Below are 72,089 nucleotides of genomic sequence, written 5' to 3'. Positions count from 1 at the left end.
AACATAACCCCATTTACTTTGTGACTGACACATTGGTTTCATTAGAACTCTTCATATTGAAGCGACTGAAACCATGGTTGTATACAAGTGGTCACCAAGCAAGGGAGTATTGCTCTGTGATCTGTCTGAGGAGAGGGAGTCTGCTGCCTCACTACTGGGCACTGGTTGTTGCTACAATGCTGAGTCAAAAACAAGTCAGGAAAACATTAAATATGAACAACAAACAGAAAAACATCTATACATTTAGAACTACATGTGTACTTTTTGATAGAATAAATGAATACTCCACATCCAGCACCTCACCACCAACAAACACTTTCAGTGATCATTTTTTGTAAGATAGGGAAGAACCCACGATCTCTTCTCCTCCTGCCAATGTACCAGAGCAAAACCACAACCTCCTTATGTGACAACATTGCTCAAATAAAAAAAAAAAATTGCTGTAGTGCCTCGGAGCACCTCAGTGCAGCCAACCATCTGCCAGCAGGAGTGTGCTGGCGGTCACATGCAATGGTTGCACAGGTGTGCAAGTCGCCTTAACCTCCAATTATGGATATTCTATTTGTCTGTTCCTTTAGGGACTGGCTCCTTATTAAACCCTTTCCAGCGGCAGGCCAGATGGATGAACTACCAAATAAAAAACGTCTATATATATACTCTTTCAACTCTCATCCATACATCTACGTATAGTTTCCCCACAAATGGGCATTTCAGATTGACATCTCTATATCGACTCTGCCGCAAAACTGAACAAACAATTGAATCTAATACGTATAGATATTATTTATGTTTGGTTGGTGATAATGTATGTATATATATAATGTATGAATATTTGGAGGTACTCACATCCAGGACTCGTGACCTGGATGTAATATACTTCCACTTTTCTTCACATTTTTCAAGTACTTGTTTTGTTCCTATTCATTTTTAGACAACACTTCTGCTGAGTGGTTTGGTTCTTTCTCTTTGACACGATAGACTAATAATAAAAGAAAGTAGAAGAAATGCAAAAATTCCCAATATTAGCTTATGTGAATAGCACATCCACTACCGACAAAGCACAGGTGGTGACCGGCCTAGAGAGGCAGTCTTGACAAAGTCTGGGTATTTGACCTGCCAAAGAATGATTCATTTTATGAATTTTTGTTATTTGTAAGGAATAGTATGTATAAACCATACTACTACTTAGTGCAGTAAAATCAGAACAAACGTCTATGTATAGATGATCCGACAAAAAGTCACAGTTTTGAAACATGGATATATAGATCTCCTGCCATGAAAGGGATAAGCTTCTTTTTTCCCTTCTATTTAGCCCAGCATTTCTTACAAAAAATAGAAAAGGCAGCAGAGAGAAGCACAGTGGCAAAGCTTTCTCTCCTTCCTCCTCTCTTACTCAGGGAGACAAATCCAAACTGTGTGTGAGTGTGTGTGTGTGTGTGTGTGTATTTATCTAGTTGTATTTACCTAATTGTATTGTATAGGGTTCAAACAGGGTTCATAGTGTCCTGTTTCCATGTCTCCATTTATCCAATTTATCTGTAAAGCTATGCATATTATGTGCTGTAACGACTTCATCACTCAATACATTCCACTTTTCCACTGTTCTATGTGGAAAACTGTATTTTCAATATCCTTCACACAGTGCCTCTTCCTAATCTTCTTTGCATGTCTTCTTGCCTTTCAGCTTTTCTGTCACCAGCACCAGGTCTTTTCAATGCCATTATCTATTTTATATAATGTTATTAGGTCTCCTCTTTCTCTTTTATCTTGTAAGATTGACAGTCCCATTTCCTTCAGCCTTTCTTCATATGTTACGTCCTTTAGTTCCAGCACCATCTTTGTAGCTATCCTCTGGATCCGTTCTAATATTCTTGTATCCTTTTTCAAGCTTGTCAACCACACCACTGTTGCATATTCCAACTTTGGACATATCATACTCACAATAATTTTTTTCATCATATTTTTGTCCAAATACTAAAATACCATCCTACAATTAGTCAACATTTTATATGTTGTTCCAAATATCTTACTTATGTGTTTCTAATATAAGCACTCCCAGGTCTTTTTCCTCTTTAGTCTTCATTATTTGCTCCTCTCCCATCAAATAGTTCCATACTGGTCTTCTCTTACTCTTTCCTAATTCCATTACATGGCATTCCTTGGCATTGAATTCTAACTTCCACTTGTTACCCCACTCATAAATTTTGTCTATATCTTCCTGCACCAGTAAACAGTCTTCTCAGGTCTTGATTACTCTGAGCAATTTTGCATCATCAGCAAACAAAGTAATATAAGTAGTCACTCCATACTGTGTGTTTTTATATATACCTGGAACATAATGGGGGCTAACACACCATCCGGTCCCATCACTTTTCTGACATCTAAATTTTCTAGTAATCTTCCAATTTTTTCTTTGTGCACTGTGATTTCCTGCAAGCCTTGACGATGCAATGTCCTGTTTGGTTCTTTAAACTCCTCTTTCTCAGTGAACATAGTTTTGAAACGCTCACTCTTTATTTCACTCATTTCCTTTGCTGTTTGTGTGTGTGTGTGTGATTCACTGTTTGATCTACTGCAGTCTCTGACGAGACAGCCAGACATTACCCTACGGAACGAGCTCAGAGCTCATTATTTCCAATCTTCGGATAGGCCTGAGACCAGGCACACACCACACACCGGGACAACAAGGTCACAACTGTGTGTGTGTGTGTGTGTGTGTGTGTGTGTGTGTGTGTGTATTTACCTAGTTGTAGTTTTACCTAGTTGTAGTTTTACAGGGCCTGGGCTTTATGCTCGTGTGGCCCCGTCTCCATATCTACACTTATCCAATCTTACTTTAAAAGTGTGCACACTCGTTGCAGACACTACTTCTTCATCTAAACTGTTCCACGTCTCAATACATCTCTGCGGGAAACTTTATTTTTTAATATCTCTCAGACATCTTCCTTTTCTCAGCTTTTTACTATGCGATCTTGTGCTTCGGATGTCATTTTCTTCTCTCGGGATCAGTTTCTCATTATCCACTTGGTCCATTGCGTTGATCAATTTATAAACTTGTATCAGGTCTCCTCTCTCCTTTCTTTGTTCCAGGGTTGGTAGATCCATAGCCTTTAGTCTCTCCTCATATGTCATCCCTTCAAATTCTGGAACCATTCTTGTAACTATTTTTTGTAGCCTCTCCAAATTTCCTTATGTGTTTCTTTTTATAAGGTGTCCACACTACTCCTGCATATTCCAATATGGGTCTTATTATAGTACTTATCAATTTCTTCATCATTTCTTTGTCCATGTAGTGAAATGCTACTCCAATATTCCTTAGCAAATTATAAGTTTCTCTAAAAATTCTATCAATATGGCTTACTGGTTGATTGTTTTCTTCCATCGTCACTCCTAAGTCCTTTTCCTTTTTAACTTTCTCCAGTTCTACTCCATCTCCCATCTTATAGATTCCCACAGGTCGTCTTTCACTCTTTCCCATTTCCATGACATGGCTTTTGTTCACATTGAATTCCATTTCCCACTTCTTACTCCATTCCCAGATCTTATTTAGGTCTTCTTGCAGTATTTCACAATCCTCCTTTTGCTTTATAACTCTGCACAGTTGTGTGTGTGTGTGTGTGTGTGTGTATTTACCTAGTTGTATTTACCTAGTTGTAGTTTTACAGGGCCTGGGCTTTAGGCTCGTATGGCCCCGTCTCCATATCTACACTTATCCAATTTTTCTTTAAAACTATGTACACTCTTTGCTGACACCACTTCCTCCGATGAATTTCTCACCAGTCATTGATTACCTGTTATTGCAAGTAAGGTTATCATTGTTGATTTATTGGTTATAGTGGTAATTTGTTTTGTTATTGTTGTGTGTGTATTTACCTAGTTGTATTTACCTAGTTGTAGTTTTACAGGGCCTGGGCTTTATGCTCGTGTGGCCCCGTCTCCATATCTACACTTATCCAATCTTACTTTAAAAGTATGCACACTCGTTGCAGACACTACTTCCTCATTTAAACTGTTCCACGTCTCAATACATCTCTGTGGGAAACTATATTTCTTAATATCTCTCAGACATCTTCCTTTTCTCAGCTTTTTACTATGCAATCTTGTGCTTCGGATGTCATATTCTTCTCTCAGGATCAATTTTTCATTATCCACTTGGTCCATTCCGTTGATCAATTTATAAACTTGTATCAGGTCTCCTCTCTCCCTTCTTTGTTCCAGGGTTGGTAGATTCATAGCCTTTAGTCTCTCCTCATATGTCATCTCTTCAAATTCTGGAACCATTCTTGTAGCTATTTTTTGTAGCCTCTCCAGTTTCCTTATGTGTTTCTTTTTATGAGTGGTCCACACTACTCCTGCATATTCCAATCTGGGTCTTATTATAGTACTTATCAATTTCTTCATCATTTCTTTGTCCATGTAGTGAAATGCTACTCCAATATTCCTTAGCAAATTATATGTTTCTCTAAAAAATTCTATCAATATGGCTTACTGGTTGATTGTTTTCTTCCATCGCCACTCCTAAGTCCTTTTCCTTTTTAACTTTCTCCAGTTCTACTCCATCTCCCATCTTATAGATTCCCACAGGTCGTCTTTCACTCTTTCCCATTTCCATGACATGGCTTTTGTTCACATTGAATTCCATTTCCCACTTCTTACTCCATTCCCAGATCTTATTTACGTCTTCTTGCAGTATTTCACAATCATCCTTTTGCTTTATAACTCTACACAGTTTCATATCATCTGCAAACAGATTTATGTAGCTGTTCACTCCTTCTGGCATGTCGTTAATATAAATGAGGAAAAGTATTGGTGCCAATACTGACCCCTGTGGCACTCCACTTTCTACTGCTCGCCACTTGGATTTCATATCTTTAACTACCGTCCTTATTTCTCTCCCCCTCAAATAATTTTCTATCCATCTCAATGTGCTTCCGCTCTTATATATGGGAACCACCTCAGCTCTTTTCCACTGCACTGGTACTGTTCCATTTTCTATTGAGCATTTTATGATGATGTATATAGGATTTGCTAGTTCTTCCCTACATTCTTAAAGTATTCTGCCTGAGACTTCATCTGGTCCCATTGCCTTCTCTTCGTCCAGTTCCTTCATTAACTCTTTTATTTCAAGCTTGGTTACTTTAATCTCTTTCATATAGATTGTCTCTCTATTACCCTGTGGCCTTTCAAATTTAGATTCCTTAGTAAAGACCTCCTGGAATTTTTTATTTAATAGTTCTGCCATACTTTTTGGGTCTTCCACCATCTCGTTCTCTCCTTTTAACCTTTCTATTGTTTCTTTTTGCTTAATTTTTCCATTTATGAATCTGTAGAACAATTTTGGTTGCTCCTTACATTTTTCGACAATGTCTTTTTCGAAGTTCTTTTCCTCTTCTTTCCTCACCTGAACATATTCATTTCTCGCTGCTTTGAAGTTTTCCTCATTTGCTGGATTTCTATTTCTCCTCCACCTTTTCCATGCTCCATCTCTTTTCTCCTTTGCCCTAGCACACCTTGCATTAAACCAATCTTTCTTTCCTTTTTCTTTAGGTCTAAATTTCGGGACATATTCCCTGACTCCTGTTTTGTATATTTCCAAAAATAAGTTATATTTGTCTTGCATTGTCTCTGAGTTTTCCATCTCCTCCCAGTCTACGTTTTTAAAATAGTTCGTGAGATTCTCAATATCAGCCTTTCTGTAATTTAATCGGCCTCCTTTCTATGAATCGTCTCTATCTTCCTTTCCCTTTTCTATATCTATTTCTAATATTGCATGGTCACTCTTTCCCAATGGGCACTTATATCTTATATCATCATTCATTTGTATACCCCTTGTAAAAACTAGGTCCAATCTCGCCGCTCGTCGTTTCCTCTGAATCTTGTGCATTCCTTTACTCTCTGGTCCATCATATTGTCTATCATTAGGTTCAAGAATCTTTCTCCCCAGGCTTCTTCCCCCATACCACTTTCAGAATTTTCCCAGTCCACTTCTTTTCAGTTGAAATCTACTAATATCACTTTTCTCCTTTCTTTAACGATTCTCGTTAGACTCCTTATTGTGTCATCTATCATGTCTTTATATTCTTGATTGGTCCATGAATTTGTTTTTGGTGGCACATATGTTACAATGATTGTTAACTCTTTTTTATTAATATGCATCTTAATATACAATACTTTTGCTTTTCCTTCCCCACATTCCACTTGGTTTATCACTATCCCCTTCCTTAACATAATCATGACTCCTCCTTCTCCTTTACCCACTCTGTCTCTTCTCCATACATTATACCTATTATCCAAGTCTATTTTGATTGCCTTATTTAGTTTTGTTTCAACCAGGCATACAGTATCTGGATTTTCTTTCTTTATGTAATCTCTTAATTCTAGTTTACTTGATAAAACCTTGTCTATGTTCGTATACATCAGTTTTAGTCTTTTGCCTTTATCATTTTTAGTTAAACTTCCACTTTTTTCTCTTCCTTTTCATTTATATACCATTTCCTTATCCTGTCTCCTAGAATTCTCCAAAAAAATGCCTCCTTCTCCTCTTCTGACCTTTCATTATTCTTTTCCCTTACTGCTGCTGCCAGTTCATTGTATGTCTTCCTTTCTTCCTCATTTCTATTTTTCTTTATATAGATATCCTTGCAGCCTTCTGTTTCTCTAAGTTTTGTTGTTCTATATAATATTTCTTCTGTTGCTGCTTGTGATTTTAGTAGTATTTAATTGGTCTCGTTTTTCCTTCCTGATATGGTCTCATTCTGTTTATTTCTTCTACTTCCTCTTCCAAGTTCTGCCTATCTTCGTCGTTTAGATTCTTCAGTAGGTCTTTGACTGATTTCATTTCTTCTTTTTCTCTTTTTGGTCTATATTTTATATTTTTTTTCTTTTATTCCGAATACTACTACACTCTTCTTTTTTTCTGCAATTTCTCTAACTAAATTTTCTTTTGTCTTGAGGACTCCTATCATTTTGCTTGTCATATTTTCTTCTTTTCTTTAAGTTGTTCTTGAATCACCTCCTGAAAATCAGCCTTATCTTTCTTATCTTGGACTCTCCATGCTTGTACTTCTTTTTTAATTACGTTTTGTACTCTTTCCTCTTCCTTGTTTACTAGATCTTTCAGCTTCTCTTTTTCTTTCTCGGCTTTACTGAGTCCTTCTTCCATCTGCTTTTTGTACTTAGCTACTTCCTTTTTAAGTTCTTCGTTTTCCGCTCTTAGCCTAGCTTCGTTTTCTTCCACTTTTTTTATCCTTTCTCTCAGTTTTATAAACTCTTTATCCTGTTCTTCATTCACTTTCATTTCCATATTCTCCTTTATCAATTTATCTAGTTTATATTCAATATTTAACACTCTCTTTAGTAGTGAAGTAGTCGTCATATCAAAGCCTTCAAATACACGCTCACCCTCACTAGCATAGTCATCATCAGCTTTCATTCCTTCTCTAATCTCATGTCTGCATTTTGATGGTATCTCTTTTTCACTCATCATTCCTTAATAATTGATTGCATGAAAAAAAATGAGTCCACACTACCTGCCCAGGCCACTGTAAAACTGTACAACAGGTATGTAGTGAAGATCAGCTGATTGTCGGAACGGCGCCAGTGCATCCTTCCTCGACCACGTCTCTCGTGTCACAGGAAGTACAAGCCAGCCTCCCTGCAGCCACTCAACCTGGACACAGCAAGCAAGGAGAAGACAAAAGCATCTGACAAAACTGGCATGCGGAGATAACAGTGGGCAGCCTGCATCCTGGTGTGCTTGTGTCCCCTTCCCAGCCCAACCAATGTGCCCCACCACCCGGCCTGCAGCAAGTGTGTGGAGGGTGCGGTGGGGCGGCGGGGTGGATGGCCGGAGCAGGCACGGAGGCTTGGCGAGAGAGGCAAGGTGGAATGCGTTGTCCTGATGTCTGGCACACAGCTTGCCTGAGTGGTGTCTTGACCCAGAGAAGCTGTGATGCCTTTCTGCACGACAGCCACAGTAATGAGAGGCAGGGACAAGCCTGGCCACCTCTCACCCCAGCCAACATTGTCTCCCTGTCTCTGTCTCTCTGCCTGTAATGGCATCATGTGTGTCAGATAAGGATTTACTTTGTCTCTGCCACAGCCAGTAACATCCCTTTTTTATTTTTTTATTTATTTATTTATTTATTTATTATTATTATTTTTTTTTTCTTTTCTTTTCTTTTCTTTTCTTTTCAAGTAATCAGGTATTTTCATTAGTTTCATTGTTTTGCTTCCTCTTGTAAGGTGTCTCTCCTCCTCCTCCTCCTCCTCTTGACATGCCAGCCGACCAACAGGTGACAGACTTAGTAAGGAGTGTCAGTGTTAGGGTCAGCATAGGAGGGAGTACAGGACAGGAGCATCAACAAGTGTGTGAAGCCTTGTGTTGGTTGATGCTTCATGGGAAATTCTGAAGTACAAAGGGTTTACTCAGATGTGTACAGTGAGCCTTTCAATCTGCACCATGAGGGAAGACTTAACCTGATGACTTGGTGTTGGTGCAGAGGTGAGGTTGTAGGACCATTCATTGTGCTAAGGTGGTGAAAGTCCATTGAGACTTGCTGCAGAGATGAGGTCAGTGTAGGAACTTTGGATGTGCTAGAAATGGTGCTGCTATGTTATCCCTGAACCGCTTGTCAGTGTGTCAAAGGGAGTGTCGCACGTAGGCTGCATACCATCGCCGTGCAGTCTCCCTTATGTACTGTGTGGTGGTCTTATCAAAGTGTGATGATGTATTCCTGCACAAGACACACTCCATGCTGCATTCTGTCAGGTTGAAAGGTGATGCAGCAGGGAGAACATCATACACAGCAGCAACCACCAGTAAAAGTTGTAGTGCAGGTGTTTGCAGATGTTAGTTGTGTGAGCAGCAGTACAGTACACAGGCAACACCACCACCACCACCAATTTGTGCATGTGTGTGTGTGTGGACAGAAGGAGAGCAAAGTGCAGCAAGCAGTTAAACACTATTCTCTGTGGCAGCATTGTGTCAGCTTGTGTTGGGCAGTGATAGTAAGTTATGTTACAGTGGCAAGATTTATTCAGTTAGTCACATGTGCTTATTTACTTTTGGTCTCAAGAATCCTCACACTCATGTACAGACAACACTTGAGGCAGTGTGTGGTGTGTGATATGTGGTGTGTGCTATATATATATATATATATATATATATATATATATTTTTTTTATGAAAGAAAGGGAAAGCTGGCCAAGGATAAGATAAAAAAAAAAAAAGGCCCACTTGGTTGCCACTCCCCTTACAAGTCTGAAGGAGTTAGCAAAAATGATAAAAAAGGATAAATGTCTTGAAATCTCTCTCTTAAATGCAGTCAAGTCATAGGAAGTTGGAAATACAGAAGCAGGCAGGGAGTTCCAGAGTTTACCAGAGAAAGGTATGAATGGTTGTGTGTGGTGGGTGGTGTCAGGTGTGTGGCATTTGGTGGGTGGTGGATGGTGTGTGGCATGTGGTAGGTGGTGTGTGTTGTGTGGTGGGTGGTGTGTGTTGTGTGGTGGATGGTGTGTGGTATGTGGTGGGTATTATGTGGTGGGTGGTGTGGGTGACAGTGGCAGGCAGGACACACAGGAGCTGGACTGTGATGTTACTGGTTTGCTGTGAGTCAGATGATGTGTTGTGGCAGTGAGGCATGCAGTGCTGCAGGCATGTGTGTTAACAGGACAGACAGGGATTGGGTGTATCTATGAGTCCTCCAATTGGTGGCTCAGGGAAACTCATCACTTCAAGAAAACTGAGTAACTAAGGACTGTATTCTGGAACATTTCTGTGCCACACCACAATTTTTAAAAGCTTCTTGTTGAATTTATGTAGGAGGTGTTTATGGTTGTAGTGGCAGATTAACCAACAGGAGAAACACTTTTGAAAACCTGGCCAGTCATCTCTGTAGCATTGTAAAACAGTCAACCACAGTGGAAGAGCAGAGTGTTTGTTTTTTAATATGTGTCCAAGTCACAGTGTTACTGCATAAGTGGCAAGTTGTTGCTTGCATGTCCACTGTTTGAGTGAGAACAGATTCTAAGCCATGTGTTAATATTATTTTCTTATTTTAAAGAGCAGTAAGTAAAGGTTGTCATGGCAGAAGGCTGCCGCTTCATGTCAAGCAGGAAAACAGGTTGTTGTTGTGACAAGGGTGAAGGTTACCATGAGATGAGACAATGTAAGACCTGACACCAGACATTTCACATACTTTGAGGTTTATCATGTGCTCATGAGAAATGAGAGAGCCTGGAGAAAACCAGCTGAGGGAAGAAACCCAAGGGAAAACAAAGAGTGAGATAGAGGGATGGGATTGTGGCAGAACTGCCATGGATGGGCAGCACAGGGGAAGCTGCAAGGGACACAGACAACTGGAGGAGACTTGTGCATGGCACCAACACTTCACCCACCCTGGGGAAGTGGCCAAGGAGAAGTGAACTAACAGTAGTCACTGATGCACTGGAGGGTGACGGTGCTACCTGTTACAGTCACCAAGGAGACAAGGAGAGTGGCCATTGGTGGTGGCAGGTGAGGCGCTCTGCATGAAAAAGCCTTCTCTTGCCACTCTCGTCACTATGATTGAAATGGCTAGAAGTCAGCCAAACGTCATCTGTCTTCTGTCAACTGTATCTTCATTCATTTTGTTCAGAGAGAGAGAGATCAAATTCATCTTGAAATAGTATGATTATTCCACTAAACTAACTAGTGGCTGGCTGGCTGGCAGGCTGGTGAGCAGGCTGGCTGGCTAGCTGGCTGGTTGGCAGGCAAGCAGGTAGGCTGGCTGGCTGGTTGGCAGGCAAGCAGGTAGGCTGGCTGGTTGGCAGGCAAGCAGGTAGGCTGGCTGGCTGGCTGGCTGGCTAGCTGGCTGGCAGGCAGACTTGCTGGCTGGCAGGCAGACTTGCTGGCTGACTGGCAGGCTAGCTGGCTGAGTGGCTGGCTGGCTGGCTGGCTGGCTGGCTGGCTGGTTGGTTGGTTGGTTGGTTGGTTGGCTGGCTGGCTGGCTGGCTGGCTGGCTGGCTGGCTGGCTGGCTGGCTGGCTGCCTGCCTAGCTGGCTGGTTAGTTGGTTGGCAGCCTGCTGGCTGGTTGGCTGGCTGGCTAGCAGGCAGTCTGTCTGTCTGCCTGCCTGCCTGCCTGCCTGCCTGCCTGCCTGCCTGCCTGCCTGCTGGCTGGCTGGCTGGCTGGCTGGCTGGCAGGCAGGCTGCCTGCCTACCTAGCTGGCTGCCTAGCTGGCTGGCTGGCTGGCTGGCTGGCTGGCTGGCTGGCAGTGAGTTAAGTGTTTGCCAGGGATCAGTATTGTGTTTCTTGTGATGTTGCAGAATTTTTAAATCATTTTTTGAAGTAGAATAGTTTTCTGTTTAAATATGAACAAAAATGTTACTTTTAATATTATTGCTTAACCCTTGAACAGATAATGACACTTGTTATGTACTGGAGTAGCCCCGGCAAGTATTAAGCAAAGATTGAACAAAATGCACCAACAAAAAAGCTTCACCAAATAGTACTCAATCTCCTCTTCAGCTGTCAATGTCATGGTTTATATTGTCATTTAGCAGGCGGACCCTTTCACTGCAATGCACAAAACTCTTGGCACTAGAACAAAAAAAAAAAATATATATATATATATATATATATATATATATATATATATATATATATATATATATATATATATAATTTGTGGCCAGTACAACGTTTGGAGATGTGTGTAGAGCAGTGGAAGATGTCCCAGGTTGGTTAATAATGAAGGGGAGATGTGTCACATATCAGCCAAAGGGTTTGTTTGAACAGGACCAGGCTAGCAAGGTGAGAGGCTTTGGCAGTGAAGGGTTAATGAATGCTGTATTGGGTAGTGAGAGCTGTGATGGAGCAGCAGTGAAAGGAACACTAAGCCAGTGCCAGCCATAGAGCTGCACTGCTGCCCTCACTGGGACCAACACCAACACCCCATCACTGCTTCCTTCACTGCCACTGCCACTGATGTGCTGCAGAACCACCAAGCTGCTGCCTGGCCATGGTGTGTTGAGGAACACACCTCACCAAGCACACAAGAGGCACCAGCAGCTCTCTAAGCATGATGCCTTGGCTTGTCAACAGAGGCAACAGATGGTGCTCTCAGTATATTGTACTTGTATATTTCTTTCAAACTCACCATTACTATAGTGTGACAAGGGAGGCTCACACACCATGGAATGAGACAACAGGAAGCAGTGATCATTTACCCAGCTGGAAACAGATTGACGCATGGTGTGTGAGTGGCCCCGGCACTGCAGAGGTCTTGTTTGTTTAGTGGTAGCGGAACTTTTAAGGAAAGAATGATAGCGATGCACTAGCCAAGAGTGTTGATGAGAAGCCAAGGTTGTGTGGTGCCCTCACTGTGCAGCATGTGGTGATGATATGTGGTGAGTGTGATCACATGGAACTGTATCAAGACAGGCAATGCACAATGTATCTTTCAGACCCACAATATTGAAATGAACCACAAATGTGGCAGCAAGCAGCAGTGAGTCAGTGGCCCCCCAAGGCTGGTGTAATGATGGCAACAGCAGAGGCATGCTGGTCAGATGTGCCGGGCTGTCCTGTTGGCATGTGTAGCACCACAGTGTTGGCACACCTGCTGTCCTGCCTCTGCCTCTGGGGATTGTGTTGTGTCTGTGTTGTGTTTACACTGTCATATCTACTGCAGTGTTATTTCAGTGCCACATGTACTGCAGTGTTGTCATATTTATTGCAGTGTTATGTTAAACTGTAGCACATCTACTACAGTGCAGTGCTAACACAGTGTTACATGTGCTGCAGTGTTGTGTTAAACTGTAGTACATTTAGTGCAGTGATATGCTAACATAGTGTTACATATGCTGCAGTGCTGTGTTACAGTCACCAAGGCTTCCATAGGAGATTATGTTAATCTCCCAGTGTGAGTGTCCAGTGCTGGGCCACAGCAAACCAACATTCACTTCCACACAAGCAGTCCACAGACTTCCTCAAATCCAAAGCTCCACAGATGCAGACACTTTGCAGATTTGTTGGATTTTACTGAGTTAGGATTTTCACATAATGAAGCTGTTCACTAATCCAGTTTTCATCCATTACAATGTTTATTTACTTTACTCTGGCTATCCATAGGTGAGTGTGTGTAGTTTGCAAGTGAACGGTAGTGATGAATGTGTATGTAGTGACTGGAAAGCAAGGGTCCCAAACACTGTCTATTTTAGGAGCTCACAATGATTGCATGGCTTAGGCACTACCCCAGCAAAGACCTCTGTGGCTTTTAAAGAATGGCATACATATCTTGTCTTCAGATCAATTCCTGTGTTTCTTTGAAGCCCAGGAATAGAAAAACTTAGGGAAGGTGTAAGAGACAGCCAGGCTAACATGTGGCTGTCCCTGTTGCAAGGACAGTGGTGGTAAGCAGTGCAAATCTCCATGAAGCACCATATTGTACATGTAGTGATGTTTTTTGGTGCAAGTGAGATGACTGAGGAGGAATCTTACTCTTGTTCCCTCAGAAACCACTCATCCTTCAAGAAAATTCACTGTACATAATGTCTTCACAGTGAAGAAGAAACTAAAACACTGGATAGACTCAGTAATAAGGATTTTAGTGGCAAGTCATTAGGAAGCTTTAGAATAAGATTCCTTATACATAGTTTTTATAGATGGACATGATAGGTGGAAATAAGTATTTAGATATGTTTGATCCAGGGACTGCCATGTGTAGGCTTGATGGCTTCTTGCAGCTTCCCTTGTGATTTAATGTTGTTCTTCAGTGGAGGAAGCAGCCATGCAGTGAGAGTGAGTGTAAAGGCCACACAATTATCATGGGAGCTGGTGAGTGTTGTGTTCCCAGTGAGCAAGTGAGGTGCCATCATATCACAGTGTTTCTGTGAGGCCCAAGTGACAGTGATCAGTTGTAATGGTAGCCTAGAAGTGTGAAGATGAACACACTTGGCTAACTGCAGAGAGCTTCCAGTCACAGATTCTGCATGGAGGGACACTAATTATTACATAGTTTGTGGAGAAGTCAGAGATCGGGATGGAGAGGTGGGACTGTACTGCAAGGGATGGCAGGCACAGAGGAACATGAAGGGACACAAACAACTAGAGGAGATTTTTACATTGACACCAATCACTCAATATGTAGTGTGTGTGTGTGTGTGTGTGTGTGTAATTCACCACGGTCGCCTGCTGGTAACCCAGCCAGTCTTCCCCATTACGGAGTGAGCTCAGAGCTCATAGACCAATCTTCGGGTAGGACTGAGACCACAACACACACCACACACCGGGAAAGCGAGGCTACAACCCCTCGAGTTACATCCCATACCTATTTACTGCTAGGTGAACAGGGCCCACACATTAAGAGGCTTGCCTATTTGCCTCGCCGCGCCGGGACTCGAACCCAGCCCTCTCGATTGTGAGTCGAGCGTGCTAACCACTACACTACGCGGTGTGTGTGTGTGTGTGTGTGTGTGCATGCATGCATGCATGCATGCTTGTCTCAGGAGACCAGAAATAACCTGCATAACATTCTGAGAGGAAAACAAAGTAAGATTTAAAGAAAATAGTAACATTTATATTAGTGAATAATATTGTAATAGTAAATGACTGTTTTTACTGCAGGAAGGTTTGCATTTGTTGGAGGTGCTTTCCCATAACGACACAAATTTGCCTTTACAAATTTTGAACAATAACAAACCGACAAACAAAATCACTGTTCATCAATCACATGATGTATAATGTGTGGAAGGGAATGCTGAAGTGGCCAGCAATACATGTACATATGTAGTGTTAGGTGACCAGATCAAGATTGTTCATTATTTTTGCTGTGTTGGAAATGTGGAAGTGTGTGTGTGTGTGTGTGTGTGTGTGTGTGTGTGTGTGTGTGTGTGTGTGTGTGTGTGTGTGTGTGTGTGCTGCTATGCATTATAATCTCAGAGAATGAAAGCTTTACAAAGAGTCTAGTGCTTTTCAATTATCCAACCACTTTTGTTTGTTTGTTTGCCAGCTGGCTGCTCCCCCAAATTCCAGGCCGGTTGTAGACATGTGGGGGCTTAGGGGGCAGGGGTCTGTGGTCTGATGTTGGGGGAGGGGGTGCATTAGCTGCCCCTTCTACCTCAGACCACAACCTTCAGTCCAACTAAGTTGCCCATCTTTCCCTTTCTCCTTTTTATTTTTTCCTTCCTTCCATCACCCACTGTACATCTTTCCCCTCCCCTCTTACCCTATTCCCTTCCTTTTCCTACAGTGTGAGAGCCACGCCTACAGGATGCAAGGCATTTAGAGTCAGTTGTGAGTGGCCTAAGTGTGCCACTGGTACGGTATACCCTTATGTAAACCTTTACCCTTACTCTCCACAGGGCTCTGGAGAGAGGACTGTTTTCTTTCCCTAGTTCTCTCATAGGGTCACCATGCCTAATGATGAAAATCCTTTTAATTAATGAAGCTTCAGAGACTGTCTCTAAACAATCCCCCCCATAATTTCCTGTACCATCTCTTGCTTCCATATGAATCTTCAAGCTAACATTACTTCTTTGACTTGTACAAATCCTCCAGCTAACATGCCTGCTATCACAACCTCTAATGCCATCTCTTACCTGAACCCAGACACTCCCTCTTTAACACCTCCAGCACTGCCCCAACAGCCCCATTCACAACGCTTTCACAAATACGCTAAATGCCCTCTCCGCACTTCCTTACCTTCCAACCCCACCACCGCTATCCCCAAGTCACCCACACCTTCAGCTTCCTCTTCTCCACCATCTAAGTGAGTCTCTACTCCCCAATGCTTTTCTTCAGTTCACAAGGCTGAAACCATAATGGATATTGGAAATTATGCTGCACAGGGCTTCTCCTCCCACTACCACTTTCTTCCACAAATACTACAACCATTTCTATTGTTGCTGAAATCTATCATCCTCTAAATACACTCCCTCCAACACCTCTATCTCCACCTACTTCTCCTACTCTTCCCTCCTGCCATCCCTCTGAGTGCATCACACCTAGTCCCTTGATCCCTTTCAACCTCCTACCTCAATGGAATCCCACCCCCTCTTCACCATCCATCTCACCAACCCCTCTGCTCACCTCTACTTCATTCCTTCTTGCCCACAATACAGGGGCAGTACACCTAGTCTCCTAAAATTTCCATTGCCCTCTGGTTGTACCACTGAATCTCTCACGTCCCTGGACTCTCATACTAACCTTACCTCCTTCAGCTCTGATTCCCCTCCCCCATCCCTTCTACTTATTTCTGACTCTCCTATTCCTACTACTTCAGTCACATCTATTCCTACCATTATTACATCCCATTAACTTTACTCTCCTATTTTTCTCTTTCCAATGTCTCTTATTCACTGGAATATTTGTGCCTTTCGCTCTCACAGACAAGACCTCTGCTATCTTCTTTTGAGCTATGAACCTAAAATAGTCTGCCTACAAGAAACTTTCCTCACTCACACACCTATCCCTATTCCTGACTATCACTTCCTATCTTCACCTCATTCCCTAACTGTTACTGTCTTAGTGCACCAGAAGACCCCCTAAGTCTCCTTGAATATTACAACTACTATTTCACACACCCTTGTACGTGTTTATCTTCAATGCTCGGTCATTATTGTCTCTGCCTACTTTTCCCCCTCTACCCTTGTTGACTTTCCTGCTTTTCATCACCTTTCCCTATTGCCTCTCCCTTTGTTGGTAGTTGAGGGCTTCAACTGCCGATATACTCTTTTGGGGCAACTCCATTACAGTGGAGACTTAGCACTCGAATGTCTAAATAGTCAAACTTTTCAATAGTCGAATGCAAAAGTTTGACTTGATACTCGAAAAAATACCTATTAGTCGAATGTCCGTCCACGTGGCTGTAAACAAAGGGTCTCTCCTTTCCCACCACCCCACGCGCCCCACCGGTCCACTGCAGCCAGTTGATCCTTCGTTGTTGTAAAAATAACATTGTCTTGCGCTTTCTCCGGAGTTTTTTTTTTTTTTTCTTGCATTTAGAAGCTTGCAATGGCACCGAAGAGGTTTGTTAGTGGTGAGAATAAGCCTACAAGAAAGAATGTAGTGACAACGATCAAAAGGAAAACGGAGATTATTGATAAATACGAGAAAAAAGGAAGAATAACCGATCTTACAGCGAGTACTGTATGGCTAAACCTACAATAGCCACAATACTGAAGAAGACAGCTCATTAAAAGAGCTCATGTGGTTATTGGTGTGGAAAGGCTATTTAAGCGACCTGCGGCAGTGGAAGAAATGGAAAAATTGTTGATTAGATAAACCAAAGGCAGATGGCTGGTGATTCTTTGTCAGAGGGCATAATTTGTGCAAAGGCTAGGCTGCCGCATCGTGATCTTATTTCTAATTCCAATAATTATTTTAAAGCAAGTAAAGGGTGGTTTGGGAATTTAAGAAAAGAACTGGAATTCATTCTGTTGTGAGGCACGGCGAGGCTGCAAGTGCTGACAGAGTTGCTACTGAGTAATTTGTGCCTGAATTTAAGAAATTTGTGGATAAGGAATGCTTAAACCCACAACAGATCTATAATTGTGATGAAACTGGCCTGTTTTGGTAAAAACTACCAAACATGACCTATATAACAAAGGAAGAGAAACATTTGGCAAGACACAAGCCCATGAAAGACAGGCTAACCCTGCTTCTGTGTGCCAATGCTAACGGCGACTGCAAAATTTTTCTAAACTTGGGTTTGGCAATGGCTGGAACGAATTACCTGATTTATAGGTATCAATAATCAAACTTTTTAATACTCGAACGGCCGTTTGGAACTAATTAAGTTCGAGTATTGAGTCTCCACTGTATTTCCTTCCAAGGTTGCTCCCTTCAGCAGTTTCTGTCTTCCACTGATTTCATCATTCTTAATTCTGACCACCCTACTCACTTTGATGCCTGAACATATTCTTTTTCTCATTTAGACCTCTCACTTTGCTCCCCTGCTCTTACTTTGCAGTTCCATTGGTCAGTCCTAGACCAGGTTCCTACACGTAATCAGCTTCCTGTTCTTCTGTCTCCTACATCTTGCGTCCTATCCCTCCAAGATTGTGTTTTGATAGAGCTGACTGCCATGCTTTCTCAACTCTGTCAAACCTTTCCTTACCTCCCTCATACTTTACTTCTGCTTTTGATATGCTCACCTATTTTACTCTAACAGTCTTGGGTGCAGCTTCTACTGCCATACCTAGAACTACCAGACCTTTCTACTATAAATGTGTTCCTCCTCCACCAGAGCTCTCCACATCAAACGTGCAGCCTGGTGTAGCTTTCGTCGTAAACACCACACAGCCGTTCACCTTACAGCATTTATATCCTTTAAACACGTATCTGCCATATTTTGACGAACTATACACTTATCTCAGACAGAAAGCTGGAAACAATATGTTTCTTCCGTTACCTCTACTACCCATATTGCAGTAGTCTGGAAACATATCCATAAATGATCTGGCAAGCAACCACCCCCTACAGCAATAACACTGAATCTTAATGGCAACTCTGTGACAGACCCCACTGCTAGTGGCCAATGAGTTGGGCTCCTTTCTCAGTGAAGTCAGTACAGGTGCTCATTTACCTGCTGATTTTCAGACTACCAAACTTATTACAGAATGCACACCTATTATCTTCTATCTGAGCTCTTCTGGCTCTTACAATTCTCCTTTGATAGTTTCTGAACTCATTTGGCTTTCTAATATAGTAGCTGTAATACCTGTGAGGGTCCGGATGGCATCCATTATTGGATGCTTCGCCACTGAACTCCTACTTCCATGTCCTTCCTCCTTGCATTATTTAATAGAATTTGGACAAAGGGTGAATCTCCCCCTTCCTGGTGTGAAGCCCTTATTATCCCCTTTCTTAAGCCCGGCAAGACTGGTACCTTACCATAGGATTACTGCCCCATTGCTCTAACCAGCTGCCTTTGCAGGATGATAAATTCTTGTCTGATGTGGTATCTGGAATCTAAACAACTTCTCTCCTCCTCTCAATTTGGTTTCTGATGGTGCAGGAGCACTTCTGATCCCATAGCATACATGGAAACTTTCATTTTAACAGCTTTTGCTTCCCATGAATCCATTCTTGCTGTCTTCCTTGACTTAGAGAAGGCTTACAAAATACCACCTGGAAATACCACATCTTCCATCAATTGTCCTCTCATGGTATCAATGGTAACACGGGTGTTTTTATACAGTCCTTCCTTAGTAAACATCTTTTTCGTGTCCATGTCAACTCTCATACTTCCTTACCTTTCTCTCAACATGAGGGAGTTCCCGAAGGCTGTGTCCTCAGTACCACTTTGTTCTTTTTGGCCATTAATGATATTGTGGTGAAGTTGCCAGTTGGAGTTCTTTTATACCTTTATGTTGATGATTTTGCTATTTATGCTTCTGGGCCATCTAATTCAGAACTGCATTCTCTCCTTCAGACTGCAGTTACCTGAGCCTCATCCTGGACTACTCAAAACGGCTTCCGATTTTCTACATCCAAAACCTACTCTATCCTCTTCTTCCGTTTGCACCAAGTACCTCCACCTCCCATCTTACTTTACAATTCACCCTTACAGTACCTCTCTTCTGGTAAATTTCTCAGGCTGATTTTTTTTCTTCCTGCCTTACCTGGAAGGACCACATTCTGTCACTTTAAACCACTGCCCTTCGTCGCCTTCATCTACTACAGACACTATTACATGTGAAATGGGGTGCTGATTGCAAAACACTCCTAGATCTTCATGTCACTCTCATTCTCTCTTGATGCCATATATATTCTTCAGCCTCCACTTCCCTCCTCAGCTTACTTGATCTAATTCATCACCAGGGGCTCCGCCTAACTCTTGGTCCTTTCCGTTCATCTCCTGTTGAAAGCCTATATGCTGAGTCAGGCTTACCATGCCTTGCTCGGCACTGTGCCCTCCTTTCCCCTCGCTGTTATGGACGACTCCATCAGTTTTTCATCTTGAAACTTCATGTCCATCAGCCTATATTTGCCAAACTCACTGCCAACCCTAACTTCCCTTGCCCTTACCCTGTCTACATTTTAATTCTCCTTTCTCCTATTCTAAACCTAGATATTCTTCCATTTCATTGCCACACCTTCCTGCCCTAGCTACTCCCTACCCTTTCAATATGCACTTCTGTGGCATACAACTCAAAGTCTAAGACTTCCTCTCCTGTTCTGAAGGCCAACCTTCTTGAACACATGTTGACACATAGTGCAGACACCACAGTTTATATAGATGGATCCAAGTCTGCTGATGGCTCCGGTTTTCCCATCCTCTTTCCTAATCAACACTTTCAGTTTTGCCTGACATCAGTCTTCAGTGTTCTTACTACTGAGCTCTATGCCAGCCTCTATGCCCTAAAACATATCTCCATTTATCCATCATCTTTTACTATCTTCACTCACTCTGCTAACTCTCTGTCACTTATCCAATCTATTTCATCTACTAATCCATTAGTCCACAATATCTGGGACTCGCTTTTTCCATCATTCAACACAGAAAAAGACCATCCACTTCTGCTGGGTTCCGAGCCACATGGGTATACCTGGCAATGAGCGATTTGACTTTTGACTTTTGGCTCGCACGACCGCATCATCGAGTACCCCGATTCTTCAATATATTCCACGCTTGGACTACTTTCCATTCTTCCGCTCGGTTATGTATTAGTCATACCAACCTCACCCACTCTTACCTCATGAACAACTCTTCACCTTCATTATGCCCAACTTATAACAAAGCCATCTCTGTCTCCCACATCTTCCTCTTCTGCCCTACACATAAGCTGCCTGAACAACTCCTTCCTCCATTTAGCATCCCTCTCCCACCCACCAAGGCTCTGTGATATTCTCACAGAGTCACTGACCTTCTCTGCAGAGCATCTCATCTCCTACCTCAAACAAATCAATGCTCTTAACTTGATATAATGATTTTACCATAAGGTACACTTCCCACCCCAACACCTACTAGACCCATAACCCTACCATTATCCTGAACACTCCCCATTGCTTGCCATAGCACCGTTATGTCCTTAGTTGTCTGGTGCTATCCACTGATTGATTGATTGATTACCAGCTGGCAGTGGTGTTATTCAATATGGTTACCTGCTGGTCACCCAGCCAGCCTTTCCCCTACAGTAAAAGCTCATGACTCATACTGACCAATCTTCAGGTAGGACTGAGACCACATCACACACCGCACACACCAGGAAAGCAAGGCCAAAACCCCTCGTGTTACATCCCATATCTACTTGCTGCTAGGTGAACAGAGGCTACACATAAGAGGCTTGTCCAATTATTTTGCCACTCCTGGGACTCAAACTGGGGCCCTTTTCTTCTTCTTCTTCTTCTTGGGGGTTTGTTTGGGGCCATGAAGGCTGTGTGTCACAGCCTCTAGTGCCCCAAAGGTCTGGGATGCAGAGGTGATGTGGTCAGGTTATATGCGGTGGAGATGATTTGTTTTGTGTAGGAAAGTCCTGGTGAGGTTGAGTGTCTTGAAAGCCTGATTGGTATTTGTGCAGCCACCCAGGAGGTCAGTCAGTGTTGGCCTGTGAGGGTGAATTGCAGACAGTGAGTGGAGGAGGGCCACATGGTGTGATTGGTGCCAAGGGCAGTGCAGGAGCAGGTGTTCTGGGGTGTCAGGCTGGGTAGGGCACCAGGGTCAATGGGGAGAGTCAGTCATGTCCAGCCTGTGTAGGTGGGCATTGAGGTGGGTGTGGCCAATCCTGAGCCTGATGATTGCCATGTCCAAGGCCCGGTTGGGGGAGTAGGTCCATCAGTTATGTCGTGTCTTGTCTAATGTGTCCCAGTGAGGTGTACTGTAAAGCGTCAGTCAATGTTGTGTCCCAGTGTCGCCAACAGGCTGTCTTGAGGTCAGTGAGGAAGTCTGTCTGGTCAGTAGCTAAGTCAATAGGGGAGGGGTGGGTGTGTGCCTCTGCTGCTGCCCTGTCGGCCACGGTGTTTCTCATGACACCGACATGGGAGGGCACCCACTGAAGGTGGATGGTGTGTCCCATGGAGGTCAGGTGGAGGATGAGGTGGTGAATTATAAGGGTGAGGTGGTGGTAAGTAAGTAAGTAATAATTTATTGCTGACAAAGGGAAATTGGAATACTAAAATACATAGTAAGTAGTCACAGCAACAGTCCATCGAGCAAAAGCTCCCTGACGGACGGTTAGAAATCCATACTAACAATGCTGTGGTAAACGGCAGTCAGCTACTAACTTAAGATTATTATAAGAAAATATAATGTGAAAAAAAATACTTCAACTAAAGTTTGCCTATAATCTACACACTTAGCAAAAGGAACATATTGTCACAAAAGAGCAAATTGCTTAATAAAAAGTGCACACACAATTTCACAAAAAAAATCCCAATTAAATAATAGCAAAGTAGTATAGCTACTACTTAGAGTGTACTTGTTAAACAAAACTTTACATCTTTTTTCACTCACACTAAATTATAATTACAAAACAATACATAGTTAAGACAATAATACATTAGTAAATAGTAACCGAATAAGAATTATATTAGAAGAATATAAGCTAAACATTTTGTTGTTGAAGCAAATAATTTTTCATTTCTTTTTTTAATTTAAATTTACTAGCAGATGTTAATAGATTCTTCTTGTCCACCGGCAAAGCATTGAATAATTTTGGGCCAGAACTTAACACACAATGGCTGAATAAAGTGGTTCTGAATACAGGGCAAATAAGATTTAAATTATTACTTCTTGTGTTGATGATATTATTGACTAACTTAAATACATTATTTTGGCTATGAGTTTTATAGATCAAAAGTAATGTAAAAAATTTATGTATAAATGAAAATTTCAAAATATTTTCTCCAGTTAACAATCTTGCAGTGGAGTCAAACTTCTTTAAGAAAAATATACAATGAAAAATTTTGTTTTGAACAACAGTTAACTTGTGATGGAAAGACAGCCAGGTAGATCCCCATGTTGAAACACGATACGTGAGATGTGGGTAGCATAATGTATGATAAATACTCAGCATAGCATCAGTAGTTAGGTTATGGCAGATTCTATACAGGATACCAGTAACTTTTGAATCTTTTAAACATGTCTGATCAATATGGTATTTCCAATTTAAATTTTCATCAATAATTTTAAATAACTGACTTTAGTTATAGTTTCACCATTTAATATTATTGGAGGAATAGATGTTTTTACAGATCTATTTTGAAATAATGTGCAATTTGTTTTGGTTACATTTAGTTTAAGTTTATTTGAATTAACCCAAAGATTAATTTTATCTAGTTCTGCCAAAACATGACTATGTAATGAATTAATGTCTTTATCTTTAATTAGTAGCGATGTATCATCAGCATATAGAACAAAGTCAAATTTATTACAGGCATTTACAATATCATTAATATATATAAGAAAAAGTAATGGGCCTAAAACTGAACCCTGTGGTACACCTTTAGTTAGAAATTGAAAAGAGGAATATTTTTCATTACAAAATACACATTGTTTCCGCCCAGAAAGATAACAGCGAAACAGTTTGTTTGGAATACCCCTAATACCTAAATGTTCCAGTTTATTAAGTAAAATTTCATGGTCCAATGTATCAAATGCTTTTGAAAAATCAAGAAAAACTCCCAAAACAAATTACTTTTCCTCCAGACATGCATATACTTTTCTACCAAATTCCAAAATTGCAGTTTCAGTTGAATGGTGTGCTCTGAAACCGTGCTGGTGTTCTGTTAATAAACAATTTTATTCCAGATAATTGATAAGCCTAAAAGAAATTATTTTTTCAAATATTTTGCTAAATGCAGAAAGTACAGAAATGGGTCGATAATTATTTATAATGCCTGATTTAAGAAGAGGAATTACTTTAGCTATTTTAAGTTGATCAGGAAATGTACCAGTTTACAGAGAAAGGTTAATTATATGGGCCAAAGGAGTAGAGATGACAGAAGAAGAATATTTCAATACTTTTGGAGATATATCATCGTATCCTGGAGTGTCGGTGTCAAAAGTGCAAAGAACCTTCTCAACTTCTTTGCTGTTAGTAGGGGACAAATACAGAGAAAAATTAGGGGAGTTGTTTAAGTATCTCTTATAATCATGCACACTATCACCAATTGTAAATTTGAGTTTCAAAAAATTTTCATTAAATTTTGAAGAAATATCCGAGCTTGATGAGCCAAGGTTAACAGTGCGATTATTAGATTTTATTTTACCTAAAAGAGAATTCATTATCTTCCATTGACTTTTTGGATTGCCTTGATTATCTGTAAAACGATCTTTATAAAATTTATTTCTTCCAGCTCTTAAGACAGAAGTTAATTTATTTCTAGATTTTCTGTAAGCAACCCCATAAGTTAAAGACCATTTTTTTTAAAGTCTCTCTAATCAGTGTTTTTCTTTTATACTATTTTTTAATCCAGGAGTAATATGTCGGCTTAATTGGTATTTATTATTAAGACGAATCTTATTAACTGGAAATTTTTTGTAGAGATTTTTTAATATTCTGAAAAAAATATCAAAAGCGTTATTACAAGAATGAGAACTTAAAACAGAATTCCAATTAATAAGAGAGAGAGGTCGTTTGCAAAAGATTCCATGGCAGCTGTAGAAACTGATCTTTTATAGATAAACTGCGGTTGTAAGTTAGTATATTTAAGTTTGAATTGTGATAATGTTGGAAAATGATCAGAAATGTCAGTTAAAATAATGTTGTTACAAATATTTTCTTCGAAAAGAGATGTCCAAACATGATCTATGAGAGTAGCTGAAGTGTTAGTGACTCTGGTTGGTTTGTTTATCAATGGAAATAGAGAGAAAGAAAGCATTAAATTAACATATTCAGTGACATCATTGTCATTACTCTTTCTTCAATAAGTTTAAATTGAAGTCACTAAACACAAAAACACCTTGATAATTTTTATCATATACTGATGAGAGGATGTCCGTTATAATATTCAAGGTGTTGAAATTACCTCGAGGAAGCCTATAAATACATAAAAATATATACCTTTTAGATGCAATTGCAGACTCAACACCTAAGGACTCAATGGAAGGATCAGATACTGTTAAACAATTTAGTAAAGTTGAGTGGTAGACCTTAGACACGTACATAGCGACACCACCACCATGTACATTTCTAGAGTTGGTATACATGTCATAACCAGGAAGTTCATATAGTGAAGACAAATGAGGAGCAAATCTTATTTCTATAAAACCAATAACATTAATTTTCACAGAAGAAACATGTAAAACAGTGTCAACAAAAACTTGAACGTTTTTAGGAATTGATCTAATATTTAAATTTAATAACATTAAAGTATTGTTTCTTTCTAAAGATACATTATCAAGAGATATGTAAACTGATTTCGGAATAAGAACAGACCTACGTTGAGTATAAAATTCATTAACATCTAAGTCTCTATTATATTTATCATCAACTGGAAAGAAAGTATCAAACTGCAAATCATCATAATTATCAACACTGCAAAAGGGTATATTAAGATTGATAGCTAAATTTAGTAATTCATCCGTAACTGATGAAAAAGGTAGTTCAGTACATAAAGAATCCAATACAAAAAAATTACTAGAAAGGCGAAAGTTAAGCACCACTTAACTACTTACAATTGCGTAGCTTCTTCCACGTACGGTTGTTGCTGTGAACCGCCACTTGTGACTTGCCGCTAGGCAGATAGTAGACGAACCAGCAACGGGAGAAGACGTAGCAGCCGTATTAGCACATGGGGGAGACAATGCAGTTGCACCAAGAGACTCAACCGCAAAGTCAGTCCTAGCAGGAACAGGTGGTGGGAGTGTGGGCGGTGGGATTGTACAATCTGGAGGGCAGAGAGGGAGTCAGAGAAGAGGGCTATTGAGCAGGGGGCAGCAAGGGTGGTGGCAAATTGAAGGCCCTCTTTTATGGTAAACAGTTCTGCCGTGGTGATGGAAGCAGTGGCCAGTAACCTCCAGGCAGTGGCAAGGGACCTGGAGGGGATGTAAATGGATGTACCGACGGATGGAGAGGTAGTGAGGCAGGAGCCGTCGGTGTAGATGTGGAAGTGGGTGAGGTACCGAGAGTGGAGGATGAGGTGGATAGAGTTCTGCCCTGCACTGGGCAGCCGGCTTTGGACCATTGTGTGGGTGTATGAAGGGACAGTGAGACTGAGGAGGAGAGAGGGTACCAAGGGCACAGAGGAGAAGATTTTTCGAGGATGACGAAAGGGGGAGGAGTCACCCGGAGAGTTGCAAAGAAGGAGAGGGCTCTATCTACAAAGGGTGTGTGGGCTTGATATGACAAGGGGCCATGAAGTGGCTCCTTGCCGTGCCGCAGGAGGAGGGAGTGGAGGGCATGACATCTAGGGGAGGAGGCAAGTTTGGTGTAGGTCCGGACAAGGAAGGTGGAGCATCTGTGTGACAGGGAGGGGAAGGAAGCCTCTGCCTGAAGGGCACAGACTGGGGAGGACTTAAATGCTCCCAGTGCAATACGAAGGGCTGAATTTTGTTTGACATCCAATTTACGGAGAAGTGATTGTGAGGCCGCTCCATAAACCTCATATCCGTAGTACAAACGACTCTGGATATAAGTACAATAAAGATGGAGGAGAGTATGCCTGTCAGCACCACACTTGACACCAGCCAGGGATTTCATTAAGTTTAGCCTTTTAAGGCATGAGGTCACCAGGTACTATAGTCTGACCGAGCTTAATTTACGGCTATGGGGGGCGAGGGGAACTTTACAGTACTGCCACGTTTCCAAAAAATGCGATGTGAAATGGAAGTTATTGGTGTACAAGGCATCGCAAATACCATCAATTCAGATGTATAAAATTTCGACTTGTGTATATAGATGGCTGAATCAACAGTAACCATCATATGCATAAAAAAAAACTATATAGTACTATACAAACATGGCATACATATTCAACAGTGTTGCTGATATCAACTGTAGTAACTTATAATGGTACTTAGCGTATGTTTAGGGTGTGTAATAATATCAGCGTTACAGATATAAGATAATGAGCATGGAAAAAAGAAATAATCTATTATCCAAAGTAAAAAAAAAAAAATAGTAGAAGTCTTGTGAGTGGCGGCAATACTGATGAACCCAGCCTGGCCAGGCCGAATAGCCTCACCTTGTAGTACCAGATGTTGCTATAATTATAAGATAAAATGCTCACATTTACTGGCTTTTACAGTAATTTCAAGGGTGAGGCATAATCGCATTCATAATTCGTAAGCCAAGCTAATGTGTAGTTTCTATTTTTACAAAATAGTAGGTATATGCCAATACCTAAGTGAAAAAAAAAAAAGCATTTTTCACTTGTGAGCGGCAACTCTTCCACACCCAGCTGGTGGCCTTGACACATTGTGGTGGCGACGTGACTGACCTCGTGCCACTCATATATATATATATATATATATATATATATATATATATATATATATATATATATATATATATATATATATATATATATATATATATATATATATATATATATATATATATATATATATATATATATATATATATATATATATATATATATATATATATATATATATATATATATATATATATATATATATATATATATATATATATATATATATATATATATATATATATATATATATATATATATATATATATATATATATATATATATATATATATATATATATATATATATATATATATATATATATATATATATATATATATACACACAGTTATAAATGACTCTCTCTGCTTACCTTTGATTCTTTAGTAAGAGAGAGAGAGAGAGAGAGAGAGAGAGAGAGAGAGAGAGAGAGAGAGAGAGAGAGAGAGAGATTACCAGAACAGTAGTGAAAACGTGGCAACACTGTACAGAGACGCTCGCCCCCCCATGGCCGTAAATTAAGGCTGGTCAGACTATATATGTGGCAATCCCAGGTTAGGCGGAGGCTATCCAAGTAATAATCCAACAGTAGGGATGGCAGTTTCGGTCTGAGTAGTACTCGGTTTACTCGGTTTTTGGATTTGAATGAGTACTTCTCGGTTTACTCGGTTTTCTATAATTCAATTACATGTTCAATTTATGCGTTGAAAATGTAATACAGGCCTTCAAACTAAAGAGTAAAGATTTTTTTTCGGTATTTTGTTGGGGAAGAAGGCGGTGCATGCCGCACAACCACCCAGACATTAGGCCCCCCACACACGAAGCGATTTTAGAAGTGCGACTTGAGAAGCGCGATTCTGGGTTGACCCCACACACACAGCGACTGGTGTAGCGACAGCATACTGTATCCACGTGGACTGCCCTCTCATTGGCCATAACACCCACTATTTCATCTATTAATAATTCGGTATCAAAGCGGTCAGCAGATCCCTGGTCACTCATCTTGCTATGCGTGGTTGTGATGCACTCCTCCAAGCAGGATGTTACCAGTTACCCCGCGCTTGGACTCCACGTGAAAACTCTGCCTGATCGCTCATTGGCTCTAATCTCATCCCGACCAGCCAATGAGATGCAAGTAGTAATGAAATCGCGGGAAGCTGTCGCCTCGTATGTGGGGCTTCATAGCAGAGGTGCCAGATGCAGGGAAATTTCTTTGTTTTAGAGAAATTTTGACTATGACAGGGAAGAAAAATCGCTAAAAAGGGAAAATTATGGAGAGAAATATTAGCTCTTACGTTTTTTGCCCCTGAATGTGAATAAATAATTTCGTGTTTTGACCCTGAATATGTATAAATAATTTAGTGTTTTGCAAGATCTTAATTCCTAAACATAAGAAATAAGGAAGTTCTTGGTTGAAAAGGGAAATTTTAGCTTGTATGCAGGGAAATATTGGCTAGTCGATCTGGCAGCTCTGCTTCATAGTAACATATGTAACTCGAGTCGCTCGGGAATCGCGCTTCACCAAGGGATATCTCGAGTCGCGCTTCCAACCCATCGAGTCGCGACCACGTCTGAAGGCTCCAATAGACTTGCATTGACTTTGGAGTCGCGCTTCTCAAGTCGCGCTTCTAAAATCGCTTCGTGTATGGGTGGCCTAAGTCTTCAAGGAATATATTTATGCTGTTTAAAAGTTAAATTTTGTGTTGATTTAAAATAGAGCCTAAAATATTAGCGGGCTGCGTTTGTGAAGTGATGTGGGTGGAGTGTGCTAATTTACGAGTGTAGCCAACTACTCAGCCAACTACTTACTGTTCTCTAAACTCAACCTATCTACGGTTTTGTATTAGCTGATTGTGGATAGTTGGTTGGATGGAACATTGATTTGTTCGAAGGATGGGAGAAAAGGAACTGCCACGTGTAGGTCTATCTGGCCTCTTGCAGTCTCCTCATATCTTATGTTCTTATGTTCATTTTCTTTATGCATTTAGATCAAAGTGTTCCAATTTTTTTGTTTTTCTTTATTATTTGAGTACCGGAAGATATGAAAAGTATAATTTGTATGCGGAATTCCCAGCAAGATCTTATTCTTTGATAATAAACCTTTCAAAAAAAAAAAAAAAAAATCGTGTTTGTTGCCAAAAAAAAAAAAGATAAACATTATTTAGATTGCTCATGTTTGCATTGCACTTGTATTTGATATTTTTTACCTTTGGCAGATAATATAAAAAGACATGTGACGTGCAATATATATATATATATATATATATATATATATATATATATATATATATATATATATATATATATATATATATATATATATATATATATATATATATATATATATATATATATATATATATATATATATATATATATATATATATATATATATATATATATATATATATATATATATATATATATATATATATATATATATATATATATATATATATATATATATATATATATATATACACACACACACACACACACATAAAATCTACCGAAAAAAGTTTCCAATCTACTGATTTTTTAAAGTAAAATCTACTGAGAATTCATCAATCCCATCTGGCAACACTGCGTCAGTCGCCGTCCATCTCTCGTCTTTCACAGGTATGTGAGAGTCATCTTCTAACATAACACTAACATAACAACCCCCCCCCTCCCCCATTCAAGGAGGAACGAGTGTCATTTGTCATGTCTTTTTCTTGAGTAGAGTGTCCTCTCGAGTCCTCTATATCATTTTTTTTTTTTTTTTTTTTTTTTTTTCTGTGTAGCATTTTTCTCGGAACTGTACTCCCGGATCGGTGTTTTGTTCTGACGGCCGGACGACCGATAGAAGTGTTATACTTACCCTAGTCTCCTCCGAAGAGAGCGTTACCTCAATATATATTTTTTTTCTGTGTTTTCAAAATTTGTTCATTTGTTTATTTATATACTTATTTAATCTTTTTTTTGGACCTGTGGTTCCTCTCATCCCCGTGAGAGAACTGTCAGGACCTGGTGGCAGCCTATCATTACTCTCCCCTACCATCAGTCATCAGTCAATAAAATCATTTTTTTTTTTTTTTTTGTCTCATTAACAACCATAGTCTCTTCCAATCCTAATAGAAATCAAGCTTCCTTTAAAAGTAAGTCAAATAATAATAATTCTTTTGTGCATGAGCTTAAATTTATTATAAACACTACAATGTCTTGTTGTTGTTGTTGTTTTCGGGCTGCGACGATCCCATAGATCCTATGAGCCCATACACTGTCTTGTGGTGGGAGCATTACATTACATTGGCGTGCAGCGGCGGAATTTTGAACCATTACACTAGAAGAGAAAGGAGATGACGCATCACCACCACTATCGTCAGATGAAGAAGAATGCATGAAAGGGAGAATGAAAAGAAAAAGCTTCAGAGAAGAAAGACCCAAAAAGAGGCATCATTACCAGCAGCATCAGGGGCAGCGGTAGCAGCATGGGAGGTGCATGTGAGGGACAGTTCTTGTAGAATGGACGCCATCTCATCAAACGTCGATTTGCATAAGCACTTTTTTTTTTTTTTTTTTTTTTTTTGCTTTATAATCCATTTTTAGAATTCCAGCTGTGGTCTTTTTCCCTTGCTAACTCCAATACCTTCTCTACATCTGGACATTTTCAAACCTTTTTCAGTGATGTCACAAATCGCAAGTCGCAAATTGACTGAACAAGACCAACATGTCGGTCTTTTTTGCGACTTTTTATTCCAGTCGCTAGGCAACGATATTCAGTTAGAAACTACCGACTTGCAATTTTAGTAGCAAATCTACACATGTGTAGCCGCAAATCGACGTTCGATGAGATAGCTGCCACTGTCCAAGAAGTGTTTCCCTCTGTGTAGGGTGCTGTTGGAGGTGAGGATGGAATACATGTACTTGTGGTGATTTAATTGAGGTTTCCGGTGCACCAAAAGAACTGTAGTTACCACTTCGGCATCGTCACTGGAGGAAGACATCTTGTCGGGTAGCTGTTTGTTGACATTCACTTCCCACCAACCAAACAGTCACTATGTATGAACGTGTTAATTCCGACTAGAAGGGCTCTGTCGATACTGTCAGCGACTTGCAATTTCAGTCGCATATTGATTCGTGTGAACCCGCCTTAATTACTCTCGGTCCACAAACCAAACAGTTGCTATGTATGAACGTGATAATTCCGACTAGAAGGGCTCTGTCGATACTGTCAGCGACTTCCAATTTCAGTCGCGTATTGATTCCTGTGAACCCGCCTTAATTACTCTCGTTCCCACGCTCTTCAATCTTGTAAATTTTCTACCATCTACCTACCAAAGTCATTCTCAAACTAAATATACGAAGGAATATACTTCTCACATAAAGGCGCGTTTACACGTGCCAATTTGCGACTGAAATTGCAAATAACTAGAAGTATCAACTGAGCCTTTCTAGTCAGAAAACGTCACACGTAGCAACTGGAAAGTATCTACTAGTTGGCGCTATGGTGGGAAGTAAACGTAAACCAACAGCTCCCCACCAAGATGTCTTCCTCCAGTGGCGATGCTGAAGCTGTGGTGGCTCTTCTTTTGACGTACCGGAAGAGTTAACAGAAAAGAAAATGCTTGTGGATACGTCCCTGACTAAATAGAAGGAAAGGAGTGTCTAACACACACTAATCTTAGAAGACTGCAATCAAATCAAATCCTTACAAGTCTTCGATCCTCACCAATAACACTCTGCATTGAGGGAAACAGTTCGTATAGAGTGGTAGCTGTTTCGTTGAACGACGATTTGCGCAAGATTTTTTTTACTGTATAATTAATTTCTGTGGTCCCAATTTTTTTTTTCCTCACCAACACCTCCTCTACACCTGGAGACCACATTTTCAAAGCTTACTCCGTGACGTCACAATATAAATAAAGTTGCAAATCGATTGATCTTGTTTTGCGACTGGTTTCTCCAGTCGCTAGGCAAATTGGCAGTGTGAACCCGCCTTAACTCCTCTTGACTATATAATTTTTCTCGGACTTCAAAGTGGAGTATGTTTCTGACTTATTTTCTGTTTGTAGAGATCTTCATCCTTTGATATTTCAATGTTTATCACTAACTTTGGATTTCCGCTCCTTTCACTGACCATTCTGGTGAACTAGCATATAACTTTGCAATCCTCCACAGCCTGAGAGCTCGGTAGGTTCTGGTGCAATGCATCCATCCTATACGAACTCTTATTCCTGACCATACTGGAGATACGTCCAATATTGTTGACCTTTAACTCCAACACTTCTAATACTTTCCCTTATACTTTCACTCTATCTCTCTGTTGGGCCGGATGTCCAGATTAAAATCTGCTACCTGCATCTTGTCCTATCTCTCCAATCCCTCCTCAGGATCCCCTGTAGTGGAGGTGCCTTGCCTCTGGCGTTTTGTCCCTGCTATATTTGTGAACATGGGGACCGATTTTTTTTTTTTTTTTTTTTTTTTTTTTTTTATCTCTTGCTGTATCTTAATGCTATTTTTACGCGTATTGTTTTTCTGATTTTGCATGCCTCTCTCCCGCGATCTCGCTGCACAAGACTTCCTTCTTTCAGCCGTAGGTAATTTGTTCACCTCTTTATCGCAAGAGTTAACTTAACTAGTACTTCCCCTCAACCATCCATTCTTTCTCTAGTAAACTCTGTAACTCCCTGCCTTTTTGCTTTCTGCATTTCCTTCTTCCTAAGTTTTAGGTTCGTACGTACCTGTAGATTCTTAAAAGAGATTTCATGACACTTATCCTGTGTGCGTTTATATACTTAATTATATACTACAGAATCTAGCAGAGCTCATAATGATCTGTCTCCAAATCTACATTTATCTAACTTTTCCTTAAATTTGTAAACGTATTTTGCTGCTACAACCTTTTCACTCAGTCCATGTCAGATGTCCACCGTCCTATATGAAAAACGGAACTCATCAAATGTTCTTAAGACACTGACTTTTCGTTATCTAATTGGAATGTCCTCTTGTTCGTCTATCTCTATATCCTCCATGAGTGATACCAGATCCATCTTTTCCATACGGTTTACTAACTTATACATCGTTATTAGGTCTGTGTATATACTGTACCTACATACTATTGTACAGAATGCAGGGCTCGAGTGGGGCTCATAGTCTGTAGTTTCCCGCCTCCATGTCTCCATTTATTCAATTTTTCCTTAAAGTTATGCACATTATGTACTGTAACAACTTCATCATTGCATGCATTCCAGTTTTCCACCATTCTGTGTGAAAAACTGTATTTTCTAATATCCTTCACACACTGCCTCATCCTGATATTTTTTACATGATCTCTTGTCCTTCCATCCTCTTCTGTCAACAGGTCTTCCTTGTCTATCTTTTCAATGCCATTGACCATCTTGTACATTGTTATTAGACCTCCTCGTTCTCTTTTATCTTGTAAGGTTGGCAGTCCCATTTCCTTTAGCCGCTCTTCATATGTTAGGTCCTTTAGTTCCGGCACCATCTTTGCAACAATTTTCTGTATCCGTTCTGATCTTCATATATCTTGATTGATTGATTGATACATTTATTGTTGAATTAATAGGAGACCACACCACAGTTGCATATTCCAGCTTTGGACGTATCATGCTTTTGTGATGATTTATTATTTTTTTCATCGTAACTTTGTCCATAAATTGAAATGCCACTCTCATATTAGTCAACATTTTATGTTATATCAGATATCTTGCTGGTGTGTGTGTGTGTGTGTGTGTGTGTGTGTGTGTGTGTGTGTGTGTGTGTGTGTGTGTATTTACCTATTTGTATTTTACCTAGTTGTAGTTTTACAGGGCCTGGGCTTTATGCTCGTGTGGCCCCGTCTCCATATCTACACTTATCCAATCTTACTTTAAAAGTATGCACACTCGTTGCAGACACTACTTCTTCATTTAAACTGTTCCATGTCTCTACATCTTTGCGGGAAACTATATTTTTTAACATCTCTCAGACATCTTCCTTTTCTCAGCTTTTTACTATGCGATCTTGTGCTTCGGATGTCATATTCTTCTCTCAGGATCAGTTTCTCATTATCCACTTGGTCCATTCCGTTGATCAATTTAAAAACTTGTATCAGGTCTCCTCTCTCCCTTCTTTGTTCCAGGGTTGGTAGATCCATAGGCTTTAGTCTCTCCTCATATGTGTTTTTTTTTTTTTTTTTTTTTTTGCTGCCCTTTGATTGAATGATTTTAAGGCAGCAGGCTCATATACTGGCTAAAATATATTTGACAGCTGTTGGATCATCAGTGCCATTGGAGGAGTGAGGGAGTGACAGCCCGAGTGGTCCGGGCCGTTGGAGACGCGGCATCAGTCACCAGCACCAGTGTTCAGGTTAGAGCGAATGAATGATGCTAGAATAGTGAGAAAAGTGTTTCTGTGGAATGTCAGGAGTAGCAAGTGGGGGAAAAAGTGTGTCAGGATGGTGGTGAAGAGCGGTCTAATAGCTAGTTGGGCTTTTCAGTAGGTAGAAGGAAGGCACTTAGAGAAGGACTGGAGTATGATAGTTAGAAATAGAGATGGTAGAGAATGGGGTGTAAGGAAGTGGAGGAGTGAGATAGACAGAGTAGTGAAAGGTGTGGGACTGAGTGACTGGAAGAATAGGATTGAGCAAAAGAGTACCTTGGAATGGTATAGAGAGAAAGAGGCCCCAATGTATGAAAAGTGGTATGATGGAAGCCTGGGTGGGGATCTTCTCTTCCGAGCTAGGGCACAGTGCATGGATGTGAATGCAAGGAATTATAGATGGTCTGAGTCCCGCAGCAAAGTGTGCCAGATGTGTGACATGGGAGAGGATGAGACGGTGGAGCATGTGGTGCTGGAGTGTGTGAAGTATGCCAGAGACAGGTATGAGATGATGCAAGTGGTGCTGAGGGAGCTGGGGCATGACAGAGTGGAGATGACAGGAAGGGAATGGATGGTGGTGCTGCTGGGACTCTGTGGGGAGACGAATGGAAGGATGATTGAGGCTGTGAAAGAGTTCCTGGAGAGAATGTGGCGTGCTAGATGCAGGAACTAGTGGTGTGAAAGATGATGATTGTCCTCTTTGTTGTTTGTGTTTTTTCGTATTTTCCTTACAGGCGCTGCCGATTCAAAGGCCTGACGCAGAAGAAATTCTTGCGTCACCTGCAACATCAAGATCAAGATCAGTATCAGTGTTGATACTTGATAGTGGACACAGCTGATTCAGCACGTCACCCTGACCTTGCCCACCCAATAGTGCCACCGCCCACTCCCGGTACAGTGTCTGGTGTCGTCACCCTTCGCTCGTAGAGGAGGTAGGTTGGCAATGCACGTGTGTATGCTGTATGCCTGTGTGCATTTTTATATAAAAGGAGAAAATTGGTCAAGAGCAACAGAAAGAATAAAAAAAAAAAAAAGGCCCACACTGGTAGCAAAACAGAAGGCAGTCCCTGCATAGTGTGCCCAGCGGTGCCACTCCTTGCTTTTTTGACTAGATCTTCTTTTTTTATGAGTGGCAACACTGGTGTGCACTGTGCAGGGCTGGCCACATCTGCTGGGCACTGGACAGGGCTGAGTGCTGGCGTGTCTTGCTGTGCCCTTTAAATACTTTGGTAAAAATGCATAAGAAGTCCCATCTCCCTTTCCCCACCCCCCTCCCCCCCAGCACCAACAAGCTTGGGGGCCTGTGGGGAATCGGGTTTTAGGTGGGGGGAGCCAAAAGAGGCGATATATGGGGGGTCGGAAAATCTAAGGATAAAAACCGCCGTTTTCAGAAAAAAAAATTGAAAAGTACAAAATTTAAGAATAATTTTCACTGAAATTATCCCTTCCCAGTCCTAGCAAGTTTGGGGGCCTGTGGGAAATCGGGGGTTTTAGGGGAGGAGGAGGTATATTTGAGTGATATATGGACTTTGAAAAATCTAGAGACATTTCCCCAAATGTTTGAAAATATCCCTAAATATAGGGAAGTTTTACATAACCCTCCCCCCTACAACACTAACCTAACCCTAACATAAACCTAACCTAACCTAACCGGACACCCCCCCCCATTGGACTAACCTAACCCTAACATAAACCTAACCTAACTAACCCCCCTATAACACTAACCTAACCCTAACATAAATCTAACCTAACCTAACTGGGGGGCTGTGCCCCCCCAGACCCCCCTACAACACTAACTTAACCCTAACAGAAACCTAACCTACCGTATCCTTGCTTTGGGGCAGCTTCCCTCCCCCCACACCGGTTCTCTTATAGCTCCACACAATATGCCCTACCTCTACCAATACCCTCCTCACAATACCTTAACGAAAGGATGAAGGTCCTGGCTGGTCCTCTTCTCGATTGTACACTGACTTGCATCGCAGGAGCGATGATTTCCCAGCAATCAAATTCGCAACCTTTTCGCTGTACTTGACAGCAAACTTCAGCAAGCCGAGATCACAGTCTTCATAGCGTGTCATGGCGGGTGCAGGGTAAGGACTGGGCACCTGTACACGTGTTACCCTCATCCTTCATTGCGGATTGATACCTGCGCTGATATCTGCGCTCACGAACCAATGAAAAGCTTTCATGTTTGAAAATTAATAGAAGTACATGAATGAAAGTGTGAATTGAGGAAAAAGACGAAGATAAGTTATCATCCAAGAGAAAGGTGGTGCATTATTTACTTTTTTGTCTCATAACACATACGTTGATGACATGTTGTCAATTCACATGTAATAGGAACTTGTTCCTGTCAAGGCAGAGGTACGTGACTGAGGTGTTGTGAGGCTCAGTTTCACCTGCGTACCACAGTGGACGGATCTGTTAGGGACTTAGATTCTGGCGGAGATGGGTGATTTTCAAAAAAGCAGCGTGACCTACTTAAGATCGACCGCCTTCCGAAATCTTTATACATCACAAGTATACTATTATAACTTCTTCATAATGACTACTTTGAAGAGTTTGGTAAGGGGGACCTCTTCTGCACATTAACCAATACTTTAAAAACTGTATTATATTCGTCTTATATGCAAGTATTTCTTAAATGATAATTAAGTGAGACAAATGGCTCTTTGCAAGCTATAAAAGCTTTATGGGCAATGCTAAGAAATGAAAAATAACAAACAGGAAAAACCTTTAATGTAAATCAAAAGAAAGGAGAATATAATATGCATTTACACATATACACATCATAGGTACTGTATATACATAGGTATGTGCATATATACAAATATACACTCATACAGTTAAATTTAAACAAACTTATATTCATACCCATGCAGTACATTTATTGATAATAGTAATTATTATAATGATAATAATAATAATACTATAATTATGATAATAATAATAATAGTAATGTTAATGGTAATAACAGATAATAATACTATAAGCATGATGTAATATAATTTTATTAATGTTAATGATATAACATCAGTGATAGTAATGATAATAATGCTAATGATAATAGTAATGATAAATAATGATAATAATAATAATAATAATAATAGTAGTAGTAGTAGGTAACAATAATATAATAACTGTAAATAAGAGGGTAAAACTACAGAACCACTGCTCCCCACCTTTCCTCTCCCCTTCCCCCTCCTCCCCCCCCCAAATAAGCTTGGGGGACTGTGGGGAATCAGGGGGATTGGGGGGGGCCAAAAGAGGTGAGATGTGGCTATCAAAAAAAAATCTAAGGACAAAAACCTAACCTAACTGGGGGCTTGTGCCCCCCGTGACCCCCCTACAACACTAACCTACCCTTACATAAACCTAGCCAGGAGGGGCGCAGCCCCCTGGACACTAACCTAACCCTAACATAAACCTAACCTAATGGGGGGGCTAGAACCCCCCTCCAACACTAACCTAACCCTAACATAAACCTAACCTACCATATCCTTGCTTTGGGGCAGTTTCCCTCCCCTCACACCGGTTCTCTTATAGCTTCACACAATATGCCCTACCTCTACCAATACCCTCCTCACAATACCTTAACGAAACGATGAAGGTCCTGGCTGGTCCTCTTCTCCATTGTACACTGACTTGCATCACAGGAGCGATGATTTCCCAGTAATCAAATTCGCAACCTTTAAAACTAGTGTCACTGGTGGCCATGGCTGAACTGCGCACACAGAGTCTCTGTGCACCTGTCTGCCCAGCTGTGCCCGGCTATGAATACATATAGCAAATTCCCATTGGCACAGCTCGTGGTGTTAAGAGGTGGTGGCACGTCATTGAACAAAAGAACTATAGACACAATAAGAATCCTATTTAGCAGTTACCCACAAACCCCAGCTAGAAACAATTGCAAGTCAGTGTACTGCTCATTTCCGAGTGTGATGGAGCTCCATGGCTCGCCGCAGCTTGCTGGACTTAGAGAAAACTCGCCGAACGCCACACATTTGAAGGCTTTTGTACAACACACTAAGGCCGAGCACTCACCAAAACTCTCACTGACGGTAAACACATTACATATACTGCACTGTGCTATACGTATTATACAGATCAGCGTGGAGCAGTGATTCTAGAGAAGAACCAATAAGAGTTTCATATACAGGTGTCCCTCGGTTAACGATCGACTACTTAACGATATTTCGCTCATACGATCCCTCCAAATTAATCCCTATTTTTTGGTTAACGATCGCCAAAATTCGGTTAACGATCGGATTGACCAATCGCAATCGCGATCGCAATCGCGATCGCAGCGCCTCCATCCACCCGCGGCCCGTGCAGTAAACACACCACAGTCTTTCCCGCTGTTTTGATTGTGCAACAACAACTCTATCACGCTCGCTCTAAACTTCTTTTTGTGCTTATTTGTGATCAAGTGAACTTAGTGATGGCTTCCAAGCGACCCAACGATTGTTCTCCACCGGGAGATAAGGCTAAAAATCGAGAAAGAGCATTGGCCTTGATATTAAGTTGAACATTGTGACTCGTCATGAGGGTGGTGAAGGGGTAAACTCTATTGCTCGTGCCCTTGGTTTATCTCAATCAACTGTATCAACAGTTCTCCAGAAAAAGTACAAGTGAAGCAGCAGGCCAACCAAGTCACAAACCTGCACAAACACACAACAACTCGTAACAGGGAACCGATTATGGAAAAATTGGAACGTTTGCTGAGGCTATGGATTGAAGACCACACACACCGCCGCATGCCTCTTTCTACCCAACTCGTTACTACTAAGGCACTGAGCCTGTGGGAGGACCTGAAACCAGAATTCAACATAGGCGAGACAGTGTCCTTCAAGGCCAGTAAGGGGTGGTTTGAACGTTTCAAACATCGTGGGAGTCTACACAACCTCAAGGTTAGTGGGGAGGCAGCGAGTTCGGATCAACCGCTGCAAACGCCTTCAAGCCTTTGCTTAAAGAGCGCATCGAGGAAGGAGGTTATTCAGCCAAGCAGGTTCTAAACTTTGACGAGACAGGCCTGTATTGGAAGAAGATGTCATCGAGAACGTTTATAGCAAAGGAGGAGAAGTCGGCACCAGGATTCAAGGCATCTAAAGACAGGTTAACATTATTGGTGGGGGAATGCGCTGGTGATCTTAAGCTTAAACCATGCCTTATTTACCATTCCCAAAACCCAAGAGCTCTGTCTGGCTATATTAAGGAATATTTGCCCGTAGTATGGAAGGCAAACAAAAGGGTGGATGACGACTGTTATCATGCAAAGTTACGTGACAGGATACCTCTCCAAATTCCTAAAAGAATATGCTGCCCAAAACAACATTGCTAACAGATTTCTCTTGCTGTGTGACAACGCCCCAGCCACCCAGAGAGCATGAATGACTGGGCAGATAATATTGAGGTCATGTTTATGCCCCAAACACAACTGCCCTCATCCAGCCGATGGACCAAGGAGTCATCGCTACTTTCAAGGCCTATTACCAGCGGCGCACCATGAAACAGCTGTTGGCCTGCATTGACACCCCTGACAAGCCGACCATGAAACAATTTTGGAAGGATTATAACATTAAAAAGGGGATCGACAACATCGACGAGTCATGGAAGGAGGTGTCCAAGTCGGCAATGAATGGATGTTGGCGTAATTTGTGGCCTGAGTGCGTGGAACGTAAACAGGAAGTCCCTGTCGATGTTACAGCAGTAAGGAAAGACATCGTTCATATCTCCCATAAGGCAGGCTTCAATGAGGTGGACGAGAATGACGTACAAGAACTGCTGGACAGTCATTCTGAGCCTCTCTCCAACGACGACCTCATGGAGTTGGAGAAACAAAATACTTTGGAGGAAATGGAGGAGGACAAGGAGCCTGAAAGAACCCTCTCCGTCAAGATTTTCGAGGAGATTTTTAATCATATTAACCAGGCCATACATCTTCTCCAGGAGAATGACCCCAACCCAAACCGAAGTAATGGCGTGACTAATGCTATAGAAAATGACATGAAAGTGTATAAAGAACTATTTGAGGCAAAGAAAAGGATGGCAAAACAGACAGTCATCTCATCTTTCTTCAAACCACTCACCGCCCAAGCAACCCCATCCACATCCCAAGCAACCCCATCTACCGATCAAGCAACTCCATCCACCTCCCAAGCTACCCCATCCACCTCAAAAGCAATCCCATCTACTTCCATAGGAGTCATCTCGTCGTACTTCAAAGTTCGTCCTGCTACCTCGAAAAAAACTCCACCCACTTCCAAAACAACTCCATCCACCTCCAAAACAACTCCACCCACATCCAATCTATCCTTCACATCCACCGTAACCTTGAGTGACGATGAGGAGAGCCTGGATGACCCACCCCCACTGGAAAACGTATTCTCTCAAGAATTTGAAGGGTTTGAAGCAGCTGACCGAGTTTGGGTCGGTGTGGGCATGATGATTTAATCCTCCAAGGCCCTGTGTCCCTCGGGGCACAAAACAACACACTACGCATATCACATCCACTCCTCAAGGTAAGTACTACCAATTCTAAAGGTGTAAATAACAACTAACAACATAGAAAGTGTCGTTTATTTACGCATCGCGAAATACATGTATGTAGTTGATAATTTCAAATCCCTCAGTTAGCGATCGTTTCGGTTAGCGATCTGTTTTTGGGAAACGTAACCCTATCGTTAACCAAGGGATACCTGTAATCATAAGTCTACAACATCAGCTTACTGAACTAAATGCTTCTGTAGGAGGATAACTAATGTCATTTTACTCTTTCCTTAAATGATGGTAGGCTGGTGGATTGTCGGATATTATGTGGCCCTTCATCCCATATTTTTGGTCCTGATTACAGCAGTGAATGTTTGAATAAGCTTAGTTTGTGTCTGGGAATATTCTGTGAAAGCTGGTTAAGGGTTCGGTAATAGTGTATTGGTTGTGTGTTGTCAGTATTAGATTGTATTGATATTATATGACCATTGATCCCATATTTTTGGTCCTAAATACAGCAGTGAATGTTTGACTAAGCTTAGTTTGTGGGGGATATTCCGTGAAATCTGGTTATAGGTTCAGTAATAGTGTATTGGTTGTGTGTTCCCAGTAGTCTATTAGAATGTACTATTGATTTGTACACATATGATGCAATGCTCAGTTCAGATAAGTCAGCGAGGCTCAAGATATTTAGTGTTTTAAATAATGAGGGTGTTTGTTCATTAACATTACTGTTGGTGGTTATCCTCACAACTTTTTATGTAGTATATTCAGGTACTACAGATGACAGGGATAAGTAAGGGGCCAGATAGGGTTACAGTAGTTAAGATGTAGACAAATGTGAGCATAATACAAATATTTAAGAACACTAATTGGGTCAAAATGTCTTACTTTGAGAAGGAGTGGGATGGTTCTGGATATCTTTAATCAAAGGTCTTACAAGTGGTGCCTCAAGTTAAAATTTTTGTCAAAAGTTATTCCAAGGAATTTTATTTGATTTGCCAGTAGGATCTCACCATTTAATATAGTTAGATTTGGTAGGGTCTGGTAGGTAGTAATATTATTAGAAAATACCATGAAGTAGGTTTTGTTAGTATTAATTGAGTTGGTGAGCTAGGCAGCTGTTGGAAGATTTTTGAAGTTCTGTATTTGCCATATAGATTAAATCTGATGGTTTTTCACTAGTCATATAGTTGTTGAATTGCCTGCAAATAGTATAGTGTGAAGTTTATCTGATGGATTGGAAATATCATTGATATATATATATATATATATATATATATATATATATATATATATATATATATATATATATATATATATATATATATATATATATATATATATATATATATATATATATATATATATATATATATATATATATATATAAAGAAGAGTATGTATAGGTCCCATTATGCTTCCTTGTGATATACTGGCTTAATTGGGGATAAATTATTGTTAAAAACTATATATTGTTGTCTATTATTTAGATAAGACCTGTACCAGTCATGGATACATCCCCAAATACCATAGTGATACATTTTATCTAGGAGAATGCGAGGTTGCACCGTGTCAAAAGCCTTACGGAAGTCTATAGAAATGGATATGATATATTTGCTCTTATTAAGTGCTGTGTGAAGGTCAGACCTAAAGGGATTTGTGGCATTGAAAGTGCTGAAACCTGGTCTGAAGCCAAATTGTCTATCATTTAAAATTTTCATCTTGTTTGAAAAGAGCAGTAAATGTTTTTTCATTAAAGATTCAAATATTATTGAAAAATATAGTAATATAGATATGGGTCTGTAATTTCATACATCTGTTTTGGTATCTGATTTATAAATGGGGATGATTTTGCCAAGTCTCAGATTGTCAGGGAAGGTTCCTGTGTTGACCGATTGGTTGAACAGAATTGTGAGAGGTGTGGCAAATATGTCTTTGTTTTCTTTTATAACAATTGGTATCTCATCAATGTGTACTTTAATGTTTTAGAGAGCTGATATTAGTTTAATTGTATCCTACTTTGTTATTGTGGATGTCACCATAGAGTGTGGATAGTCACTGCAAAGCTTTGAGTTTTGTTTTTCTTTATACCATGTGAACTTTTCATGCGAATTTATGGGCTAAAGGGGTACCTCCTATCTCAAAGCCCACCCGCTAGGAAACTGTTGTCCCGAGTAAGGAAACCCAACCTACACTCAGACTGTGGACAGGCTGTGAGAGGTATGCGAGGGAGGCAGTTTGTGTTTAGGGGTAATGTTTGAGAAATAGTCATTAAATGCATTTGATATTTCATGTGGGTCTTCTCTCAATATAGTAAGCCTTTGTTCCCTTATTGGTGTCATTAGCTGACCACCGTTGCAATAAAGTATCGGACAGTACATCCCAACCTTTCTTGTATTGTGTTTGTGTTCGTTGTGTTTGTTGTGTTGTGCTTGTGTTCTATTTGAGTGTGTTTTGTTGATGACAGCTGGCCTGTGTTTGTGTTTGCTGGTGTGATTGTCTTATTGACAGTGGTGGGTTGGTTACTGTTTCCTGTGTATTGTTTGTTTATCTAGATTGATGATATTTTGGGTTCTCTGTGTGTGATTGCTTTCAAGTCACTCCAGCCTATAGTTGCTCTGGCCTTCAGTCACCCTGGTCACTGCAGCCTCCCATCCCAGTCACACCAGCCTCCCACCCTGCTTACTACAGCCTCCCACCCTGGTCATTGCAGCCTCCCATCCCAGTCACCCCAGTCTCCCACCCCAGTCACTGCAGCCTCCCACCCTGGTCACCCTAGCCTCCCATCCTGGTTACTGCAGCCTCCTTGTTTACTTATGACACACATGATAAACACATTTTACACAACATTGGTGGAAAATAACATTATTTTTTGCTGTAATATTGTTCATTTTTAGCTGCTGGCAACATGCATTAACCCTCTCACTAACTTTTGTAATTTTTTTTTTTTTGCAGTACAGTGTACTTCATGGTTAGGGAAGTATTTTAGGCCGCTGCACAAACTTCACTTAGTTGGCAGTTTTCTTCCTTTAGAAACTCAAAAGCAAGCACATATTATATATTAGTAGATACATTAGGAATTTATCTATGAGGTGATTACATAAAAACCTCATTATAAAAGTGATTTTATGCCTCTTTTGCTATGAAAAAAGACTTAAAGGAAGAAGACAAATGTTCCCAACGTCATAGCTCAAAACTTTTCCTGTGAACATTTGATGCACTATGCTTGATTAGAACCATCATTCATGAGCTTTACAACATTAGTATTGCCATTTTGAAACATCAGTTAAATCTTGAGCCGAAATCACGATAGCCAAAGTGAAGGATCTTTGGTAATAATTCAGAGTGACAGCAGGACCTCCAAGCTGTCAGTTTTTGTAAATTTTTGCCCAGTTTTACACCATATAATAGTATAAAAATGAAGAAACAATACAGTATAAAAAACATAATCAAGAATCACAATAGCAACATACATTTTATAGTATTTTATTCAGCATATTTGACGGCATGTATTACATGCAGGCATGTAAGGTGCACACCCATTTCAGCAGGTCAGATTCAGGAAAAAAAATTTTTTAGTGTATTTAAGCATACAGTATACTGTTGAAAGCAGCCTAGCAACACATTACACAAGCTGAAAACATGTACCTTTCCTTGTGCTTTTCTGACGGTCTTGTTGCTGTTGCTAGACACATGTCATAGGTGGTCGGCCAAAGGCTCTTGCTGCTGCTCTGTTGCTGTGCTCCTTGGCATAATGTACCACTTGTTAGTTTGTAGATGGTGTGCAGTGGAACCACACACACTTTGTGGGCCCCAGGGTTCTCAAGCGTATGGGTTCGAATCCTGGCCACGGGTTGAGATTAGGAAGGGCATTCACTCGGGCTAACGGTTCCCAAATGTCAAAACCAAAGTCCTCTTAACTTCTCTGTCAGGAGGCACTGTCCTAGCCCTAATGTAATAGGGAAACCAGATGTAAAAACTATAGAAAAAAAAAAATGTAGCTCAATCTTTTTCATCTTGCTGGCCCAAAGGTGAGTGTGTTGATGTGGTTTGTTATGATCATGAACTTGGCTAGATGGCATTGAGTCAGAGTGCCAATCAGCTGATATTTATAAACATGTGTCACAGCAAGTGATAATACTGGTAATGATAATAATACCAGCAATAAACTAATGTTGCATGCAACATTAGTTTATTGGATAGATTTGGGGAAATATGCGAAGAACTATTTGTCAATAAAAGTGTATAGAGAGACTCAACTATCAGGTGACGTCATAGCCCGGGAGTTTTTGAATGACGAACGTACGATACCAGTAATTTTGTGCGCAATGTATGCATATGTGCAGCTTTTTAAGTATGTGCAATAGCAATTAAAAGGGTGACCGTTCTAACCCCTCAAACTACCGTCCTATAGCTTTGATCTCTTGCTTGTCTAAAGTTTTTTAATCTATCGTGAATAGGAAGATTCTCAAACATCTGTCACTTCACAATCTTCTATCTGATCGCCAGTATGGCTTCCGTCAAGGTCGTTCTACTGGTGATCTTCTGGCTTTCCTTACTGAGTCTTGGTCATCCTCTTTTAGAGATTTGGTGAAACTTTTGCTGTAGCGTTAGACATATCAAAAGCTTTTGATAGAGTCTGGCATAAAGCTTTGATTTCAAAACTGCCCTCCTACGGCTTCTATCCTTCTCTCTGCAACTTTATCTCAAGTTTCCTTTCCTGTCATTCTATTGCTGCTGTGGTAGATAGCCACTGTTCTTCTAAATCTATTAATAGTGGAATTCCTCAGGGTTCTGGCCTGTCACACTCTCTGTTATTCATTAATGACCTTCTTAACCAAATTTCTTGCCTTATCCACTCCTACGCTGATGATACCACCTTATATCTTTCCACGTTCTTTCAAAGACGACCAACCCTTTAGGAAGTCAACAGATCACGCAGGGACGCCACAGAACACTGACTTCCGATTAGGGCAGAGAAAATCTAGTAGTTTTCAATACCTCAAAAACTCAATTCCTCCATCTATCAACTCAACACAACCTTCTAGACAACTATCCCCTCTTCTTCAATGACACTCAACTGTCTCCCTCTTCCACAATGAATATCCTCGGTCTGTCCTTTACTCATAATCTTAACTGGAAACTTCACATCTCATCTCTTGCTAAAACAGCTTCTATGAAGTTAGGTGTTCTGAGGCGTCTCTGCCAGTTTTTCTCACGCCTCCAACTGCTTACTCTGTATAAGGGCCTTATCCGCCCCTATATGGAGTACTCTTCGCATGTTTCGGGGGGTTCCAGTCACACAGTTTTACTAGATAAGGTGGAATGAAAAGCTTTTCGTCTCATCAACTTCCCTCCTCTGACTAACTGTCTTCAGCCTCTTTCTCACCGCCGAAATGTTGCATCTCTTTCTATCTTTTATCGCTATTTTCATGGTAACTGTTCTACTGATCTTGCTAACTGCATGCCTCCCCTCCTCCTGCAGCCTCGCTGCACAAGGCTTTCTTCTTCTTCTTCTCATCTCTATTCTGTCCAACTCTAATGCAAGAGTTAACCAGTACTCTCAATCATTCATACCTTTCACTGGTAAACTCTGGAACTCCCTCCCTGCATCTGTATTTCTGACTTCCTTTTAAGAGGGAGGTATCGAGGCATTTGCTCCCTAATTATGGCTGATGTTTTTCCCTTTGTAGAGAGCCAGCACTCAGTGGGCTTTTTCTTTAATCTTTTCTTTTTTTGCCCTTGGCTGGCTCTTTTCCCTTCATCAGCGTTTAATGTATTGCTGTAGCAGTGATCATTCTTTGTCTAGTGCAGCTGAGAGGTGCACAAAAGCATTTGTTACAGGATACATGCTGCAGGGACCACAGGGTGCTTGCCGAGTCGCTCTCTCAGATGCAGCTGTGGATTCATCGTTCAGGAATGGATTAATTTATTTTACACTGATTCCTGTGGGGGAAATGGTTTTGTTTCATGAATATATATATATATATATATATATATATATATATATATATATATATATATATATATATATATATATATATATATATATATATATAACAGTAGAACCTCAAACAGTATACAGTTTAGTTCAGTAATGATGTTCACTCTATGCAATTTTCACATTGTGCGAGCTCTTCAGGAAGATATCCATGGCATAATTCAAGAAATCCCTGTACATATATACCTATACCATCTGTTTCCTTGACTTACCAGGATGTACCCCTGAAAATGCCACCATGCCATGTTCTCCATGGAAGTTTGGATAGTTTTTGGTTTCACACATCCAACAATTTTGTCATGTTGCTCATGTTTCTCCGGTGAGACATGTAGTGAATTAATGGAAGTTTTTCATAATTTTCTTTGCTAATATATAGTTTTTAAGTTATGAGTCTTTTCAACTTTTGGGTGAACGAGCATTGAATCAAGTAATGTGTGTTGCAGAAGAAGATGGAAATCAACAAAATTACATTATTCATCTCTGAAAATATATAAAGTACACCTCTGGCAGTGGCAGCAGCGGCAGCCACAGGCATTGTTGCTGGTGAGCAGCATTGCCAGCAATTCCTTACATTGATTTTGTTTTCTATATTGACCTTTTTTTTTTTTTTTTTTTTTTTTTTTTTTTACCCTCAAATTTTTGTGTATAATTACCTAGGTTAAGGTTAGGTTATTGGACACTACATGTCGGTGAAACTTAAAATTGGCCATAACTTCTTATGCAGACAACATTACAATCACATCCGCACATAGACACAGCCTCTAACCTCTTGCAATCATTCCTAAAAAGACCTCAAGCCTTGTACACCACAAATAGACTTAACATAATTCCTAACAAGTAAACAAGCACTCTTCTCACGAATGACATTTACCAACACCAGTGCATCCCACCACTCACAATAAGCAACAATGCCATTCTTCACACATGCACCTAAAGTCCTGGGTGTACCATACAATACTTCTGTCATTCAGACTACACATTTGTTCATGGTAACTCATTACTGTACTGCACAGTCTATTGTTATGGATTCAGTAGGTAGGGGAGCATTGGTAGCAATGTTTACTTCCACCCTTCACTGCCAGGCTGCATCTGGCACCTGATTTGATTTTCTGCTGAGACTTAACTGTGGCCACAAATTAATCTTTTCATTCCACCTTCAAAAATTCAGACTACTGGAAAATTAGGATCAACAGTGTTCAGAATAACAGACTTTTACTGTAGTATTTTGCTTTATTTTGTGGGAAATAGATGTGTGAGTATTGTGTTGATGGGAACTGCTCACCTGGGTAGGCCTGTACCTCCTTCCTTCTCTCTCTCTCTCTTTAGCACAGTACATACTCAATTGTTGCCAAACAGCGTTGTCACCATTTTTTGTGTATGCTCTATGGAGTCAAAGCCATACAGCAAGCAGTTAGCAAGTGACAGATTTGATTTTTATATATGCCAGTGAGGACAATGTAGTGTACAGGTAACACACCAATGCTCACCAGCTTCATGACAACCTGCTGTTCTCAACATTCATATAAATGTTCCTTTACATTATTGTACATTCTTTCTAACTGATATCAAATTGTGCTTTGTTCTGTAAATTTTGCCCCTTTGTGTAATTGTGTTTCTATTCCTGCACTAATGGTGGGGCTTTGTATTGTCATCCGAGTGATACCATCCTGTGCTGTTCCAATATGTTCAGCTGCTGTAGAGATACCAAGGAAACATTCCCTCTCTTATAGTTGCTGACATACTGTACTCTGTAAAACACATTTCTTTCTTTGTGTCTTCTGTTTGAGTTCCTAGGTTTGTGTTCTGCTGCTTCAATCTGGGTATTCCTATCATTGATTGAATATTTCTTATGCCATGAGTATCACCACATGAATATCATGTCCAAATACTCAGTGTTATTGAATATGAAAGATATCTTTACTCAGGGTAGCAAAAAGATGTAGTGCTTTGGCAGTAAGCTGATTAACAAAGCCTCTCACATTTGTATCAAGATGTCTACTGTTGTGTTGAATGTAGAGGGGGTGATAGTTGCATTAAGTTTCTATATATGTTTAACCCAGAAATGCAAACCCTATACAGGTAACTCTCGATTTACGCGATAGATGCGTTCCAAGAGGTATCGCGTATATCAAAATTCGCATAAAACAAACTTGTAATTCTCATAAGAAACAATAGATAATAGGGGGCATGCGGGATGTGGTCTAAAAAAGTTTGTACAAATTACTCTATTTATTTAGCTAAATTAACATGGTTTTATTATTTACCATTCTAAATACTAGAAGTGTATTTAAAGTAAAGGAAAAAGTAAGAAATAATAAGAGAGCAAAAAATAATAAGAGAAAACAACAAAACAAAGAATACGTAAACACAACACTCACTGCGTCTCTGTCTTCACCACTCACACCACAGTCAGTCACAAACTTCCTCTGAGCTTTACCACTTTATCAAAAATCCACTTATCAAAAATAACCCCACATGCAGAAGAAGATGAAGGACGTTTTGGTGCCATCTTGGTGAATTATAGGCAGATTGAAGAGATTCTCTCTATATTCAGTGCTGGCAGACTGCAAATGAGGCACAAGAAGAGCGGAGCTCCCACTTATCGGCCAGCTGTGGAACTCTCTGGTATGCAGTTTGAAATTGCGTCTGGCGCTCAGTTTGAAAATGTGATTGAGCCAAATTGTGTATAAGTAAACCGATCACGCAAATGAAATTAATTATATTTTTTTCAGTTGTGTTATAACAAAAACGCGTAAATCAAACGTGCGTAAATCGAGTTACCAATATTTTGGTCATGTAAATACTCATACAAATCCTAGGAAAATTTCTCCCAGTTTTGAAAAATATAGATAAAATACTTATCTTAATTTTTTTTTTCAATTGCAAAACTTAGAATGAAAATATAATCTTTCTTCAGTTTGAGTCACAATTTACCTATTTTGTAATTTAAATTAACGTTCTCATATGGTAAAAAAGTCACTGGACCCATGATGTGATGGGAGCCTTCCCTAACAATAGCATGTATGGAGGAGGAGGTGAAGAGAAACACAGGTGTAGGGAGGTGAGTTTATTCCTGACTACTTTCTCTGATGCTTCTTCAGGGTTTATTCCCCTGAAGAAGCATCAGTGAAACTAGTTTGGAATAAACTCACCTCCTTACACCTGTGTTTCTCTTCACCTCCTCCTCCAACTTGTCTGAACTTCTGAACAAATAGCATGTATGCTAGTGTATCCATTGGTTTAGCACCTCCCTGAGTGACATTTTTGCTGTTAATTATGTGTGTATTTACACGTACGGCATTCGTCATCCCACCAAAGATTATCATCCACTGACCTGAAACTTCAGAAGATTTCAACCCGATTTATAAATCACCCACTAACGCAAACCCCAGGAGAATTTTACCTGAAATGTCTTTTATAAGAAAATGCTGCGAAGCAACTGAGACCATAATGTCATTCTTTAACACGTCTCACGAAGAAATGCAGCCGGAGGGAACGACAGCACTGCTATGCATTGGCAAATGTATGAATCGCAAAATCACCTAAAGTGGCCAGGAGGAATTCACCCGCTGTTTGTGTTTTGGGGTTAAAAAATAACACTTAACAGCCTCTATATAGGTGTGTTACTTAAACAGTTTCTTCACTAACACATAAAAAAAGCTAATCTGTCATTTGCTAATTGTTTCCTTTAAGGATTTGGGTGTGTAGATTATACATAAAAACTGACAACTTGATGCCAAACAGCACAGCTTGAGTACATGCATAGCGGGCCAGAGAGGGAAGGGAAAGAAGCACATAGGCCCACCTAGGCGAGTGGTTTCCACAACACACAACTAACACATTAATTTCTTACAAAACAAAGCAAAGCAGCTTATGTGTATAGAGTATTTCAACTTAGAGTACTTGAACTATCAAATCTCTCAGTGTGTACAATCACCTCTGATTCTGTTGGGCCCTTCACATTTTTTTGTGTTGGCAACATTGCATCTCAGAACATGAAAATCTTTGGCTTTGGTCTCACAAGGGCTCAGCTCCTCCCCCACCCCCTCTCTCTCTCTCTCTCTCTCTCTCTCTCTCTCTCTCTCTCTCTCTCTCTCTCTCTCTCTCTCTCTCTCTCTCTCTCTCTCTCTCTCTCTCTCTCTCTCTCTCTCTCTCTCTCTGTCTCTCTCTCTCTGTTTGAAAGCAGTGTACTTTTAACTCAATTTTAGGATGAAAATTTATCAGCTTATACATGGCTATCTGTATTGCTTAAGTTATTTGTTACTCACCATACAAATTAATGTCGTTTCTTTCTCCACAGATATTGTCATTTGAATTTTAAGTTATTTTACTTCATTCTCTTTGTTTGTGGTGTAACAAAAATATTTCATCAGCAGAAAATGATGAGATCAGCCTTGATGAAGTCCACCTGGATTGGACCTTTCGGCAGAGCTGAAGACTTGGCTCGACAAATACAACAAAAGTGGACAGTGGAAGGAACAGTTCGAAAAATTACTATAAAAACTAGACAGTGGAGGGGCAAAACTATCATACAAGGGTTTCAAGTGTGGATTAGAGATGGAGGAGGGAGAGCTTTTGGAATGAACTACAATGATCCATTCAACACAGTAACCTTTACTATCCCTGATGATAGACAAATCAGCAAGGTCTGCATTGAGTCTGATACTTACATACACTCTCTTGGCTTCATGCTTGACAATGGTGAAGTGTTAGGGCCTGTTGGAACTGCAACCCAAACCAAAGAAAAAACCATACCGGAACACTGTGATGACCTTAAGAGTGTAGTGCTGTGTGGAATATCAGGTATTACGGTTCGTAGTGAAAAAGCTCCACTTATTTCCAATGTCAAGTTTAATTTTCAGTATTAGCTATTCTAAAAACAGTATTAGTGAACAAGGAACAAATCATTATTTTTGATTGGTATCTATTGTGTTACTTGTACTGAACTGTAGCTATATGTTGAAATTATAATGTTCATGTTACTGTGATATTCATAGTTGTCGCAATACATCCAATTTTTTTTCTATTTCTGAATCACAAATTAATTTCTTGTTGGTTAAGAACTGCATTATTTACTTTACATTTTTGTCTTGTAAGAACAATGATTTCTCTTAATGTATAATAGGGATCGACTGATTGTCAGCCAGGCCAAATATCAGTTATTGGCCTCCTTGACTACTAATAATTGGTTTCGGTATTGGCCCTGATAAAAACATATCAGTCAATCTCTAATGTATAATCAACATGAATGTATTCACACGTAATATTTCAATTGTGTTAATGATTTTGTTAAGGTTATGATATAAGAAATGTAATGAAATTCAGCCAGTAGCAAGGCGTGAAGCTCGAGCTGAGTACCTTCCCTTGGACAGAGTAGGGATGGCCTTAGTGAGAGGTGTCAGGCATGCTCTCACACCTACATACTGGTATTATGGCAACCAGAAACCTTGGAGTGTTGTTTCCTTCCCACAGCATTGCCAAGACTCTTTGCCATCACCTACAGGAGGGTAAAGACTCTTGAAGCCTTTGGACACAAAACAGTGATGGCCAGGACAGACCACTGTCTCTTCAACCAGGAAGCCCAACAACAGTACACCACCCTTACATAGAAGGGGAAGTCCCTCCTAACCACCAACAAGAAGCTACTGGAGCTGTTTAAGTCCCAGGCACCCCACAGGACACCACTACCACCATCCATCCCTGCATACATGACCCCTCTTCCCACCACCACGCCAGTCCATCCTGCCAGCTCCAACTCTGCTCTCGTCATGGGGAATAGATTCTTGCCACCAGTGGAACACCAAGAGGGAGAATAGGAAGATACTCTGCCTCAGGGACTCTGCAGCCTCCAATTCAACCTGGCTCAAACATTTACCTTCCACAAGCATCAAACTCCATTTGACTAAGGTTGGAGTGACACCACTCAACCACCATCAGCCACAGGACAGCCTTTCTGGTCAAGAGGGCTGTAGGTTGTTTTGCTGTGCCATCAACAACACCCACTGTGCTACCATCCTGCAAACCCATACCGACAGCCATCCCACTACAACAGCAGCACCTAACCCACCAAATACACCGTCCTCACCCATCACTTCATCCTCCTGTGGAAAGGCTTTTAGTTGTACCAGCAAGGTTTCTCTGTCAAAAGTATTCACGGCACTCTGGCACACCCTCTCCATGCTCCTGTTTGTCTTGCTCTGTTAATGGCACTCACCTTCTTGCTAGGGAATGACAGACCCCTCCTCCAGAACTCAAACAAAGAACATGTTAAGGAGACACTCCCCACCATCCTTGGGGTGTATGTGACATGGCTCACACTGCACCTCACTCTTCACTTACCTGACTGTCATGTCACCAGGCAGGACCATCCCTAGGCTTGTGGTGGGGTAGTCCTTCTTGGCCTCCGCAAAACACTGGTTTACTTAATCCTCAGCTTTCCACCATGGCCAAGTGGACACCTGAAGATTGTTCTTCCCATTCTTTCTTCACCCAAAGGACATGGGAGTTTATCCATACCATGGAAAGAGCTGACACGCTCCCTCTCTCCCTCTCAAAAGTTTACATGGACAACGTGATGATCTCCATAAGGCAAAAGTCCTGGCTGGTCGCAACCACCTGAAAGTTTGATGTTTTTCCACCCTCCAGCCACCTCCAGACCTCAAACCATTCATCACTGCTGCAGTCATCTTGGGTTCAAGAGGTGACACAGCCCTTCACTCCACAGTTACTGGCCACAACACTGGGCTCATTCAAGTCAGACAAGTTACTAGGACTCAGCATCATTCTGTATGAGTTCCTCACCCACATCCCATCTCCCTTGGAAGACATCCTCCTACAGCTGTGCACCACCTTCTGGTCTTGTGGAAACTTCCTTGTCTGCTGGAAATTTTCCACCTCATCCCTATCATTAAGCCCAGCAAGGAGTCCACACCCCTTGCCTCCCACTGGCCCATCACTTGGCTGTGGCGTAGTGGATAAAGTGGTGAGCGTGGGATTGGGCAGACATCCATGAGCAAGTTTGAATCTCACCACATAGCACCTTGAAACTTTGCCATTTGTTGAGTGGTTTAAAATTACCTACATGTCATGATATCCATGTTCTAGGTGCTTACACCAAAGATGCACTCAGGTGGTGATATGGGCCCTAATATGGGTACCACTATGAATAAAATTGCCTGCGTCACTAATGGGTGGAAACTGAACAACACTTGCCACACTCTTCAAGTATACCTACAGGCACTATAGGGCATAACATGGGAAAAAAAAAAAAAACCTGCTCTCCTGTGTATGAAAGGACCAGTGCAGCTCCAGCCACCTCATGAGTATCCTTGAATTCTTGAGTCACCTACCACCGGTGACAGTTTGTGATGTCCCTCATGGTAGATCCAGAAGGGGTGCTTGACTCACCACCTCATAAGGGCATTTCCTACAAACTTGCAGGAATAGATCTATAGGGACCAACCCTCACTTGACTCCATGACTTGCTCACAGACTGTTTTTTTCAAGAGGCTGTGGTTTCTTCCTACATCATCATACACTCCATACTAAGAGGTGTCTTTTAAGGCTCCATCCTAAGGGTGCATTTACACCAAGTGAATCAAATGAATTTCTTTAGGATAACCACAGAATAATTTAAGATGTTGGTGGAGCCTGTCACCAACTTGGACTACAGCAGAAACTATGTCTGTTCGTGACACTCCGAGAGAATACTTTGTCAAGCCAGGTGGAGCTGTTGAGTGGCAGGACAGAATGATCCACTGATACATGCATTTACCATGTAAGAAATGGGCACACCAGTTGATACCATATTATCACATCTACTCTTTAACAGTATACGGAGTATATTAAAACAAATATAGGAGAAGGGAAAGACATCGTGTCATTGTGACACCCCTATCTTGGTGAACTATTGCTGTGTTATGACACCTTGTCTTGGTGAACTACTTTTTCATTATGACACCTTGTCTTTCTGAATAAAGTACAATGACTGAGTTATTTGGCATTATCTTATCCTCATCAAAATCAAGTTTATTACTTAAAAATGAGATTCTTTACTAGCATTCTTTATTATTACAAAGAGTCTACTTTTCCATCCCCAGTCTCCTCCATGCCAGTGAAGTGCCTTCGCTCTCTCTCTCTCTCTCTCTCTCTCTCTCTCTCTCTCTCTCTCTCTCTCTCTCTCTCTCTCTCTCTCTCTCTCTCTCTCTCTCTCTCTCTCTCTCTCTCTCTCTCTCTCTCTCTCTCTCTCTCTCTCTCTCTCTCTCTCTCTCTCCTTTCAGGTGTTTGATGTAAAAGTAGGAACTTTTGCACTTTCATGAAATGATGTGCAAAACAGGAAAAGAAAAAGAAACCACATATTACAAGTATTGTAGATTTCTATAATTGAATCTGGCAACTCTTATTAGCAATGGGAGTCACATGACTTGGCCGACAAGCACAGTCTTGTAGAGGCAACCATGGGTGACACATACCAGCGCATTACTGTTCTACCACTGATCCAGAGAGTCCAAGAGAATGATTTTTTGTGATATTATCAACATCACTTCCTGAATGGATGCACAAATATAGAACAATTCCTGTTTCACAATCACAGAGTATGTACATTTTTATTCCAAAGCGATGTCGCTTTGATGGAATGTACTGTATGAATTTTATTCTCCCCTTGAAGAGTTTCAAAGATTCATCAATGATCATGTTCTGAAATGGTTTGAGAAAGGTACTGAATTTATTTATAAGATTTTGCAGCACTGGTCTGATTTTATAGTGGATCAGCACTCGCATCACTAGTAAAGTGAAGAAACGTTAGTATATTGTTATACCTGTCTCGTCATATAACTTCCAAATATTGGCATGAATAGAAGGTCACTCCTGTTCCAGTAGTCATGTGTTAGAGATTTTCTGGCACGAGTCATAAGCAAAGTCAAAGCTATGTATGTTAGAAGTTCATCTCTTGTTAGATTTGCCCATTTCTTCTCGTGTGAGCCAGGAGCCATCTCATGAGCCTCAACATACTTGGCATGATACTTGTTGGTTTCATTCACAATATCTAATAAATCACATAGACTCCACTGAGTCACTTTGTTATGCAGGTTTGCCAGAAAATAATCAGAATCATGTTGGACTTCTGGGAATACAGTACAGGCAACCCCCGCTTAACGAAGGGGTTACGTTCCTAAAAAACCCTTCGTTAAGTGAATTTTCATTAAATGAACCAATTATAACAAGTTTAACCCCTGACTTGAGCTTCCATTGAGAGTAACAAAGTGAGAGTGCATCATAGTACAGTAAAAGATTTAATGAAAGTAAAAATTATGAAGTTAAACATTTAAGCAGTTTAATTTAAGAGTAAGTCATTATAATGTACACTAATGCATGTATGTAAGTAACTTTATAATGTTTATGATTATTATTTGTAACCCCAGACATTTTTATGTCTTAAATTACATTTTTGTCCATTTGAGACACTGTGTCATCCATAACAGGTATAAAAATTGTTGCACTACCTCTTGGGTAGAACTCCATAATTGGGGGTTCCCATGACCCTCAGGGGTCAAAACACCCATCTTATCTACAAACCCCAGGAAACATCGCATCTTAAGTTGTGATTATAGTGTCTGGTGTCATTAAGTGATGTTTTGAAAAAAGAATTTTTGTTGCACTCAAAAGTTTAAATAAATCGTTAATTAGTCATTAATTAGTGCGTGTCTTAATTAATAACCCCAGGCATTTTCACGTCTTAAGTTGTGCCACTTTCTTTTTTGGGGTATTCTGAATGCAACAAACTTGAAATGGATGTTGCACTCAAAATTATGATTACATGGGTTTGGGGGTCACATTTTGGGGACCCTCAGGGGCCAAACCCCAGGATTGTGCAACTTAAGATGTCCCATCCCTTCATCCAGATGCAAAGTACAATAGAATTACACCCTCAAACCTTTTGCACTCAATACTATGAATAAAAGTCAGCTAGCTCTCCAACTACCTGGCCTAAAACCACCTTTCGATAAGCAACCGTCTCTTGTTAGCACCCTCCTCAGCACCATCAACTGCCATTTCACCACCATTTATATCATCATCATCTTCATCGTCAGCAGCAGCAGCAGCATGTCTAACCTCATTAACATCATTGTCATCATTGCCTTCTGGGCAGCATGGCTCATCTACAAGTGGATACTGCCTTGAAATAGCAATATTATGCAATATAGCACATGCCATGATAATAAGCTTTGTGGTACCAAGCTTGGTTTGCATTGGAATACTTAGGATTCTAAATCTTCTCTTCCACACACCAAAAGCCCTTTCTATAGTATTCCTAGTTCTAATGTGTGCTGCATTGTATCTCTCTTCTTTTTCATTTCTAGGATTTAGTATTGGAGTTAGTAGAAAAGGAGTACATGGGTATGCACTGTCACCCAACAGATGCCCAGAATATTCTCCATGTTCAAGCTTTGTGTAAATTCTGGAATTTTCAAAAATTCTTGCATCATGTGTGGAGCCAGACCAACTACATACAATATTTGTAAACCTTAATTTTGCATCACATGCACCCTGCACATTCAGGGACATAAATCCCTTCCTACAGCGGTACTGTTCAGGATCATCCCCCCCAGGACTTTTGATTTTTATATGAATTCCATCAACACAGCCAATTACTCCAGGTAGTTGAGCAATCCTGTAGAATTCATTGACAATGGCATGAGCCTCTTGATGATCAGGGAAGTGTATGTGGCGTGGGGCAGTTGAGGCAATTGCTGTTGCAATACGCCTCACAAATCTGCAAACGGATGCTGCCGACATCTCTGCACAATCTGAGAGCGTGATTTGGAAGTTTCCTGTCGCCATGTAGCGAAGCGACACAAGAAGCTGCAAGTACTGTGGCACACTACTTCCTGCAAAGAGTTTATAAACTTTTAGGAAGCAGAAAACTTTGGGTCTGGCTATTTGAAAAGGACAATACATAAACAAATTTGCTGGTAGATATTAAGATAGATAGACTGATACATATGTGTGACATTAAAAAAAAATTTCTAAGTGTGCGAGTCATAGAAAATGGTGGGAGCCTCTGATACAAAGGTACATGCATCAAGAGATCAAAGAGCTTGGAAAGGATAGCATTGGTAGAAAAAATTTAAGCAATAATTAAGCATAAAGTAATACATACTGTATGCAAAAATGGCATCTTAATGTTGATAGTTATACCCATCCCCTCACTCATTCCCTTAGGTCTCCTTATACAACCGCACAAAAAAAATAATAAATAAATAAATAAATAAATAAAAAAAAAAAAAAAGCAGAAAGGCTTCAAGTTCCCTCACTCCACCTCATTTAATTGCCTCCAATATGGTGGCAGACTTCTAGTTGACAGGGTAAAGACAGATAGGCAGAACATATGTAAGCATCATTCTATAGTAAACTTAAGTAATGATACATATAAAATATAATTACTGTTATAGATTGTCTTACCTCTTCCATCTCGTATTCTTCCCAAGTAGGGTGTGATCTCTTCAAGCACATCCCTTACGCCATCCTTTGATAATCGATACCTGTTGGGTTTTTTAATCTTTCAGAAATGTTCCACAAAAAAAGACGCCAATATATAATTATAAATAGATAGAAGCATAGAACTACCACGAGTGGGATAATTACCTTTGGATGAATTCCTCTTCCGTGAGGTATACCATTGGGTCACTGCGATCCCGTAGTACTGTACGTGGTAATCTCAAGCGCCGAATTTCTTCTATTTCCTCATAGTCAAGTTTTTGTAGGAGATCAACAATGCCACAGAAAAGTTCTAAGGCCTGAAATAGGTAATACATGATTACATATACACTTAACTGTATTTAAAACAAAGTAATGCATTAAGTATGTGCTTCATGTACAGGCAATTTGATGGCTCATCAAGGAAGAAAGAAAGAAATTTTGGGTAAATCTTGGTGAGATTATCCAAATTTTGTGCTGCACTACTAGTGCTGTCAATAACAATAATAATAAAAATAGTGTTGATGATGATGATGGTAATGGTAATGATAATTATAATAATAATAATAATAATAATAATAATAATATGTAATAAATGACAATGTAATTATCTTAACCTAACAACAACAATTATTATAATAATAGTAAATTAGACTATAAGTATCATGTGGTAATGGTAAATCTATAAACCTCACCTTGCCTTAACCTAACCTAACTTAACCTTGTTTTGACCTAACCTGACCTAATCGTGCCTATTTCAAGACAAAATATGTTTCGGAATATTATATAGGTAATAGAAAAAGCGCAACTCCACCATTATCCACGTCCCTCCCATTCACCTTGTTTCCCCGGTCCTTCTTCACAGCTCTTTCACTTTTAACAGCGTTTACATCGCTCCCTCTCTCTCTCTCATGTATCTATATTTATCTGTTATGCTTTTCCACTGTGATATTAAACAAAAATTACCTAATTTTAACCGGGGATGGATCCCTCCCCTCCCTCCACGGCATATCAAGCTAACCTACTAATCAGCGGGGTTGTGGTGTTTACAATCAACATGTCATACTTACTGCTGATAGTAGAGGGGCGTGTGAGCTTCAAACCTTTTGTAAAAAGGCCGAAAGTGCAAAATAAATAACTGGAATTAATTGTAGTACAATGGTGAGGCGTCGTAGTAACTCGTTTTTGAGTGACGGGTGGTTTGATGGTTCACTTGTAACCATGCTGCAACATTCAGACACTCCTTGCATCATGCTCCTTATTTTGACTATTTTACATATATTTATATATCATACGTACCATTATTACGAAGTAATTCCCAGTTTAGTGCAGCTCAGCACAGATGTTTGTTTTGAGTGTGACGCGCCGCAATCCCAGCGCGACCATGCATGTTGTCTTAAAACATTTTACTAGTGATCATAGGGTTACTGCTTTGAAAGGAAAGAGAAATAAAAAAAAAATAAATAAATAAAAAAAATATTGTTTATTCTGAAGCGATTTTATACATCATGAATACATTTCTTACATTTCGTCTTTCTCTTTCGGGTGGGTATCATCAAGATGTATTAGACTAATCTTATACATCTTGGGTATCCTTGTATGTATGTAAGAGTGAAACAATAAGTATAACCTGTGTCTCTCGATTTTTAGTCCCAGGCAGTCCCACCACCGAGGCCGGGGAAACTAATGTAAACTAGCATTTTGTAGCCATCTTACCAGGGCAGAAGTCTCTTTTGAGCATCATGTGGCCATCATACTATTGTTACAACCACAGCAATCTGCTTGTTATTATGTTTAATGTGCCAGTAAATAAATGTGCAGGTTTATTACATGATCATGGTGCTTATAGAAATATATATTATGACATATTATGCATGTACCATATTTATCTTTATATTTTTATGTTTGTACAGTAAACCCACACAAGTTGGACCTGTCCAACAAGGGGTGGGTGGGGATGGAGGTGCTGTACTCACTTCTACAAACCTACAATAATTGGAGTACTGTCACATAACCTACACATAGGTGGTCATATTTCCTACACAAAAATAAGTATCCACCACATTTACTACGCAAAATTCAGCACCATACAGGAAATATATGCAAATTTAGCTTTTTTAAGGTAGTGAAATACTTCTGACACAAAATTCTGTTCTGTCACATATCCTACAAGGATACGTCACATCTACACACAGTAATCTATTCTGTCACATTTCCTACACTGTGTAGGTGCACCCCTGTATTTGGTGTTTCTGGCTCACTACACTCCAAACGACCTTCAACAGGCGACAAATACTTTGCTTGTTAAATGTCCGTTCTGCGCAGTATCGTTATCATGGAGACCAAGTATGGCCAGCAATGTAAAGTGTTTATTTCCATGTATACGTATGTTTTAGTAAGAAGTAAAACGTTCCATTTTAATAAATAAGAAGGTTAATTCTAATTAATGTGTTTTCCAGTTTCTAGTTTTTATATATATATATATATATATATATATATATATATATATATATATATATATATATATATATATATATATATATATATATATATATATATGTATGTATGTATATGTATTATGCCCTATAGTGCCTGTAGGCATACTTGAAGCGTATATGTGGGAAGCGCTGCTATATCTGTGGGCCATAACCAAAGGCCCGCGTCACCCCTCTTCGGGTGGCAACCAACAACAACAACAACATCAGCTTCCGCCCATTAGTGGGGCAGGCACTTTAATTTATAATGGTACCCGTATTACAGCCCTTATCACTACCCAAGCGTATCTTTGGATTAACCACCTAGAACCTGGGTATCATGGTGACATGTAGATAACTTTAAACCACCCAACAAATGGCATAGCTTCAAAGCAGTATGTAGTGGGATTTGAACCTACACATGGACGTCTGCCAAATCCCGCACCCACCACCTTATCCACTACACCACCACTATGTGTGTATTCACCTAGTTGTAATTTTACAGGGCCTGGGTATCATACTCGTGTGGCCCCGTCTCCATATCTACACACATCCAACTTTCCTTTAAAACTATGCACACTCCTCGCTGACACCACCTCCTCACTCAAACCATTCCACACCTCCACACATCTTTGTGGGAAACTATATTTCTTCACATCCTTCAAGCATATTGCCTTGGCTATCTTTTTACAATGCGATCTCGTAGTTCTATTTAAGTTTTCCTCTCTCAACATCATTTGCTCATTATCCACTTCATCCAGTCCGTTCAACAGTTTATAAACCTGTATTAAATCTCCTCTTTCTCTTCTTTGTTCCAAGGTAAGCAAATTCATTTCTTTTAATCTCTCCTCATAGGTCATTTCTGCCAATTCCGGAACCATTTTTGTTGCCATTCTCTGCAATCTCTCCAACTTCCTTATATGCTTCTTTTATAAGGGGACCAAACCACTCCAGCATATTCCAATCTTGGTCTAATTACCATACTAATTAATTTCTTCATCATATCTTTATCCATATAATGGAAGGCTAATCCAATATTTTTATCAAATTATACGTTTCTCCAAACATCTTATCAATATGAGCCTCAAACTGCCCATGGTCTTGTATTATCACTCCCAAATCCTTTTCCTTTTCCACCTTTTTCAACACTACTTCTTCACCCATCTTATATGACCCTCTTGGCCGTCTTCCACTCTTTCCCATCTCCATCACATGACTTTTGCTCAGATTAAATTCCATTTGCCACCTCTTGCTCCACTCCCAAATCTTATCCAGGTCTGCCTGTAAAATTTCACAATCTTCTTCACTCTTCACACACCTACACAACTTCGCATCATCCGCAAACAAATTAATATAACTGTTTACTCCCTCTGGCATGTCATTAATATATACCAGGAAAAGTATTGGTGCCAGCACTGAGCCTTGTGGGACTCCACTCTCCACCACCAACCAGTCCGACCTTGCATCCCTCATTACCGTTCTTATCTCCCTCCATCTCAAGTAGTTTTCCATCCACTTTAACACTTTTCCTTTCAGTCCTCCATAAATCTCTACTTTCCATAAGTCTCTCGTGAGGTACCTTGTCAAAAGCTTTCTTTAAATCCAAATATACACAGTCCATCCATCCCTCTCTCTCCTGTATTTTGTCAACCACTCTTGAATAAAAGCTCAGTAGATTTGTTACACATGACCTCCCTTTCCTGAAGCCAAATTGATGATCCGATAATAACTTACGATCCTCCAGGAACCGTATCCAATATTTCTTTATCACCCTCTCACAAATCTTACCGACCACACTTGTTAGAGACACAGGTCTATAGTTAAGAGGCTCTTCCTTACTGCCTCCCTTATAAATGGGCACCACTTCAGCTCTCTTCCACTCTATTGGTACTTCCCCTGTTTCTAATGAGCACCTTATAATATCATATAATGGATCAATCAATTCTTCTCTACAGTCCTTCAATAATTTTCCTGAAACTTCATCTGGTCCCATCGCTTTATCATCTTTTAAGTTCCTCCAACATTTTATATAACTTTTTTAGGTATCTTAATGTCCTCCATGTGCACATTTCCTGTGTGTGTGTGTGTGTGTGTGTGTGTGGTGTGTATGTGTGTGTGTGTGTGTATTTACCTATTTGTGTATTACAGGGCCCAAGCTAAGCTCTCTGTGTCCTGTCTCCTTGTCCATTCCTGTCATATCTCTCTTTCATCAAAGAGAGTTAGTTTTATAGGTGTTATTTGGTCCACTTTTCGTTGTTGGCTGCACTCAGTTCCTCTTTTGTTCCGTGAGATCTTCCTTCATTTATCAGTCTCACCATCATTGTCTTTAACATCTTGCCTGCTATGGTTCCTCCTTCATTGACTCTTGATGCTCTGATTAATTAATGTCTGGTTTTCCAGCATTTCTGGGTTTTATTTCACACACCAAATTTTGTTTTTTGTTCTCATCTCTTTGGTCTCTTGGTTGTGAGTGAGTGAGAGCACACCTGATGCCACACAGTGAGTGGAAGTGTTCCTCCTAAGTGATGAGTGGTGGCGAGTTGGGTCAGAGTAGGATGGCAGGACTAAAGGTCTGTTTTTGAGGTCAAGTTTGCCCTGTTGTCCCAAGTGGGTGTGAAAGAATCTTTGCTAATACACATTGAGGTGCATTTCATGATGGCTTAAGGCTACTGAACCATCTCCATCTGGTACTGTGTTCCCTCCAGAGAGTGACCACAACAGGTATAAGTGTGCCATTGTCCGGTGTCTGTCCCTTGCTCTGTATACTCTTAGCATCCCTCATCCCTCTGCTCCACAGCCTCTTTCCCTCTCCAGTCATGCTCTGGCAGCCCACCTCTGTATGCCTGCATCACTCACTCACTGTGTGGATGTTTCCTGTGAATTTGGTGAACTATATGAACAAGCAAACCTCTCTGTCCATATTTCATCATACACATAATATTTTTCTCATAATGATTGAGTATTATTTCTTTGGCAATCTTGAGGTGCACTGTAGTTGTGGGTTTGTCCCTGCCTGGAGTGTGGAGCTCTCTGTCAGTCACAGTACATTACACTAACCATATCTAAGAGAATGTTTTTGCCATTTTTCTAGTAGGAATGTAGACAATATATCTGTCATATTTTTTTTTATTTACATAGAAAAATCACAATGTTTTTATTGTTTGGGCACTTTATATTTGAAAGCAATGATGTGAGAGTGAACAAGGCTGTATGTATGGAGCCTTTCAAAATATGGTGGTGTGCAGTGACAGTGTTGCACTCACATCATAGTGTTCATGGTGAGAGTGGAGAATGAATGTGTTTGTTGAAAGGAACAGTGGACACCAAGAAATGTATTGCTTGTTCATTAAACTCTTTGAGTTAAGAGAGATAGAAGGTTGTAAAGAGGTGTTTGTGAGAAAGAATAGAAATGAGGAAGAGAGGAGAAGATATAAGGAATTGGTGGAAGAGGCGAGAAGGAAAAATGATGAGCGGTCTGAGGAGGAAAGAGAAAAGTTTTTTTGGAGAGTTATAGGAGAGAGAGTCAGAAAGTGGTATGTGGAAAGAAGGAATACGGAGAAACCCTTAGAGGGAGCAGTGGGTGGACCATAATGTATACTAATATAGATGGGATACTGTCAAGTAGATTGGAATTGCAAGACTATATGATGGTGGAGAAGCCTGATATAGTGTGTTTGACTGAGACAAAATTACATGAAAAAACAAAGATAAATTTGGATAATAAATATAATATATGGAGAAAGGATAGGGAGAGTAAAGGTGGAGGAGGAGTTATGATTATGACGAAGAAATAAATAAATGTGGATAAGGTTTGGTATGGGAAGAACAATGCAGAAGTGATAAGCATAAGGATAAAAAGTGATGGAAAAGAATTAATAATCATGGTGACCTATGTACCTCCTAAAACAAATTCTTGGACATTAAGGGAATATGACAATATGATCAAGGATACTTTACAGAGTTTGGAAAGTGTATTATCTGGAAAAAGAAAGGTGATACTAGTAGGAGATTTTAATTGTAAGGAGGTGGATTGGGAAAATCTAGTAAGTGGTGCTGGAGAGGAAGCATAGGGAGAGAGATTTCTTAATCTAATGATGGAAAATATGATGGAACAGAGGGTGAAGGAAAATACTAGATATAGAGGAGATGATGAACCGGCTAGACTGGATTTGGTGTTAACAAGAGAAGTGTACCTATGTGGAGATATACAATACAAATGTCCTTTGGGAAAGAGTGATCATGTGGTTATGGAAATGCAGATAGCAACAACACAGCGAAGGAAGGACGAGACATACAGGAGTGGTAGATTGAATTATAGAAAGATGGACACAGAAAGTTTGAAAAATTATTTCAGAAAATTAGATTGGGAGGAGATGTTACAAATCAGAGAAGTGCAAAAAAAAATGAGATTTTTATGAAATATTATAAAGAAGGAGTTATGAAATTTGTACCAAAGTATAAACCGAGAGAGGAAGGAAGAAAGGATTGGTTTAATGCAACTTGTGTTAAGGCTAAAGAAAAGAGAGATGTGGCTTGGAAAAGATGGAAAAAGAGCAGGAATATACTAAATAAGGAGAATTATAGAGTGGCGAGAAATGAGTATGTGAGGGTAAGGAGGAGGAAGAAAGAAAATTTGAAAAGATATTGTAGACAAGAGTAAGGAACATCCAAAATTGTTTTACAGGTTCATAAATGGTAAACTTAAAAAGAGAGTCCATTGAAAGATTAAAAGGAGAGCAAGGGATAGTAGATGACCCTAAGAATATAGCGGAATTGCTAAATAATAGGTTTCAGCAAGTATTTACTGAAGAAACAATGTTTGTAAAGCCACAGAATGTACAAGGAAATGTGCACATGGAGGACATTAAGATACCTAAAAAGGAGTTATATAAAATGTTGGAGGAACTTAAAGATGATAAAGCGATGGGACCAGATGAAGTTTCAGGAAAATTATTGAAGGACTGTAGAGAAGAATTGATTGATCCATTATATGATATTATAAGGTGTTCATTAGAAACAGGGGAAGTACCAGTAGAGTGGAAGAGAGCTGAAGTGGTGCCCATTTATAAGGGAGGCAGTAAGGAAGAGCCTCTTAACTATAGACCTGTGTCTCTAACAAGTGTGGTCGGTAAGATTTGTGAGAGGGTGATAAAGAAATATTGGATACGGTTCCTGGAGGATCATAAGTTATTATCGGATCATCAATTTGGCTTTAGGAAAGGGAGGTCATGTGTAACAAATCTACTGAGCTTTTATTCAAGAGTGGTTGACAAAATACAAGAGAGAGGGATGGATGGACTGTGTATATTTGGATTTAAAGAAAGCTTTTGACAAGGTACCTCACATGAGACTGTTATGGAAATTAGAGATTTATGGAGGACTGAAAGGAAAAGTGTTAAAGTGGATGGAAAACTACTTGAGATGGAGGAGATGAGAACGGTAATAAGGGATGCAAAGTCGGACTGGTTGGTGGTGGAGAGTGGAGTCCCACAAGGCTCAGTGCTGGCACCAATACTTTTCCTGGTATATATTAATGACATGCCAGAGCGAGTAAACAGTTATATTAATTTGTTTGCAGATGATGCGAAGTTGTGTAGGTGTGTGAAGAGTGAAGAAGATTGTGAAATTTTACAGGCAGATCTGGATAAGATTTGGGAGTGGAGCAAGAGGTGGCAAATGGAATTTAATCTGAGCAAAAGTCATGTGATGGAGATGGGGAAGAGTGGAAGACAGCCAAGAGGGTCATATAAGATGGGTGAAGAAGTAGTGTTGAAAAAGGTGGAAAAGGAAAAGGATTTGGGAGTGATAATACAAGACCATGGGCAGTTTGAGGCTCATATTGATAAGATGTTTGGAGAAACGTATAATTTGATAAAAATATTGGATTAGCCTTCCATTATATGGATAAAGATATGATGAAGAAATTAATTAGTACGGTAATTAGACCAAGATTGGAATATGCTGGAGTGGTTTGGTCCCCTTATAAAAAGAAGTATATAAGGAAGTTGGAGAGATTGCAGAGAATGGCAACAAAAATGGTTCTAGAATTGGCAGAAATGACCTATGATGAGAGATTAAAAGAAATGAATTTGCTTACCTTGGAACAAAGAAGAGAAAGTGGAGATTTAATACAGGTTTATAAACTGTTGAACGGACTGGATGAAGTGGATAATGAGCAAATGATGTTGAGAGAGGAAAACTTAAATAGAACTACAAGATCGCATAGTAAAAAGATAGCCAAGGAATATGCTTGAAGGATGTGAAGAAATATAGTTTCCACAAAGATGTGTGGAGGTGTGGAATGGTTTGAGTGAGGAGGTGGTGTCAGCGAGGAGTGTGCATAGTTTTAAAGGAAAGTTGGATGTGTGTAGATATGGAGACGGGGCCACACGAGTATGATACCCAGGCCCTGTAAAATTACAACTAGGTGAATTACACACACACACACACACACACACACACACACACACACACACACACACACACACACACACACACACAAGAGGTGTGTTGGGAGGACTGGTCAATGGAAGGATCAGAGACAACATGGGGAAATACACTATTGACACTGGCAATGGAAAATGTGTTAACTCAGTGGGTCAAAGAAGATACTAGGTTTGGAGGAGAGGGAGCATCGTCAAGACTGGACTTGGTCTTTAGTACAGAGCCAATGGTCATTGAGGAGATGAGGGTGGAGTGCCCTTTAGCAAAGAGTGATCATGCAGTTTTGGAGTTCAAGGTGATAGATGAAGAGAAATCTAGAAGAAATGAAGAATATAAAGTGGGAAGATGGAATTATGCCAAGACAGATTTTGGAAACCTAAAGAAATTCTTTCAAGAGACAAATTGGATGAAATTCAAGAGTGCTAAGGAGCAAATGAAAAGTGGAAGGAATTTATAAAAATATACAAAGAAGGTGAGAAAAATTTGTACCAATAAGACAACATAGAGAAGTTGGAAAGCAGGACTGGTTTAACGATAGATGTGAAAAGGCTAGAACAAGAAAAGAGGATGCATGGAAGAGGTGGAGAAGGAAAAGACGGATTAAGCAGTGGGAAAGTTACAAAAGAGCAAGAAATGAATATGTGTTGATTAGAAGAGAAGAAAGAAAGAAACAAGAAAAGGATATAATTGATAAATGTAAAGACCAACCAAGGCTTTTTACAGACATGTGAACAACAACATCAAAAATAGAGAAAGTATTGAAAGTTTAGAAGTAAATGGAGTATGCAGTGAAGATCCCAGGAAATGGCAGAGGCTATGAATGGATGCTTTCGGAAGGTATTCACAAAGGAGACTGCTTTTGACAAACCACTGGTAATGGAACAGAAAGGGATTATGAAGGAGTTTCAAGTAACTGTGGAGGAGATCAAGAATATGATGGGGAGTTTAGAAGTGAGAAAAGCTGTGGGACCTGATGGGGTATCAGGATGGATTTTAAGAGAATGCAGGAGCAACTGGCAGAAAAAGTTTGTGAAGTAATTGATGCCTCATTAAGGGAAGGTGTAGTGCCCCAAGACTGGAAAAGAGCTAACATTGTCCCAATCTATAAATCAGGTAACAAGAGAGACCCATTGAACTATAGACCAGTGTCACTTACAAGTGTGGTAGCTAAGATGTGTGAGAGGGTGGTGAAGAATAGATGGACAGACTTCTTGGAGAAAAATGACATACTTTGTGAGTGTCAATTTGGTTTTAGAAAAGGGCGTTCATGCACGACAAACCTGATATGTTACTATTCGAGGGTGATAGATGTAATACAGGAAAGAGATGGTTGGGCTGATGGAATATATCTGGATTTAAAAAAGGCCTTTGATAAGGTACCACACCGGAGACTGATCTGGAAACTTGAAATGGTAGGAGGAGTGCATGGCAGTTTACTAAAATGGATGGAAGACTTTTGGTAGGAAGAGAAATGAGAACAATAATTAAGGACAGACCATCAGAATGGGGCTTGGTGGAGAGTGGAGTTCCACAGGGATCAGTGTTGGCACCAGTAATGTTCGCGGTCTACATAAATGACATGGTGGATGGGGTGTCCAGTTATGTGAGCCTATTTGCAGACGATGCAAAATTGTTAAGAAAAGTGAGATGTGACAAAGATTGCGAACTACTCCAGGAAGACTTGGACAGAATATGGAAATGGAGCTGTACATGGCAAATGGAGTTCAACACGACAAAATGCAAGAAAATAGAGTTTGGCAAGAGTGAAAGAAGAATCAGGAGTATGTACAAGATAGGAAATGAAGACATAAAACCAGTCATGAAGAAAAAGACCTTGGGGTGACAATTACCAATGACCTATCGCCAGAGAGACATATAAACAAAATAATTGGAGAAGTATTGAACTTATTGAGGAACATAAGAGTGGCGTTCGTATATTTAGATGAAGAAATGATGAAGAAAATAATTACTGCAATGATAAGACCGAGGCTTGAATATGCAACAATACAGTGGGCTCGAACTTAAAGAAACACATAAGGAAACTAGAGAAAGTACAGAGGGCTGCAACAAAATGGTGCCTGACTTAAGAGATTTGACTTATGAAGACAGACTGAAAAGAATGCAACTTCCGACCCTGGAAAACAGAAGAGAAAGGGAGACCTGATAGCAATATACAGAGTGATGATTGGCATGGAAAAAATGGATAGGGAAGATCTGTGTATGTGGAATGAAAGAATGTCGAGAGGGCATGGGAAAAACTAAAATGGCCACTTATAGGAGAGATGTGAAAAATATAGCTTCCCTCATAGAAGGGTGGAAGCATGGAATAGTTTAGACGTGGAAGTGGTCAACGCAAGGAATATTCATGATTTTAAGAAAAGCTGGACATTAATAGATATGGAGACGGGACAACACGAGCATAGCTCTTTTCCCGTATGTTACAATTAGGTAAATACAATTAGGTAAATACACACACACACACACACACACACACACACACACATATATATATATATATATATATATATATATATATATATATATATATATATATATATATATATATATATATATATATATATATAAACATAGTTTTGGAGAACAATAGGAAGGACCCCATGAGATCCATAAGCCTTCCTAGACTTTAAGCCAGCGAGGGCATAGAAAATATCATTACAAAGTGTTTCAAGGAAGATGGTGGTGGTCCTGCCTATCCCGCCGAACTGTTGCTCTTGTGGAAGCCCTATTAAAAAAATATATATATACAGATATTCATGCCTACATACCTCATAATATAAACGTTTGGTTATTTATCTATGTGCCTGATTGAAAATGACATAAAAATATGCAAATATATGTTCCTAATGGTGCAAGGTATGGATGTACCAGTGTCCCATCAAAATATTTTTTGTAAGTCTAATAGTACATCTATACCTTATCACAAAATTGTCAGAGTTTCTGCATAGGATAATGCTCCACTCAAAAAGCGTAGAGCAAATATCACTGAGTAGCATTTATAAAAAAAAAAAAAAAAAATTCGCAGTCTGTGCCGAAACCGAATTTTCCTAACTGAATCACAACAAGCGAACTTGGTATGCCTTTTGATCTCAGAAAGTTTCTCAGAGTTGGCACTGTCCATTTTCTAAGTTCATCCTCACTAATATCTATAGTGTTATCCATAGTGAAGTGGTTGTGTAGCGAGTGTGGCGATGGCTCTTAACACGCTACATTTGTTTGTTTCGATAGGACAATCTCGGTGCATGTCAGACATATCCTCTATAGTCTATACTGTTAATTTCTTAAGACTATTAATTGTTGTGACTTTCTGTATGAATATAATTTATATTAATTTTTATGGAAAGAAAAAGGCATGAAAACTACGCTTTACTTATTAATGATCTTTTCTAATTTTTGTCCCAGAAATGGAAATGGGAAAGAAGAGCGCTCGACATATATATAAACATTTCCACTTTTTTAGCTTATATGCCACAAGTACATTCTTAGAAAGATTATAACTATTTTATTAAACCATTTGATATTTACAAAACGTGCAGAAAAGGACGTTCCAGTTGATCAACTTGCTGTGAAATAATTAACCCATCTGGCGGTTGAAGGCACCAATATAGCAGATCGCGACCTTCTGCTAAACCTCGCCCTGGCCTGTATCAGAAAGCAGACCTGGCTTTTTTTTTTTTTTTTTTTTTTTTCTCTCTCTCTCTCTCTCTCCAGTTCTTTGGCAGGTACGGTATGGCCTTTTGAGCACAATTAAAGTATGTACAGTACTTATGTCTTCTTTGGGAGGGCCAGGCCAAGGTTTAGCAGTCTGTAACTTGACACCACTGTCATCCTTGAAACACTTCAAGCAGTTTCTCACAGATTGTCTACTCACACCAACATTCGCCACTATTTCTCTTCTCTGGAGTGCAGCTTTGTGAAGCCCTATGATATGAGCTATAGTATATATATATATATATATATATATATATATATATATATATATATATATATATATATATATATATATATATGTATACATTATGTATACAATATGTGTGTATATTATGTGTGTATACCTGTGACCAAACACACACGCGCGTGCGGGAAACAAGACAACAGTGAAATTATATATATATATATATATATATATATATATATATATATATATATATATATATATATATATGTATACATTATCTATACATATATGTGTGTGTGTATATATATATATATATATATATATATATATATATATATATATATATATGTATGTGTGTGTGTGTGTGTGTGTGTGTGTAATTCACTGTTTGATCTGCTGCAGTCTCTGACGAGACAGCCAGACGTTACCCTACGGAACGAGCTCAGAGCTCATTGTTTCCGATCTTCGGATAGGCCTGAGACCAGGCACACACCACACACCGGGACAACAAGGTCACAACTCCTCGATTTACATCTCGTACCTACTCACTGCTAGGT

General features: G+C 40.0%; 2 protein-coding genes and 1 long non-coding RNA gene across 7 annotated transcripts in view; 2 read left to right on the top strand and 1 right to left on the bottom strand.

Moving 5' to 3' along the window:
* The window catches only part of LOC123501396 (protein O-linked-mannose beta-1,2-N-acetylglucosaminyltransferase 1-like), a 313,371-nt gene extending 302,466 nt beyond the window's left edge, over positions 1-10,905 (top strand). For both annotated transcript variants that reach the window (XM_045250219.1, XM_045250220.1), the window contains one exon: positions 7,636-10,905. In XM_045250219.1, the coding sequence (XP_045106154.1) occupies positions 7,636-7,707 (72 nt within the window). In that variant the 3' untranslated portion in view covers positions 7,708-10,905. The remainder of the gene's footprint in view (positions 1-7,635) is intronic.
* Positions 10,906-34,670: 23,765 nt separating this feature from the next.
* LOC123501395 lies at positions 34,671-55,215 on the top strand. 2 transcript variants are annotated; one of them, XR_006673623.1, is made up of 3 exons: positions 34,671-34,712; positions 35,459-35,656; positions 51,597-55,215. It is a non-coding gene; the product is annotated as an uncharacterized LOC123501395 (long non-coding RNA). The 2 variants fall into 2 exon arrangements; XR_006673622.1 differs by lacking the exon at positions 34,671-34,712 and having other exon boundaries at positions 35,345-35,656.
* A 1,320-nt stretch (positions 55,216-56,535) lies between these two features.
* LOC123501394 (putative nuclease HARBI1) lies at positions 56,536-60,433 on the bottom strand. 3 transcript variants are annotated; one of them, XM_045250216.1, is made up of 4 exons: positions 59,998-60,433; positions 58,867-59,018; positions 58,684-58,763; positions 56,536-58,109 (listed from the first exon to the last, which is right to left on the bottom strand). In XM_045250216.1, exons 1-4 carry the CDS (start codon positions 59,998-60,000, stop codon positions 57,208-57,210), a joined length of 1,137 nt encoding a protein of 378 aa, XP_045106151.1. In that variant the 5' UTR covers positions 60,001-60,433; the 3' UTR covers positions 56,536-57,207. The 3 variants fall into 3 exon arrangements, with proteins under 3 accessions (XP_045106151.1, XP_045106152.1, XP_045106153.1); XM_045250217.1 differs by lacking the exon at positions 59,998-60,433 and adding an exon at positions 59,769-59,985; XM_045250218.1 differs by lacking the exon at positions 59,998-60,433 and adding an exon at positions 59,665-59,701.
* Positions 60,434-72,089: the final 11,656 nt, after the last annotated feature.

The sequence above is a fragment of the Portunus trituberculatus genome, chromosome 9 (genome assembly GCF_017591435.1).
Source record: "Portunus trituberculatus isolate SZX2019 chromosome 9, ASM1759143v1, whole genome shotgun sequence".
Taxonomy (NCBI): domain Eukaryota; kingdom Metazoa; phylum Arthropoda; class Malacostraca; order Decapoda; family Portunidae; genus Portunus; species Portunus trituberculatus.
Note: the sequence above shows the minus strand (reverse complement) of the source record. Positions and strands in the feature narration are given on the sequence as shown.

Bases quoted from the DNA above. Each gene is read 5' to 3' on its own strand.
- LOC123501394 (XM_045250216.1), bottom strand. The intron at 58,764-58,866 runs GTAATTATCCCA...AAAACCCAACAG, and splicing joins GAAGAGGAATTCATCCAAAG to GTATCGATTATCAAAGGATG. The intron at 58,110-58,683 runs GTAAGACAATCT...AACTCTTTGCAG, and splicing joins AAGAATACGAGATGGAAGAG to GAAGTAGTGTGCCACAGTAC.